The sequence below is a fragment of the Capricornis sumatraensis genome, chromosome 8 (assembly GCF_032405125.1).
Source record: "Capricornis sumatraensis isolate serow.1 chromosome 8, serow.2, whole genome shotgun sequence".
In the NCBI taxonomy this organism is placed as follows: Eukaryota; Metazoa; Chordata; class Mammalia; order Artiodactyla; family Bovidae; genus Capricornis; species Capricornis sumatraensis.
The window spans coordinates 7460809-7529122 of NC_091076.1; the positions used below are offsets into that span (position 1 = coordinate 7460809).

Below are 68314 nucleotides of genomic sequence, written 5' to 3' on the forward strand. Positions count from 1 at the left end.
AACCAGGAAGGCCTGGGTAAGGACCCCACTGCCCTCCTCTCCACTGAGGCGCCCGCTCCAGGTCCCCCCTGGAGGAGCAGGACATACCTTCTCCCTGCAGTCGATGACATGCACGCCATCCAGGCTGATGGCCACAGACACTGGCTTGCGCCCGCCCCGGTGCAAAAAGCCCTGGGCTGGCTTGTCAATCTCACCGTGGAAGAAGGCACACCTGGGGAGGGAAACTGGGGTTATTCTGTCCCCTCCAGCACCAAGAACAAGGCCAGGGTTGAGGTTCACCCACCAGTGGGTGCACTGGCCAGGCTGTGTCCCAGGCACCTGAGATGCTTATGCTGTTTGGGCGACTAAAGGTTAAGTGGAAACCCATCCCAGGGAGGGAGAAACAGAGGAGGTGGGTGAGAGGGAGGCTTTGTGGAGGTGGTGGCCTCTGAGCTGATCAGGCAGGACAGGAAGGCTGGAATAGACAGAGGACAGGAGGGGAACTGGGTGGCACAGAGTGAGCTGGGCACCATGGACAGAAGGCAGAGCATGAACACAGGCGTGAGACAGAGTGAGTGACGTTCCAGGAATGGCCAGGAGCCTGAGAGCTCAGAAATGGGAGCTGAGGCTCTGGAGGCTGGGAGAGCCTGGAGGCTGAGGCTGCCCACCGTCCCCCCATGGGCTGCTCAGGCAGGGAGGCCACTTCAGGATTTGATGCTGACAAAGGGAAGGGGGCCAGGGGCCTTGGGACACCCAGGCACTGAGCTGCCACCCTCTCCCTCCTGCCCCATCGTGGCCTGTCACACTCCGGCTGCCCTGGGCCCTCACCCCTGGCTAAGCCAGTGAAAGCAGAAGTGTAGTCGCTCAGTCGTGTTAAACTCTTTGAGACCTTATGGACTGTAGCCTGCCTAACTCCTCTGTCCATGGGATTCTCCAGGCAAGAACACTAGAGTGGGTTGCCATGCCCTCCTCCGGGGGATCTTCCCAACCCAGGGATCAAAGCCGGGGAAATCCTGCAGCCTCAGGAGGGGACTGGAGACAAGCCCGCTCCGCCTTCAGTTCTGAGCTCGGCGGAGGGCTCCCCCTCTGGGCAGACTCCTGACTCCACTGAGGAAACTGAAGCGACAGGAAGAGCAGCCACTGGCCCGCCCTCACCTCAACTCCTCACTCGATCGGGTCCTCTCTGTCTGCACACACGCCTCTCGCCCACCATGGCAGCGGAAGACCTCCTCCCGCACCCACAGCGGTTCCACCCCTGGGCTCCATCTCACAGGGAGGCTCCCGAGAGAGCTGGTTCCACGGACTGTCACTGATTCTTTTTCTCTCGCTCCACCCACTGCCGCCTTCACGATGCGGGAGCCAAGGTCAATGATCAGCCACACAGGCCATGTTGAACTCGACCTTGCAGCAGCAGCACCTGAAACTTGGTCATTCTTCCTCCTCAACCCTTCCCTTCGCCGTGCTGGCTGGCGTCCCCTGCCTGGTCCACACTCACCTCTGCGGCCATTCCTTGGGGCTCCTGGCTGATGACTCATTCACTACCTGACTCTCTTCCCAGAAACCCAAGGGCTTGCCCGGAAGCGCCACTTGAGGGTCTGGCAAGCATCTCAAAATCAACACATCCAAAGACAAGCCCCTGATCTGCCTTGACCTGCACCCCTCCCCACCCTGCCCGTCCCGTCTCAGCTGGTGACTCCACCTCCCAGCTGCTCAGGCAGAAATCTGGAGTCCCCTCGGCCTGTTCCCCTTCGCCTCCTCTCCTGCACACCTGGCGAGTTCCTTCAGCTCCGCCCGCAACACCTCTGGAACCCGACCACCTCTGGAATCCCCCCGCCTGCGGCACCACCACCGGCCTGAGCCTCGGCACTCTCTGGAGTGTGGCCACCGTCCTCACGGCTCATCCTGCCCACCCGCGGCCTGTTCTCTGCTTCTACTGTTCGCTGTCTCTCTTGCCCCTAGAACAGCCTCTTCACGGGCAGGAACGGTCGTCACCAAGGGGTCTCTAGCACCTCAAGGGTGCTGGCACCCAGTAGGTACCCAAGAGCTAAGGGCTAGAAATGCCTGTGTGAACGAGAGCTGGCAGGTCCACGGGCCAAGTGACTGTAGCAGGAGTGAGGAGAGGACCTGCCCGGTGTCCGAGCTCATGACAGGGGAGCGGGAGGAAGTGTCCAGCCCGGGACCCATGGAGCCTGAGGTGCTGGCATCTAGACGCACCTCAAGTGAGGACAGAGCTCAGTGGGATTGGAGATGGGTTCACGGGCCAGGGAGGGACACAGCACCCGGGGCTGTGGCCGCACTTGGGAGCTGCTCACCCGTAGAAGGGCAGCTCGTGGCACTTGAGGAGGTAGGCGCGGTAGTGGGGGCTCAGGGAAGCCTCGTGCTCGCCATCGCTGCCGGCCACCTCCTGCACCCGGCGGTAGGCGTTCAGCAGACCCTGCTCGCCCGTCCCGGCCTTGGCGCCACGGCCCCGAAGAGCAGCAAAGAACCCGTGGCTCCGCTTGCAGAGGTGGGCAGGGAGGAAGGAGTCCAGCTTCTCCCTGTGGAGGAAGGGAGATGGGGCTGGGCTGAGGATGGCTCTGTGTCTGCAGGCTGGGAAGATACCGTGGTCCTGGGGTGCGGGGAGCATGGGGCGCGCCTGGACACGAGCCCCCAGAGAGCCCACTGCCCCCATCCCTGCAGCGCGCCTGGTTGGCGAGAGGCCAGAAGGCAAAGCCAGGAGACAAGATGAGAGCTGAAACCAGGCCCACCCCAGAAGCAGACCGTGACCAGAGGGTCTCGGGGCCAAGTCTGTGTCACCGAGTCAGGAAGCTTTGGATTCCTAAGCCAGCAATTTTACAATCAAAAGATAGTGCAAATGACCTAGAGCCGTCAATGTTTCGTTCTGCTAAACAGAGATGTTAAAAAAATCACCACCAGCACAGGCTCATGAAGGAAAGGGCATTTTCAATCACACAGACTCAAGAATCCTGGTGTGACAGCGCCGTGTCTCCCCCTCAGGCAGCCCTCTGACTGTGGCTGGGCGCCGCCCCTTCCAGTGGACCGCAGCTGGGGCTCGGGGCATGAGAGCCGGTTCAAGCCCGTTTCAATGACAGGGATCCCTGCTCATACAGATGGGTGCTGACACGTGCTTGGCACATGGCAGGGGCCGAACAAACAGTTGCAGTTGTCATTTTCATTGAAGAGGGGAGGAGGCTTCTGGAGGAGCAAGACTCCAGGCCACGGGGAAGGGTGGCCAGCCCTGCGGCCCTGACACAGGAAGGAACGTGATGCGGGGAGAGGCCTGGCCATAGAGCAGCAGGAGGAGGGGCATCCAGGGGGCTGCCCCCCGACTTCTCTGCTTCCAGCCCCAGCTCCCCCTTGTCGTTTGGAAATCCGGCCTCCTACCCTCAGTCCATGGGGTCTGTGCAGGCTCATGGAGGGTCCAAGGGAGGATCTGGACCTCAGCCAATCAGTGTCCCGGCCACTCTGTCTCCTTTGGGTGGACCTGGGCCCAGCCGTCATCATCAGATGAGTCTCAGGGCTCTGGTCATGTGAGGGATGAGGTCTCTTCTTGCCAACGTGCAACTACTGTGGCCACCTGGCCATTGTGTGGCAGGAGCTTGCCTGAGTGCAAGCTGGTCCGGAGGACAAAGGGCTGGGCAAGGAGAGCGAGGACCGGTCTGGTGGGTGGGAGGGCCCCAATCAGAGCCCCTGAACCTCAGTCACCCTCCATTGTCTCAGTTGCTCAGTGGTGTTCGACCGTTTGTGACCCTGTGGATTGTAACCCGCCAGGCTCCTCTGTCCATGGATTCTCCAGGCAAGAATACTGGAGTGGGTTGCCATTTCCTTCTCCAGGGCATCTTCCTGACTCAGGGATCGAACACGGGTCTCCTTCATCTCCTGCACTGCAGGTGGATTCTTTACCCATCGAGCTACCCGAGAAACCCTCAGTCACCCTGGACTCATCTATTTCCTGACAAAGTCCTTCAAGTCCAAACAGTCTGAGCTGGGTCTGCTGTCACCTGCAATAGGACCAGACATGCCATCACAAGAGCCGTGATTTCTATGGCTGCCAGCCTCAAGCCAGCTCAGCTGGGAGCGTTCAGGCTCCGCTGAGTTTGGGTGGCCCTGCTAGGCCCCAGCTGTTAGTCACCGGGCACAGGGCCCGGTCTCTGCACATCCTTCCCCCCGCAACACAGCTATACACCGAAGGGCTGGTGTGGGGAGGAACCCTGAGTCTAGAACAGGCTGTATTTCAAGTACATCCTCATTGCAATTATCACTAAACCTCAGGATTCATCCACGGAGGTCAGAGGCAGGCCTGGTCTACTTCCCGGGTAGACTCAATTGTCACAACCCCAGGCCCTGCAAATCAAAGAGCACAGTTTCTTGAGAGACAGCTAGGAAGCATGGAGCCAGCACGCTGGAGTGTCAGGAAATGGGGCCTCTTCCCTGGAGTTCAGGACTAAATCAGACAATCAGTGGCAACTGGGACTCAATGTGGTCAGTCCCTGGCGATGACTTCCAAGAGAACAAGCCCAACTCCCTCTGACCTCAGACGGGGGCTGGGCTCCACCCTTGTGCACAAGAAGGGGTCCTCTCACGGGTGTCACTTCACCTGTCTCCCACTGCCCAGGCCTCTCAGCCCAGAGCAGCTGAGGAAGAGGAGGTCAAGAGAGGTGGGGTGACTTACTCAAGGTCACATAGCATCAGGGCCTCGGACTCCAGGACCTGGCAAGAGCACCTGCAACCAGGATTCCAAGACCAGGGGCTCCCCTCCATGGGCCCTCACCTCAGGGCGCAGGCGGTGGGCTGGCCAGGCTGGTAGGGCCCGAGCTGCACGCGGCACACCAGGGCGCCCAGGGCCTCGCAGTCCTCCACGTCGCAAGGGTACCGGGCAGCCAGCACGTTGCCCTTGGCCTCCTCGTAGAGCAGCCGCAGGACCTCCTTGTCATGGATCTGCGAGCCGGTGCGGCAGAGAGGAATGGCTCAGTCCAGAGGGACACCCGTGTCCAGGGGCCAAGGGATCGCTGGACACCCTGGGGAGGTGGTACTGCCTGGGGCTCCCTGCCTCACCTGGAGCTCCCGCCGTTTGGGGAAAAACACGTTTCTCCGGAACTGTAGGGAAGGCTCATCTGGGGAGAGAGGAGGGGGTTGCTGGCCGCCCTGCACAGCCACCCTGCCTTCCCTGCTGAGTGACCCAGTCTCCTTAGTTCCCGAGTCTTCTCCACCACCGCTCAGGAAACCCCAGAGCCATCCAGAGATGGGGGTGTGTGGCTTATCTCGAGGTGCTCACTGTTCCCCCCAGCCCACCCTATCCTGGGCTCCCCTCCCCTGAGGGAGATGCCGGCCCTGCCCTCAGCGAGCGCAGCTCCATCTGCCAGGGGCGGCCTGGCTGGGCCGGGAGGTCACACCCCAGACCCAGGTGGGCCCCCGAGCCAGGGACGCACAGGCAGCAGCACTGACCCATGGCCACATCGTCATCCGGGGCGTCGGTGAATCGCAGCAGCAGCTCCTGCCACTGGCGGCCCAGCTTGTAGGGCTGGTGCTTGGGCTTCAGCTGCACCTCTGCGGGAGGAGAGGGAAAGCGGCCGTGAAGCCGTGAGCAGCGCAACTGCCCACACTCACAGCAGCGACGACGCACTCAGGGCCAACGTTCACCGAACCATTTCAAGTGCTTTACAGCAACTGCCCTGAAATAACCCTACTCTCACTTCATCCACGGGAAAAATGAGGCTCAGAGAGGTTAAGGTGTTTGTCCAAACAGCAAGTGAGAGGGGGTCAGGTTCCAGGCAGCCAGTCCGACTATTCCCTACAGTGCCCACCGTGGGCTGTAGCCGAGAGGCTGAGGCAGCTGGAAGGTGCTGGGGGTGGCCGTCCTGCTGCCCCTGGCACTACCTGGAAAGCAAAGCCCAAAGCTGGTGATAGGGTCAAAGGCCCAGGGAGCTGTTCTCCCTGTTCCCAGCCCTGCCTGGGCCTCTCCCTTGCCAGCCCCCACCCAAGCATGTCCCCTGGGGGCTCTGGGCTCCAGATGGCCTTACCCCAAGCCCCGGCAGCTCAGAGGACTCCCGTTATCAGTATGGAACTGTGGTCCCACACTTCCAGATGGGGCCTTCCTGCCTAGAGGCTGTCCCCTCAGCAAGACGGACTGTCCCTGGAGAACTGTTCCACTCGGACTGACAATGGCACCCAGAAGGTCAAACCCTCCCAAACATCCAGCTTGAAGGGTGGCTCCAGCAGGCGGCACCCCTCCCTGCCTCACGGCCCTGGGGCGTGGGTCACTGCCACACCCACTCTGGGGGCGGACTGGGGCCAACAGTCCTGAGGGCCCACGTCAAAGCTGAAATGGCCTTTTAGCCTTCCTGAACCCAGCCTGGGAACAGAGTGGGCGCTGACCCCGTGCTGGGGCCTCTTGGCTGGGGTGGTGCCCAGCATAACCCACTGGCCACACAGGCAGCCCATTCATGTTCTTGTGAGGGGGCAGACGGAATGCGACGAGGAGGGAGTAGGGGAGGAAGTCAGCTGGCTGACTGCAGAGGCAGGAGCTGAAGGCCGGGCAGGGGCCACATGAAACCACCCCCCCACCAGTTTTCCAGAGACACAAGCAGAGGGGCCTGCAGTCCTATCCAGTAGCCAGAGGGTGAAGGTGGGATGGCTGAGCTGGGTGGGGAGCGGCCGAGACAGACTGGTCAGCAGGAAGAGGGTGGGCGAGAGCAACAGCTGGGCAGGAAGCTCCCACTGGTGGGTGGGGGTGGGGAGACAGGCATTCCCCTTCCCACCAAGCCAGCATATCTTCCCTCCAGGGCAGAGGCACAAACTCCTAGGGGCCCAGGCACCAGGCACACCCTTCTGACCCTGCTTCTCTACAAGGGAGAGTATCTAATCCCAAAACAAGCCTGGCCCCGGCACCAGTTGGAGCATCCTCTCCCTGGCCCCTTTCCCAACCAAGTCAGCAGGCTAGTGGCCCTGTTCGGAGGCCCCCGGGGGCTCTCTGCAAGCCCGCCACACATCCCCCAGGCCTAAGGGCTGGAGAGCCCCCACTGCCCTCACTCTTGCTACACCCCCGCCTCGGGATCTCAGCCTGAAAAAGCAGGACAAAGTGATCAGAAACCGGGCAGGGCTGGAGGGTCCCTGCAGAGAAGCTGGGTTCCCACTCATCATCCCCGCCCTCAGGAAAAGTCTCACCCTTGGGGTGGCTGCGTCCTGGGCCAGGTCCCACCTTCCTCCCAGCCTCCAAAGAGCAGGGTACAGTTCAAAGAGGCTGGCTGGGGGCCCATCCAGGCCTCTGTTCTGATCTCTGTCCCACCACTCAATGCCCCCGCTGCTCCAAACCTCAATTTCCTCATCAATATGACCAGGTTGGGCCATGAGGATAAGGTGAAATTCTACTTGCAAAATGCCAGCTCAGGTTGTGGCATGGACCACGTGCTCTGTGAACGTGCACGGCTCCCTCCCTGTCCCTCATCCCGCTCCTCCTGATGCTCAGGCTCCAGCAGCCCTGAGGTAAGAGGCAGGCACGGCCTCTCCTCTGCCACCAGCACCAAGAAAGGAGACGGGGGCAGAGGAGCCAGGCATCATTCCAGGGCTCTGGGTCCTGGAAGCCATGGGTGGCTCCAGGACACATGAGTCCCACCTTTCCCTGAGGTATAGTGGCCAGAGGTTCTAGAAGCTGCCCCCTCCTCCCCTGCCAGTGCCCTTCCAGCCCCCTGACCTGGGCTTCTCAGTGTCAAGCCTTACCCAGCAGAGGGGAGACGAGCCAGAGTGCGAAGGCGTCCAGGGCGATGTCTGGAAGCTGTAGGACCTCGCGGATGGCCCGATGCAGCTCGTGGGCACTGAGTGAGGGCAGGTTCTCCACGGCCAGGGGCACCATCGAATCATCCGCCAGGTACACCAGCACGTCGGCTGCTGCAATGTGGGCCGGGCAAGGTCAGCTGGGCCAGCTGGGCCAGGCATGCCATCTAAGCATCTTCCATTCCCCTGCTGGGGTTGGACCCTGTAACCCTTGGGGTGACCAAGGCTACACTCTGGAGGCAAAGCCCCAGCATCCCCGAAGGACCCTGTGAAGAGTGCTTGTTAGCTCCATGCTGTCAACGCAGAGGCCCTGGGTTCGATCCCTGGTCAGGGAGCTAGATCCCATGTACCTCAACTAAGAGTTCACATGCCACAACTAAAGATCCTGCACATGGCAACTAAGCCACGGTGCAGCCGAAATAAATACATAATTTTTTTTTAAGTCTGTTAGGACTTACTGGAGACCCTCAAACCACCCAGAAAGCCAGCAACTCTGGCTCAGGAATCAGCCTTGTCCCACCCTAAGCCCCCAAAGTTTCAAACTGGGGCTTCATCCCCAACACACTCCCCCTGCAGCCTCAAGGACTCTGCTGTGATTCTCCCCTGAAAGAGAACATTCCACAGGTGGAACTGAGGCAGAGAGAGACTGAACCCATCCTGAAGTTACAACAGTTAGTAAATCGAGCAAGGAGGGAGAGAGCTGGTGACACGCTATTACCTTAAACAAGCCACTATCTCTCTCTGGCCCAAGCTAACGTGGGGACAGAGGATTCCCAAGGCCACCCTGCAGTATAGCAAGTTTCAGGGTTCAGTCTGCTTAGGATTCTTCAAGCCTCAGGACTCAACACGATGGCCTTTCAAAAGAACTTAAGTCTTAAACAGGCCAGCTGAGGTACAACCCTGAAAGTTGAGTGTTCCCTGGTGACAGCATTTGGATGCCTGTTTGGAGCCTGGAGCCCAATGGAGACCCTTGGAAGGGCAGCTAGATTCAAATCTCTATCACTGGAACCACAGGCACCGTGAAGAAGCCCTGAGGGCTCCAATCCTGACTGGCCTCTGGCTGGCTGACTGACTTCAGCCAGTCAGTGTGTCACATGCCTCGGGTGCCAAGTAGGGCTAATTCCTATCCCCCACTACCCCACCCAGAGCTTCTGTGAATCAAATGAGGTGAAGCCTGTGAAACACAAAGGTATAGTTTATTACTAACACAAATGAAGGTGCTTTTTGGATCCCCAGTCTGTTCGGTTCTAACAGTCACTTTCTTGAGAGATCATAAAATAATGTCCAGTTCAGTCAGTTCAGCTGTCGCTTAGTCGTATCCAACTCTTTGCGACACCATGGACTGCAGCACGCCAGGAGGCTGAAATTCAGGGGGACGTCTGGGGCAGTGAAGGCTCCAGTGTCCTGTACTTAACTTCTCTAGGGCCCAATTTCCTTCCTATAAAATGTAAATAATGATTCCTGTTTTCAAAGGACTATTTACCAAACAGAGAAAGTGAATATGTCACTTTTCATTCATGAGATTTCATGTGAATTTCACAGCTACCTAAGGTTTTACAAGTGGGGAAAATTTACAAGTGAGTACCCAACTTTGCAAGTAGCCTAGTGACAGAGCCCAGGTCCTCGGACTGACTTGTCACTTTTCCACATCCCAACTGACCTTATTTGTCAATTAATAAATAAAATTCTCTTCAATGACAGAGATGATGAGCCAGGGCCACTTCCTCGGGGCTGGAACCCTAGGAAGGTACGGTGGGGTGGGGACTAGGGTCAGGGACCCACCTCGGGCTCCCACGGAGGACACACTGCTTCGATGGGACCGATCAGCTGGGCCGGGCTGCCCGGTACTGCCTTCTGGCCCGTCCATCTGCAGAAGAAAAGAGAAAAAAGTTGTTCCTGGAGAGTCCAAGGATGGGGGTGCTGGGAAGCCCTTCAAGCTGTCACTGAGGAAGGAAGGGGTTCAGAGCTGATCTACGAAGGTGAACACCAGGGCTGAAGGCACAGGGGTTCAGACTAGCGGGGTGAGGGGTTGGGGCGGGGGGGTTCCTCAGTCAACTTTAGATGGAGGCTGGTGGAAGGAATCGGGGCCGTAGTGGTCAGGAGAAGGGTCAAGCTCGGCTCGCCAAGATGCCCAGGCAGGACACAGCACACCCCTGTCAGGGGCGGAGGCCCATGCAGGGCGTCGCCGCTCTCTCACCTCACAGGAACGCAGCGCCCGCTGCCTCAGTCCAGGTTCCTGCCCTGACCCGGGCCCCCAGGTGCCGCTGCGTCCTCGCTGCCCGCCGAGACACAGGATCCCGCCCGCGCTCCGGTTCCCGGGGATGCGACGCGGAAGCCCGAGCGGAGGAAGCGCGGCCCGCACGGCCCCGCCTCTTCGGCCCGCGCGAGCCAATCGGAGCCCGGGCCCGCTGCGCACGCGCCCTGCCTCCCGCCCGCGCGCGCACGCCCCTCGCAGGCTCGCTCTTATCCTGGCCGCCCGCCTAAGGCTCCTGGTGGCCGACTGAAGAAACTGACTCGCCACCTACCAGAGTGACGCGGGGGGGCCCGTGATCCCCACACACAGGCCCCGTCTGTTGGCCTGTAACAGAACGTGGCGAAGGTTCAAGGAAATAAGGAATTGGGGGTGCGAGCTCTGGCGCTCACACGCGAGTGACTTTGGACTAGTCCCCTCACTTGTGAAAGGGGAGATGCTTCGTGGGGACGTGTCCCGGAGCCGTACTGTGCTGGCCGCGGGGTAAAGGTGATGCAGGCAGCCTGCTGTACCGCAGTGCCTCGAGGCCGGGAGAGGGGATGAGCTCCCCACGGTGGTCAGGAACTGGGGTGCCTGTCTTGACTATTCCAGATAAGTCCTTTCCCCTCGGGTCCTCAGTCACGCTCTCTGTCAGACGAAGACATTGGACTCGATGACCTCCAAAGATCCTCAGATTACGTATCAGGAATCCAGGCTGGGCACTCTTGTTATCCCAGGGAGCAGTCACATGAGCTTTCACTATCTTAGACACACATCCTGGGACACCTTGCAGCATTCCCAGGCTGGGTAAAGGGGTTGGGGCCCAGAGGAGGCAGGTGTGAAAGCACCTATCCCCAGGGTCATGTCACCAACGTGTCCTGGCAAGGCCAGCATGTGTGTACCTGGGGTGTAGATCTCAGAAAAAACAGGTCCATGGATTGCCTTCCCGAGACGGAGAAGCCAGAGATTGTTCCAAATGACAGCAACGGGCTGGGTGATCAGGAGGTGGGGTGAGGGGTGGAGGGTAGAGGGCTCACCTGCCCTGATTTCAGCATGTTGGAAGGCGGCTCCAGCCTAACAGTCCAAGTCTCAATATTTGAAACAGCTCTCTGCCTACCCTCCAAGACCCAGGTTGCCCCACGATTGGCCCATTACATCTTGTCTTCCTTCCCAACATGACCTAAGGATTCAGGCAAGCTCAGCTGTGAGCAGTGGGAAGCGGAACCCGGCTCCAGGTTCCCGACTCTGGGATGGGACACGATGGCTCAGTGTCTTCCCTAAACTGGCTGGGGTAGAGTGCAAACACAGTTGAGTGTGTTGAGTGCTTACTGGAGTGTGGAGCTTGGGCTGGAGCAGGGCGTGGAGACCTGGATGAGACATGGCTCCTGCCCTCAGGAAGGTTATGTTATGGTTTCACTGGGGTGGAGGGAAAGAGGAGAGAGAACACCAGGAAAGATGCATGTTTTTTTTGTTTTTGCATTAAATTTTTAAAAAAATTGAAGTATAGTTGATTTACAATGTTGTGTTTATTTATTTATTTAAAAAATGTTGGCTGCACCCTGTGGCATGCTGGATATAGTTCCCTAACTAGGGATCAAATCCATACCCTCTGCATTGGAAGGCAGAATCTTTACCACTGAACTGCCAGGGAAGTCCCAAGTTGCGCCACCTGGGAAGCCCTTAAAGCCCCATAAGGTGACCGAGTTGCCTTAAGAGCTATAAAATGTCAAAAGCAGGAAGAACAGGGTCTTCAATTCCTGAGCACCTACTGTGTGCTAGGCCCTTTCATGTGTGTTTCCTCATGTCAACATCAGGGACCCTGTGAGTGATTATAAGAATAATGGTAGCTGCTATTTGTGGAGCATAGAAAACGTGCCAGATCCTTTTCTAAGTGCTATAATCTTTCTAAGACATTAAGAGGTGAGCATCAGATTTCCATTTCGTGAGAAAACAGGAACAGAAGTTTCAATAACAAAGCTGATGTCTGGCAGTATGTGTGGTGATGGTGAAGAGACAACCCAGGTCCAGTGAGGAGGGGAGCTGGAAGAGATTCCTAAAAGCATTCCAGGTAGTAAGAGCTGCAGGAGCATGGTTAGGACACCAGGGAAGGCCTGAGCAAACAGCACAGCGGGTGGGAAGGTGCGGTGGCACCCAGTGGGGGTCAGGGATGGCATGAACACCAGGAGTAGAAGTATGTGGGGGGGGGGGGCACGGAGAGGGATGTTGGCAGGCAGTGAAGCCATTTTGAAGGTTGTGAGCTAGAGAATGTCAAGACCTGAGCTCTGCTTTGCCAGGCCGAGGGTTAACCTGGTGGACCTTGCTGGAGAATTGGAGAAGAGCTAGCCAGGCTTGGGGCTGCCCTTCTGTAAGGCTCTGGGGAGTGGCTGTGGGTCTCCCTTGAGCTGGGGACGTGTGGTAGGCTTAGAGGACAGAATGGGGCCCATTCAGAAGAGACAGGCAGCCTGATGGCCTTTACAGCCAAGAGGCCTTGGATTCAGCTATCTGCTGGGCTGGTCCCTGACTTTTGCAAGCAGTAAAAGCCCACAGAGGGATTGCCCGGCATCACTCAGAAGATAACAAGTTGCAAAACTAGGATTACAACTTAGCCGTCCATGAGGGACCAGGGCTCAGGAAGGTCTTTGGGGGCAGCCCAAGGAGCCTAGGATCGTTCCAGGGGGAGGAGGTCGGAGGTTCTGCTCCCTAGAACCTGTCCACCCACGAGAAAGTGGTGGTGGGGGGTGCGTTCTGCTTTGGCAGCTGCGGGAGAGAAGCACCATCAGGACTGATCCTCAGGCAGATGGGAAACTAAGAGCTGGAGGAGATCTGGAGGGGCAGGTAGGGGGTGTTTGGGAACTGTACATTCTTTGGGGCCCTTTGGAAATAGGGAGAGAGAACTGGAGACCCAGGCCCTTCTAATGCTCTTCCCCAACTTATCCGCTCATTCATATCTCATTCATTGCCTACTCTGTACCACACATAGTTCTAAGGCTTTAAGATAACATGAGAGAACAAAACAGCCAGAGATACCTGCCCAGACAGACAAGTTAATTGCTTAGTGTGTCAGAAGGCGATGAGTGAAAGAGAAGGTTGGGCTAGGGAAGGGGTACCGGGAACGCTGGGCAGGTGGGGCAGACGACAACATTCACCGAGCCAGTCAGGGCGGGCTCACTGCGTAGGCGATGTCTGAGCCCAGCGAGAGGAGGCCAACTGGAGGAGGGAGGCTGTTGGGAGAAGAGATGGAAGCCAGCGTGGCTGGAGCTGCTCTAGAGCCTAGGGAGGCTTTGGCTTTTTCCTTTTTTGCTGCAATGCAAGGCATATGGGGGGCATCTTAGTGGCCCCTGCAGTGGAAACACAGAGCCTTAACCACTGGACCATCAGGGAAGTCCCTGGAAGGCTTCGTTTTGTTTTTAAAGATTTATTTATTTGGCTGTACGGGTCTTAGTTGTGGCGTGGTATCTGGTTTCCTGACCAGGGATCGAACCCAGGCCCCCTGCACTGGTAGGTGGATTCCTAGCTGCTGGGCCACCGGGGAAGTCCCCAAGGCTTTGGTTTTGACTCTGAGCAGGATGGGCCCATTGCAGGGTGTGGAGCAGGGGAGAGACATGGTTTACTTCAATTTCAGTTGCGTCATCAGGCTGCTGGTGGAGGACAGGCTGGAAGGGGAAGTGGAAGGGGTGGGGCAGGGGCAGGGAGGCCAGCTGCAGGCAGGTATCCAAGTGGCAGTGGTGGTGGTTTGGGGCCAGGGCAGAAGCAGCGGGGGAGCCGGCGAGGGATTGGATTCAGGGTCTGTTTTGGAGGTACTATGAATGCATTTCTTCATGGAACGGTGGTGAGGAAGAGAGAAAGGGAGGTGTCCAGGCAATTCCAGGGGTTGGGGCTGCCTTTGGGGCCATCACAGCTTTCTCTGGGCAGTGACACCTGAGCCCGGGGTCTCCGTGCCCTTGAGAGAAGACCCCTTTCTCCTCAACCTCCACCCCAAGGCCCCAACTGCCCAACATTCCTGAGAATACAAATCTGACAGAATATTTCATGTTTGTCAATGTGAAGCACGTGTTCCATTGGAGTGCCCCCACACTCTCCTAATGCCGTCTTCCTCCGGGTTTGCAGTCAAACTTGCAGTCAGCACCTTGCCTGCATCCATGGGTCTGCCCCACCCATGCCTCCACATCCCCACCGCTGCTGTCTTCCGGGCTTACCTCATAGGAATACATGTGAGATTAACAGACAATCAGAAACATGATCCTGGGTGATGTGGTCCTGAACAGGGACACTGACAAAAGGAATGTTCACTTACTGAGGTGTGGGGGAGTCACTCCGGCTTATACATGAGTTAACTTGAATTTGATGCTAACTAGAACAGCCTGTTTGTGGCCTATCAAACATACACTGCAGATCTGCTTCAATTATTGACCAGAAGTAAAGAACGTCCGTGTTAAGGGACGTCCCTGGCAGTCTAGCAGTTAAGACTCGGGGCTTCCGCTGCAGGGGGAGCGGTTTCGATCCCTGGTCAGGGAACTAAGATCCCACATGCTGGGCAGCCGGAAAAAAAAAAAAAAAAAGAATGTCCATCTTAAAAATAAAGATGAAATGCCCGTCTTCCTGGGACACCAACACAGGTGCTCCTTCAATGATAAGACACCCTTCCCAGGCACCAAGGCCATATTGGCTTACTGTGTTCGTGCTGATTTGTTTTTCTGAAACTTTGAAGGAATATATCACTGATTCGTTTGATGTTCTTTGTCCTTGCCGTTGTTCAGTCGCTAAGTCTTGTCTGACTCTTTGCGACCTCATGAAGTGCAGCAGAGCAGTCCAGCAGAGCAGCCAGGCTTCTCTGTCACTCACTGTCTCCCGGAGTTCGCTCAAACTCATGTCCATTCAGTCAGTGATGCCAGCCAACCATCTCATCCTCTGTCACCCCCTTTTCCTCTTGCCCTCAATCTTTCCCAGCATCAGGGTCTTTTCCAATGAGTCAGTTCTTTGCATCAGGTGACCAAAGTATTGGAGTTTCAGCTTCAGCATCAGTCCTTCCAATGAATATCGAGGGTTGATTTCCTCTAGGATTGACTGGTTTGATCTCCCTGCTGTCCAAAGGACTCTCAAGAGCCTTCTCCAACAGCACAGTTCAAAAGCATCAATTCTTCGGCACTCAGACTTCTTTATGGTCCAACTCTCACATCTGTACATGACTACTGGAAAAACCAAACCAAAGACTAGATGAATCTTTTTCTGATCAGACATAAAAACTGTGCTGAAAACCATGCTTCTCCGGAACTGTTCCTCAGAGTTATCTGAGGCTGTCTTCTGGGGTATAGTCCTCAGTTTTGCTCAAATAAAACTTCTCAGTTCTTATTATAGATTGTCGCTGATTATTTTTGTCTACAACACCAATACCTGGAAAGCCCCTTTGATGACCTCCCAAGCCTCCCAAATGACATGGGACAAGAGATCCTCAAAAAGCACGTGCCTGGCCGGATCGCCCTGTTGACTGGGGCAGCTGAGACTGGAACTCAGTTAGAAGATGCCAGACCCTGTGCTTCTTTCACTCCAGATACATGTCTCCCCTTGTCAGGGAGACAGAGATAACAGAGTAGGAAAAACCAAAGTACCAGACACTTATAGAAAACATAACCTATGAGCAATCATCTGATTTATAAAAAGAGGCAACACAATTTTTTAAGTCGAAGTATAGTTTATTTATTGGAAAAGACCTTGATGCTCAGTAAGATTGAGGGCAGGAGGAGAAAGGGGTGACACAGAATGAGATGGCTGGATGGCTTCACGGACTCCATGAACATGAGTTTGAGCAAACTCCAGGAGGTAGTGAAGGGCAGGGAAGCCTGGTGTGCTGCAGTCCATGGGGTCGCAAAGAATGGGACAGGTCTTAGGGACAGAACAACAATAACATAGTTGATTTATAATGCTGTGTTAGTTGCCAGGGGTAAGGGCAAGTGGCAACACATTTTTAAACGATACAAAATAGCATTTTCAAAACAAAGCATGTGTGTTTTGGGGCTTCCCAGGTGGCCCTAGTGGTAAAGAACCTGCCTGCCAAGGCAGGAGAACTAAGAGATACCGGTTCAGTCTCTGGGTTGGGAAGATCCCCTGGAGGAGGAAACTGCAACCCACTCCAATATTCTTGTCTGGAAAACCCTATGAACAGAGAAGCCTGGTGGACTACAGTCTGTGGGGTCACAAAGAGTTGGGCACGACTAGAGTGACTTAGCATGGCACAGCTCATAACAGAGCAAGAGGGTGACTGGAGTAACCATTCGTTTAGTGAGCTGGCAGCAGGGAAAGTGGGTTTAAGGAAGCAGAGAGGAAGACCGGGATTCTGGTCCCTGGCCCGTTGGCTTGGATTGTTGTCCACAGAGAAGTGGGCATCATAGCCTGGTCACCCCAGGCAGAGAGACACACCATCCTTTGTACACCAAGTCCCCAGATCTCCCCTGGGAAAGAGGCTCCAGGAAGAGAAGGCTAGGGAGGCTGTTTCTGACACATGCTGGGGAGTCAGTGGTAAACAACCCTCGGAGAAGGCAGCTTCCGGCCCTGGTGAGTCACTCCTCTCGGCTGGGCCTGGCTCCTGGTGACCAGGCCCCACCTACCCCAGCTGGGGTGAGCAGCTTGCTGTGCAGGGCTGGGGGATGAGCAGGAGTTGGGCCAAGGGGGGTTGGCTCCTTAGATCCTTGTCCACTGAGGCAGCCCCGGAAGGACTGCCCCAGGGCCCGAGCCCAGCTGCCGGGCCTGGTCACACTGTGAGGCCCTCGCTGGCTGTCAGGGGGCTCAGGCCACGGTGGGCCATCCTCCCTGCCCCATGAGATCTCACACCCTGCACATCTCTAGAGCTGGTTGGCTCACCATCCTGGTCCCCTGAGGTCTTGGCACCCGGCCCTCACCCAGGGTTAAACATTAGTAGCAGATTATCAGTCCAGGGTCCGGGGAGGGTGGAATTACACTTTCACCAGCGTCTCCTCTGCTGGAGCCACCTGTGCCCGCCCCTGCCAGACATGCCCGCGGAGGAGTTTGTGGCCGGCTGGATCTCCGGTGAGACACTTTTCTTCCCTCTGTCATATCAATGCCAATTGCAGGTCACTCTTCCTGGGGAAGGTGGGTGACCTGAGAGGAGCTGAAGCCAAAGTCCTGATGGCCTGTGAGAGCCCAGAACCAGCTGTCCCTGAGCTTCCTGGGAGTTGCCCGAGGGGGCGAGGAGAGGACGGTGCAGTGGGTGGAGGCTACTGCCAAGCCCCAGGCTGTGCCCCCCCAACCTGGACACCTGTCAGAGGTGAGGCCATGGTGAGCGCTCTCCCAGACTCACCTGCGCCACCAGCTTCATCTCCAGGGCTCAGAGGACAGTTCACCTTTGACATCACCCACTGTCCTGCATTCCGCTCTGGACCTCTGTCCTACCTGGCAATGCGCTGTGAGCCCTGAGGCCAGCTGAGCTGTCGCCCCTGCCCAGCGTCTGAGTGACATTCCTCTTTGGGAGAAAGAAACGTCAGAACTCGCCTTCCGGTGTTGTGACCTCCCTGAAGCTGCATGACCAGCTTTTGCTAAGTAGGGCAGGACCAGGAGGTGGCGAGATGCTGAGGGGGCTGGATCCCCCTGGTGCCAGCAGGCGTCCTCTCAGAGCCCCCAACTCTGAACTGCCAGGGCAGAGCGCTGGGAGGACGGGGCCTGGACCAAGGCCCTGCACTCAACAGCAGTTGTGAGCTGAAGGGAGGCTGGAGCCCTGGAATCCCCCAGTTAGACAAGTCAGCAGGATGCTCGGGGGTCAAGTTCGGATGGGCGATGACTCTGTGTGTCTGGGGTTGGCTCCTCCCCGCTGCATGTGCGTCCTCCAGGCAGGGCCAGGCTTGCTCGCTCTCTCTGCCCCCCACACCTTCCCTGCCCAGTGCCTGGCACGGAGGAAGGTGCCAGGGGGCAACTCCCGCTCCCCCCTGGCACACCTTGGCTTCCTCAGCCCAGCTTGAGGGGCCTTACTCCCAGCACCTTATCATCCCCACAGGAGCTCTGGGCTTGGTCCTGGGACACCCCTTTGACACTGTGAAGGTGAGTCTAGGGGAGGCGCCCAAGAAAGGAAAGATGTTGCCTGAAGCAGACATCAGGGAGAGAGCAGGGCCTGGCTCGCGGAGGCTCTCTCCGCCTCTCCCGCCCTACTGGGGTCCCGCCCAAAGGGCCCGAGGGATGAGCCGGCTGGACGCCTGGCTTTCCCGCCTGCTCTGTCCTCCCTGTCCAGGTGCGGCTGCAGACCCAGACCACATACCGGGGCATCGTCGACTGTATGGTCAAGACTTACCGCCACGAGTCGGTGGGTGACCTGGGTTGGGGGGTTTGGGGGCGGGAGGCCTCCAGGCAGTCAGGGCCAGCTTCCTTCTCCCCCAGCAGGGCTCTGGCCCCCAGGAAGAGAGAAAGAAGACCCAAGTCTGGGGCCACTGGGGGTGGGCTGAGCAGTAGCTTTATGCCCCCCAAAGTGGAGCTGAGGCCATCCCCGGCCTTAGCTGGCCTCCATTTGCCTGTGGCCGGACTCAGGAGTGGTTTCCAGCCAGAGGAGGCCGTGCCAGGCCTGAAGAGGGCCAGGGGAGGCTCCCACAGCCCCCAGCCAGCTCGCACCGTGTCTCTGCAGCTCCTGGGCTTCTTCAAGGGGATGAGTTTCCCCATCGCCAGCATAGCTGTGGTCAACTCCGTCCTGTTTGGGGTCTACAGCAATGCCCTGCTGGTGCTGACGGCCACCTCCCACCAGGAGCGGCGGGCCCAGCCGCCCAGCTACACACACGTCTTCATAGCCGGCTGCACCGGGGGGTTCCTGCAGGTGAGGGGGTGCACAGGCACACACACACACACACACACACACACACACACACACACACACACTTGCATAGTGATGATCAGTTCACTCCTTTCCCTCCAACCCGCCTCTAGTGACCCACAGCCGCAGACCCCTGGCCTTCTCAAAGGGAACGTGAGGAGTGGTGGGGAAAGGCCTGCTCCTGGGACCTGGCCTGGCAGAGCAGTGGCCTTCTAGGCTGCAGGTCTGGAGGGGAGAAGGGGCAAAGGGGCGAGAGAGCTGGGGTGAGGGGGGGCAGTGCCAAGAGGACAGCCGTTGGTGCCCACCTCGGGGGGTGTCTGTTGCCGTCTCTGACCCTCACCCTTGGCCCATCCACAGATCTCGCTGGGAGAGGTCCAGAGTGTTAATTATTAAGTGACTAACCATTTGATTCTGGTCTTTGTTCTCAGTGCTCGAGTACTGGGTTTTGAGGGGTGGGGTAGAGGGGAGAGGGCAGCAGGTGGAACCCCAGCTAAAGGGGGGCCTGAGCGCAGAGCCCCAAGGGCATGAACCTGGCTTCACCCTCCGCCCCCAGCTAGTACCCCAGGTCAGCCTCTACTTGACACCTGCCCTGATGCTCTGTCCACTTCAGGGCAGAGAGCAAGGACAAAGAACAGAGTCAGGGGCTCACTGAGTGAATTAATAACTCATGAGACCCAAAAGGCCCTGGCTTTGCTTCTGTCCCTAGTGCGGGGTTCATGCCTGAATATTTCCCAAACCCTGAGACCTGTATCCCGTGAAAACAAGGAAGAGAGTGAGCCCCCAGGCCAGATGGCCCGATTTAGGCTCAACCAGGCCCAGCTTCTCCATTCCCCTCCTCTCTGGTTCCTCAGAAAGCAGAACAGATGGTGGAACTGGGGACTGTCCAGTCGCTGATGGGGACAGGGTCCAGGGACCAGGTGGAGCCCCGTTTACCAGCAAGCCCAAGGCTCTGATTTCCACCCTGGAGCAGAAAATGTATATTTTGCATGGAGATGGGAAGGAACACTCTAGTTAGCATAAAGCAGGGAATGACAACCTTTTGTGTACAAAAGTTGCGTTTGACTTGGCTAAGGCTTTTAAAATGCATGACGTCCCCACGGCCCCTGTGGGCACAGGGTGGAGAGGGCAGGGACCCGAGCCCACCCCTCCCCGCCACCCTGCCTTTGGCCCAGCCGTGTCTTCACCCCCAGGGACCCACCCCCCAGAGCAGCCCTCAGCTCAGTACTGCCCTTGGGCTCTGCTGGGAGGCGACATCACAGCACTACCTCACAGGGCGGGACCCCAGCCCACGGCCCTTCCTGCGGGGGAGGAAGTAAGGCAACTGCCACCCTCGAAAGATCACCACCAGAGCCAGCCTGCAGGCTCCGCCGCCGTCAGCCATCTCCAGGGCTGTGAGCTTGGCTGCCTTCCACAAAAGAAAAACAAAAAACATCCAAGTCCAGAAATGCTGTGCTAATCTCGGCTGGGACCTCAGTCCTCACCTGAACTTGCCCTAGTTGCACCCCTGACTCACACCTTGGGGCCTCCCTTCCCTCCGAGCCCCCAGCACCAATGTTACCCCAGATCTGTCTCGTCCGCCTCAGCCATCGTATTCGAGGACCCTCAGATCCCACCCTGTCACCCACCTTCTTGGGACACTAGAGTCTAGGGCTTTGTGAGGCGAATTTCCCCACCCAGGGGCCTCTGAGAGGCCTCTGGCAGGGGGTGAGGCCGGAGGAGTCTATGAAGTCGAGTCCCCAACGCTATCGAGGTGACCTCTTTATCCGTGGGGAGGGGTCCATCCCCTGCTGTTTCGTGGGCACAGACGGAATTCTCTTTTGTTTTTCTGGGCCCCAGCCATGGCAATGAAAGCACCAAGTCCTAAGCACTGGCCCGCTGGGGAACTCTTTCTTTAGCGCCACGGGTGTGTCAGCAAGTCCGGCCGAGGGGAGGGGCAGGGCTCCTTGCTGTCAGGGGTCTGATGGTAAGGGAGGGGGCTCTGGCCCCTTCCCCACTGCACGTGAGAGAGGCTGAGAGCAGCCACGGAGCCTGCGAGGTCCTGCAGAAAAGATGCTGCCCTGTCTGCTCGCTGCCTTCCTCCCATCAAGACAACTCAGAGGGATTGTTCCTGTCCCAAGGTCCGCCCAGGCCCTTCGTGCTTCCTTCCCTACAGGCCTACTGCTTGGCTCCTTTTGATCTCATCAAAGTCCGGCTACAAAACCAGACGGAGCCCAGGGCGAAGCCAGGGAGCCCCCCACCCCAGTACCAGGGGCCCGTGCACTGTGCCGCCTCCATCTTCCAGGCCGAGGGGCCCCGGGGGCTGTTCCGGGGAGCCTGGGCCCTGACCCTGAGGGACACCCCTACTCTGGGAATCTATTTCGTCACCTATGAATGGCTGTGTCGCCAATTCACGCTGGATGGCCAGACCCCCAGTAAGTGAAGTGGCGTCAGAGGGTGAGGGACAGAGAGGAGGAAGGAAAGGGGAGGACGGGGAGGGGGACTGTGGATGGGGGGCTGTTCCGTTCCTCGGCTGAATGCCTCCCCACTCCTGTCCCCCAGGCTCGGGCACAGTGCTGGTGGCAGGGGGCTTTGCTGGCATCACCTCCTGGGTCGCCGCCACCCCCTTGGATGTGATCAAGTCCCGGATGCAGATGGCGGGGCTGAAGCAGAGGGCCTACGGGGGGCTGCTGGACTGCATGGTGAGCAGCGCCCGGCAGGAAGGACTGGGGGTCTTCTTCCGAGGGCTCACCATCAACAGTGCCCGCGCCTTTCCCGTCAACGCTGTCACCTTCCTCAGCTACGAACACCTCCTCCTCTCCTGGGGGTGAGCTGGCCAGGCGACTCCGGCAGCTCCCTGGTGGGACCACTGCCCACCTGCCCAGACTGGAGGCCAGGCTGACAGCACCGGCTCGTGGGTCTGATGCAGAGGGTGAACCCCCTTTTATCCAGTCCCCTCCAGTGCTCAGACCAGACGGGGCTGGAGAGACAGTGTGGGGTCCCTGGTCAGGAAGCCTGGGGTCCCTGGCGTGCTGCTCCCCCCAAAGTCCAACCAAGGCTGGCCTGGGCCTCTCGGCAGCATGTGCCGATTCTTTGAAGACAGCAGTGCTGGTGACATTCTGCCCACCCCCCAACCCCGACCTGTGACTTCCCCCCTTTAAGAGCTGCCTGGTGCTAACCACCCTCCCTGGATTCCAGTGAGGAGATCCTCATTGCCCCCCCACCTCACTTCCCTTCAAACCTCTCCGTGCAGGCCTTGAGGGTAGCCTTTATGCCTCCTCTAGTCCAGAATCCTTCAGTGACTCCGTCACCTTCAGGAAAAGGCCCTCTCCTCCCCTCTGCCCCCCAGCTTTCCTCTCCTTCTGTTCTCAGCAGCCCAGTCCTTCTTGAGGTCCCTGAATAAGCTGTACTCTCTCATCGCTTCCCACCTAGAAGGTTCCTTTCCTCTCAGCCAGCAGTGGGCAGTGCTTGCAGGCTGAATCCCCCATTCCAGGGCTGAGCCAGCTCCAACCTGGGCCTGTCTCCTGGAGTCCTTCCTTGGCTTGCCTCTCCCTGCCCGGAACTAATTTTGGGGTTTCTGCTCATCGCCATGCCTTGATCACAGACTTGGCCTGTACTTAATCATGGTTGCGGGTTTGCTTCTCGGCTTCCCAATTAGACTGGGTGCTCCTTGAGGTCAAGGGTCATATTTCTGGTCATTTCCCAGCACAGAGCCCCATGCTTGAAGGAGCCTGACAAATGTTTGTGAAATGAAGCGTACTCCCAGCCTCCATCCTCACTCCAACCGCCACATCCCCGCCCACCCTGTCACCCTCTTACCTGCTTCCACAGAGAGATCCCCTCGCCTGGCCCCTCCTGGGGTCTCCAGCGGAGCAGTGTCTGCCTCGCCCACTCCCATCGAGGGCATTTGTTTTCTTCACCGTCTCTATTGCTAAAGGGGAATTAAAAACTAGCTGAAAGGGTTCACTTAATTGGCAAATAAAGTGAGCAGACATCCTAATCTAGTCTGAGATCAACCAGGGCCGCCCTACGCCCGCGCATGGTGCCCTGAACGCCTGGGATTCCTGCCATTTACTGGGGCCCCTGTATAAAGACAATCTCAATGTTATCACCACGGTTTATACAGGAGGTGGCCTTGGCTCAGAGACAGCATGTCACCCGTCCCAGGCCACACGGCTGCTGCTTTACACAGCTCACCTGCACGCATCTGTGCCTTCGCCTCCAGAGCTCAGTTGCTCTGCTACCCTGCTCTGCCTGGGGCTTGTGACAGTCTCTCACGAGACACCTAAGCTCAGATTCATGTGGACTCGACCTCCCCGCGTGCTCTTCGGATCCCTTGTTTATGGGATCATGTGTTACAGGCGACAGACGGTATCCTAAGCATTCTTCCCTTCTCACAGCATGGCCACTGTGCACGTGGCCGCTGAGTGAGGCTCTGTTCCCCTCTGTGGGGACTGCTGCTTGGCTTCTTGCTAGCTACATGTGAGCAGAAGAAATGTGTGCAAATTGCCCATCGCTTGCTTCAGAGGAGTTTCCTCACTGCTGGCTGGAAATAAGGGCCACTCCTGAGGATATAGGAGGCTCCTGGAACCCAGGGACTCAGCAAACACTGCTGACCGGGCCGCCCTGGGCTGCTGCATTCTGACATCTCTTTAGCCTTCACCTGAACTAACACAGTGGGTAAGGTCAGGGGTAATCCCAGCGTGGTCCATGGAGCAGCAGCAAGAGGACTTCCTAGAGGGCGTTAGAAAGGCAGAATCCCAGGCCCCACCCTGAACTGACAGAATCAGAATCTCTGAGGCTGGGGCCTAGGAATCAGAGTTGCACAAAACTCTCACTGTGATCTTTTGTTGTTCAGCTGCTCAGTCATGTCCGACTCTCAGTCGTGTCCCGTGAACTGCAGCATGCCAGGCTTCCCAGTCCTTCATTATCTCCCGGAGTTTGCTCAAACTCATGTGCATTGAATTGGTGATGCCATTTAATCGTCTCATCCTCTGTCGCCCCTTTCAATCTTTCCCAGCATCAAGGTCCTTTCCAACGAGTTAGCTCTTTGCATCAGGTAGTCAAAGTACTGGAGCTTCAGCTTCAGCATCCGTCCTTCCAATGGATATCCAGGGTTTCTTCCCCTTGGGATTGACTGGTTTGATCTCTCAAGTCTTCTCCAACACCACAGTTCAAAAGGATCAGTTCTTTGACACTCAGCCTTTTTCTATTGTCCAGCTCTCACATCCATACATGATTAGTGGAAAAGCCATAGCTTTGGCTATACGGACCTTTCCAGGCTGAAGTTTAAGAAACGGTGCTCTGGATGCTTCTAAGGGAAGAAACGCCCCACCTTTTCAAGCTGAGGAAGTTGTCATTCTGGTAACCTGAACTCCAGTTCCAGCGGCCTCCACTCTCACACAGATTCAGGCAACCCATGTTCCTGGTGTGGAAAAACAGGGTCTGTCTGAGGCAGCCGGTGCCCTTGCTGTGCCCCAGTTTCCTCTGAGATCCCTTCTAACTGGTCTATCCTTGAGCACAAGTGGCCAGTCCCAGATCTCCAGGATGACTGCAGTGTCAGGGATTTCAGGCCAGACACTGCAGTGTTGGGGAGCAGTCATTGGACCTTCTCAGGGGAGTCGGTGGCTGGTTCAGAGGGAGCAAACAGCATGCCTGTGAGAAAGGAGGTGGTTCTTAGAAATGGGGCAAGGAGGTCAGAGTGGTCCTCTGCAGTTTGTCATTTCTCACCACCTCACCAGTCAGCAAGAGAAGAAAATTTTAAAATGCTTTTTTTGGGACTTCCTTGGTGATGCAATGGTTTAGTTTCGGCACTTCCAATGCAGGAGGCACAGGTTTGATCCCTCATTGGGGGACTAAGACCCCGCATGCTGTGTGGTGCAGCCAAAAAATAAAAAATAAAACAGAATCACACAGCTTCAAAAAAAATTAAAATAATAATGATAAAATTTCCAAAATTAGTTTTTGACTTTTTCTCAAGATTTTTGGATGTAGACCATTTTTAAGAAGTCTGTTGAATTTGTTACAATATTGCTTCCGTTTATGTTTTGTTTTTCTGGCTGCACTGTATCTTCCTCGCTGCAAGCAGCCTTTCTCTAGTGGGGGAGCGCGGGGGCTACTCTCCAGATGCGGTGCCCAGGCTTCTCATGGCAGTGGCTTCTCTTGTTGCGGAGCACGGGCTCAAGGCGCTTCAGTAGTTGTGGCACAGGGCTCGTTGGTTGTGGCTCACAGGCCCCAGGACATGCAGGCTTCAGTCGTTGTGACTCATGGGCTAAGCCACTGTTGCTTGCAGGCTCTAGAGCACAGGCTCAATAGTTGTTGCACACTCGCTTAGTTGCTCAGTGGCACATGAAATCTTCCCAGACCAGGGATCAAACTCATGTCCTCTGCACTGTCAAGCAGATGCTTATCCACTGTGCCACCAGGGAAGTCCTGCAACTTTGTTTTAATTAGATCCTTGCTGCTGCTGCTGCTAAGTCACTTCAGTCGTGTCCAACTCTTTGCAACCCCAGAGACGGCAGCCCACCAAGCTCCCCCATCCCTGGGATTCTCCAGGCAAGAATACTGGAGTGAGTTGCCATTTCCTTCTCCAATGCTTGAAAGTGAAAAGTGAAAGTGAAGTCGCTCAGTCGTGTCCGACTCTCAGCAACCCCATGGACTGCAGCCTTCCAGGCTTCTCCGTCAATGGGATTTTCCAGGCAAGAGTACTGGAGTGGGGTGCCACGGCCTTCTCCGAATTAGATCCTTTGGGGGCTGTAATTCCACCCTCAAGCTTGCCTTTGCACTGCAGGGCACAGAGTTTCTGTTTCCTCCCTTCCTCTGTGCTCCTTGTTAGAACCAGAGAGAGTGGCAGGCCCCCCTCTGGCTGGCCATGCGGTCCCAAGCCCGAGTAGCTTCCACTGGCCTATGGCAAGGGCTGCCAGCTGGCCTGGAGAACAGTGCTGGGGTGAGGCGAGGGTTAAGCGCGGTGTGATTAGAGAGAAAACAACTCACTCCTCTTGGAAAGGAGGGTGGAAAGACAAACAAAGATCAGGCAGGAAACGACCAAAGATATTTTAAAAAGCCAGATGTTTTTATTTCAGCAGGGGCTCAGAATGTGCCTGTTAAACTCCTTAAGGAATTAACACATGTTGTTTGGCATCATTGGGCTTACTTTGTGGTTCGGCTGGTCAAGAATCCACCTGCAAGGCGGGACAACTGGGTTCGATCCCTGGGTTGGGAAGATTCCCTGGAGAAGGGAAAGGCTACCCACTCCAGTATTCTGGCCTGGAGAATTCCATGGACTGCATAGGCCATGGGGTCGCAAAGAGTTGGACACGACTGAACGACTTTCACTTTTACGCATCATTATTTGAGACTGATTCAGAGAGGAATCCCTGAGAACTAGGAAATAGTAAAGGAACCTGCTTTGAGGTTGAACGTGGGGGTTGTGTCTGAGGGTCACAAGTAAACGGTTTACAACTTGGGTAAACATCTTAAACAGTGTCTCATTGGATTTGGGCCATCAAATATCATACTTATTTTTTTAAGGTCTTTATTGAATTTATTACAATTGTGCTTATATTTTTTTTTTCTGGTGTTTTGGCCCTGAGGCTTGTGGGATCTTAGTTCCCTGACCAGGGATTGAACCTGTTCCTCCTGCACTGGAAGGTGAGGTCTTAACCACTGGACCATCAGGGAAGTCCCCTGTCATATTTATTCTTACAGCATCAATCACAGTAGGAGAAATGGAGGAGACTAATTTCTGGGTATAGAGACTCGAGGGCTACGCATGCAGGTAAAGGGGGACAAAGCTGCACCCTGGGCTGATTCTGGTTAAACCACGTTTGCCAGACGCACTGAGCCAAGAGGAGTCGCACTGCATTGGCGTCTCTGGCCTGAGTGCTGTCCGGAGCTCCCGGCCCACATGGCCAACTGTCTCTGGTCGCAGATCCTCGAGCATCCTACATGTGCCTGGTTTCCGGAGGCCAGAAGAGCAGCTCTCCTTCTCCCCTGCTCCCACTTCAAAAGGGTCCCCAACCTCTGTGAATCCTGCTGCTAAACTTGGGACTGATTCTCCCTTTTCCAATCTTACTAACACACCCCAAGTCCTGTCTGGAATCTGGACAAATAACTTTTCAAATGCAAATCTGATCAGGTCCCTCTACTCCTCTTGCCCCTCGATGGCCTCCCATTGCTCTGAGGAATCGAGGCAGTTTCCTTCCACGGCCTGTAAAGCACTCGGACATCTCTTGGCTCCCTCCCATTGGAGGACATTTGCGTTGCGCACGCTATTCTCACTGTCTGTGTGCCTCTGGCTCTCAGTTCAGCATCACTTCCATAGTGAAACTGTCCTCAGCTCCTCTTTCTAGGTCAGTGTCCTTTGGTTTAGGCCAGTGATTCAGAATTACCTGGTGGGCTTGTTAAAATACAGATTGTTGGGTCCCCCTCAGAGTTTCCGATTCAGGAAATTTGGAAAGGGTCTGAGAATTTGCTTTGCACAGTATATTCCCGGATACTGCTGGTTTCAGCCAGTTTGAGAACCACCGGCTTGTACTTTTCGTGTTCTCTCCCCCTTTCAGTCTGTAATCACATACTTTCATTTGTGTGACCCTGGTGGTTCAGATGGTAAAAAATCTATTGCAATGCAGGAGACCCAGGTTCAGTTGCTGGTTGGAGAGGATCCCCTGGAGATGAGAATGGCTACCCGCTCTAGTATTCTTGCCTGGAGAATCCCATGGACTGAGGAACCTGGTGGTCTATAGTCCATGGGGTTGGACATGACTGAGTAACTAACATTTTCTCTTTGGTTATAATTGTCTCTTCTCTAAACTACAAGCTCCATGAGGCAGAGACCTTGACTCTTTTGCTCATTAAAATGCTAGTGGGCTTACAGAAGCTCAATATATAATTGTTGAATGAATGAATGAGTGAAAACTGGTCTTTCCCACTTCCTCCCAGCAGGCTGGCACTCTAGATTTTACACAGAGCCCTCCTACTATAAGGCATTAGGTTTCAACCATGATAACAAACGTGATTGTAAAACCATTGCTAACTTTGCAAGAAGTGAGGGAACTTTCCAAAGACCCCTTCAAAACAAGGAAGTGAGTATGTGTTGGAACTGTGCTGCCCTTGAGGCAAACGGTGACACAGAACTTGAAAGAAACACACAGAACAGAAGACTTTGGCCCAAATTAAGTCAAGATCCTGGAAAGGGCTACACCTTTAGTGAGAGGAGAACAGAAAGACTCCACCCACCAGTAAAGGGAACCTACAGAGAAAACTGCCTTTCCCTGTGGTGGGGAAAAATTCACAATAAGATGAGCTCCTGTAACTGGTCAGTATTAGGTAATAACCCAAATAGGAAAAGAATTTGAAAAATAATAGATACATGTGTAAGTATAACTGAATCATTTTGCTGTACACCTGAAACTAACACAACATTGTTAATCAACTATAATCCAATTCAAATAAAAAGTTTAAAAAAAGATGGGCTCCTATGAACCACAGCATCTGCTACCAGAGTTTCCTCCAGCTGTGGGACACCTTCCTTCCAGAAACTAATTTATCATGAGTGTAGTGCCCCCTTGTGTCTCATAGGAGTAACTACAGGTTTTTCCAAAGGAGAGTCCCCAAAAGGGGATTTTCAGGTTTTCCAGAGATTAAGTGCAACCAATTAAAAAAAATTCCAGGACCAAAAAACCACCAGACCCACTAAGAAAAAAGCCACCACAAATTAAAGCATCAAGAGAAACAAAAGCAACAGATTTAGCCCGCCAGGATTTCAGGTATTACACTCAGCAAATACAGAATTTAAAATAACCATGCATGAAAGATCTAAATATATAAAAGAATTAAAAGAGAGGAAACAAGAGAGTACAAACATGACTATATGGCTTCCCTGGTGGCTCACTGGTAAAGAATCCGCCTGCCATTGTAGGAGGTATGGGTTTGATCCCTGGTCCAGGAAGATCCCACATATCTTGGGGCAACCAAGTCCATGTACCACAACTACTAAGCCCACACTCTGAACAAGAGAAGCCGCTGCAATGAGAAGCCTGCGCACCGCAGCTGAAGAGTAGCCCCCACTCCCTGCAGCTAGAAAAAAGCCTGCACAGCAACAAAGGCCCAGCACAGGCAAAAATAAATAAATAAAATCATTTAAAAAAAGTTTTAAAAAATGATTTATTGTTGTTGTTCAGTCGTGTCTGATTCTTTGTGGCCCCGTGGACTGCAGCACGCCAGGCTTCCCTGTCCATCATCAACTCCCAAAGCTCGCTCAAACTCACATCCATCAAGTTGGTGGTGCCGTCCAACTGTCTCATCCTCTGTTGTCCCCTTCTCTTACTGCCTTCGGTCGGGGTCTTTTCCAATGAGTTGGCTCTTAGCATCAGATAGCCAAAGTGCTGGACTTCAGCTTCAGCAACAGTCTTTCTAATGAATATTCAGGACTGATTTCCTTTAGGATTGACAAGTTTGATCTTGCAGTCCAAGGGACTCTCAAGAGCCTTCTCCAACAACAGTTCAAAAGCATCAATTCTTCAGCACTCAGCCTTCTTCATGGTCCAACTCTCACATCCATACGTGACTACTGGAAAAACCATAGCTTTGACTAGACAGACCTTCGCTGGCAAAGTAATGACTCTGCTTTTTAATACGCTCTCTAGGTTTGTCATAGCTTATCTTCCAAGGAGCAAGCGTCTTTTAATTTCATGGCTGCAGTCACCATCTGCAGTGATTTTGGAGCCCAAGAAAATAAAGTCTGTCACTGTTTCCATTGTTTTCCCATCTATTTGCCATGAAGTGATGGGACTGGATGCCATGATCTTAGTTTTTTGAATGTTGAGTTTCAAGCCAGCTCTTTCACTCTCCTCTTTCAGCTTCATCAAGAGGCTCTTTAGTTCCTCTTCACTTTCTGCCATAAAGGTGGTGTCATCTGCATATCTGAGGTTGTTGATATTTCTCCCAGCAATCTTGATTCTGGCTTGTGCTTCATCCAGCCTGGCATTTTGCATGATGTATTCTGCATATAAGTTAAATAAGCAAGGGGACAATATACAGCCTTGATGTACTCCTTTCCTAATTTGGAACCAGTCTGTTGTTTCATGTCTAGTTCTAACTGTTGCTTCTTGATCTGCATACAGGTTTCTCAGGAGGCAGGTAAGGTGGCCTGGTATTCCCATCTCTTTAAGAATTTTCCACAAGTTTGTTGTGATCCACACAGTCAAAGGCTTTAGTGTAGTCAATGAAGCAGAAGTAGATGTTTTTCTGGAATTCACTTGCTTTTTCTATGATCCAGTGGATGTTGGTAATTTCATCTCTGGTTCCTCTGTCTTTTCTAAATCCAGTTTATACATCTGGAAGTTCTTGGTTCACATACTGTTGAAACCTAGCTTGGAGAATTTTGAGCATTACTTTGCTAGCATGTGAAATGAGTGCAACTGTGCAAGAGTTTGAACATTCTTTGGCATTGCCTTTCTTTGGGATTGGAATGAAAACTGACCTCTTCCAATCCTGTGGAGTTTCCAGTCCTGTGGAGTCCCTGCCAAGTTTTCCAAATTTGCTGGCATATTGAGTGTAGCACTTTCACAGCATCATCTTTCAGGATTTGAACTAGCCCAGCTGGAATTCCATCACCTCCACTAGCTTTGTCCACAGTGATGCTTCCTAAGGCCCCCTTAACTTCGCACTCCAGGATGTCTGACTCTAGGTGAGTGATCTCACCATCATGGTTATCTGGGTCATGATCTTTTTAATATAGTTCTTCTGTGTATTCTTGCCACCTCTTCTTAATATCTTCTGCTTCTGTTAGGTCCATACCATTTCTGTCCTTTATTGTGCCCATCTTTGCATGAAATATTCCCCTGGTATCTATAATTTTCTTGAAGAGATCTCTAGTCTTTCCCATTCTATCATTTTCCTTTATTTCTTTGCACTGAAAAAAATGATTATATATATTAAAAAACAATCCAAAAGAATTGTCACAGCTGAAGAGAACTAGAAGGTAGATGGGGAGTGATTTCTCACAGGACAATGCAGATATAAGAAGACAGGGAACCGATCTTCCTGCTTTGGGGATCTCTGCATCCCACGTTCATCACCTCCATACTGATGCTGATGATGAATGTAACAACAGCAATAATTTCTATTGTGTGCATGCATGCTCAGTCGCTTCCAACTATTTTCCGGCCCCGTGGATGGTAGCCAGCCGGCTCCTGCATCCATGGGATTTCCCAGGCAAGAATACTGGAGTGGGTTGCCATTTCCTTTTTCAGGCGATCTTCCCGACCAGGGATCAAACCCTTGTCTCCTGCATTGGCAGGAGGATTCTTTACTACTGAGCCACCAGGGAAGCCCTCTCTAGAACGCCATTATTTTATTTTCATCTTGCACTTATTGCTGTCCAAAATGACCATGCGTATTTCTTTACTTGTCTCTTCTTTATCCCCTCTACCAGGAAAGAAGGGCTTAGTGAGGAAGATCCTTTCTATTTTTCTCTCTGTCTTGTTCAGCACTAGCTTCAGGTCCTGGAACAGGACCCACTTCACAAGCAAAGCATTCAGTAAATGTCAGTGAATGCTGCTTAAATGAGCACATGGAGCCACCCAGGAAGAGGTACGATACCTGGTAACAATACAAGAAAGGAAGACGTAATGGACCCGTTTTAAAAAAAGGAAAAAAGAAAAGGCTCTGAGATGAAGTCAATGAGAAAACCCTATGCTGTATCCTGCTCCTCCAACAGGAATAGGGATCCCTGGTAACAGAGCTCATCTGTCCCCTCTGTTACTCTGGTCACGTCTTTACAGATCCTTTAAGTTTTGGCTTCAAGATTCAAAGAGTTATGTCAAAACTGGAATGACTTCAGAGAAAGGACAACTTAAATATATGAGTACAGGCAGGGGGACTTCCCTGGTGGTCCAGAAGCTAAGATTCTCACTCTCAGGGCAGGGGCCCCAGGTTCCACCCTTGGTCAGGGAACTAGGTCCCACATGCTGCAACTAAGAGTTTGCACGCCTCAACTCAAGACCCCAATGCCACAACCAAGACCCAGAGCAGGGAAATAAATAAATGTAAGGAAAAAGGAATGAGTGCATGTAGGAAAGCAGAATCTGTGGGGAAAGGCGGATGATTTGGGATCTTATGCTGGGAATGGAAAGCTGGCAAGAAGCTTCGGAACAGTTTACGAGTGGACCGTGAACATACCTTTGTTTCACTGTTGAGCAGCCAGGTGTGGAGGTGGTCAGTGAGGACGATGAGCCAGACTGAAAGAACAGTTGGCCTTTATTCACTGAGGTGTCCCTGTGAGGAGCAGAAAAAGGCACCAGCTCCCCAGGGGCCCATTTTCACCAGTCTGGAGGGGAGGGTCAGATGGCAGGCTGCTGAAGGGGCTCCTTCCACTTTATGGGCTCTGGGGGTCGGAGTTGGGGAGGGACGGAGAGAAGGGCTGGGAGTGAAAGATGCTTCATCAAGGTGGAAGAAGTGTCTCAGCCCACAACCCCAGTAAGGATCCCAGTAAGACCCAGTAAGGGTCTTGGCTGAGGCCCCAGGGGGAGCGGCCTGGGCTGGAGATGCACAGCTGGCCTGTGTCCTTGCCAGTGATGCCCCCAGAAAACTGCACTGTGCTGGGTTGATTCCTGCAGTCGACCTGAAAGGCCACATGTATGATTTCTGCCAAGAGCTGGACTCCTCACCAGCCTGAGTCTGTCTGCGTCCAAAGTCCTGATCCTTTCCAGGTAAACCATCCCCTTCCTGCCCTGCTCCCTCGATCTGGCTCGGGCTGCCCCATCTCTCATGGGGACCAGTGAGAGTTTCTCTTCCTCTAGGTCTCACATCTCTGACCCATCCTCCACATGTTTTCTAGAACCTTACAAATAACCTGAAACTCTTTGGGGGTGCCCTACCACTAAGCTCGGTGGGCTCCAGGCCCCTCCTGCTCCCCCTGGGCCTCCCTGTGCACTCTGGGAAAAGCTGCCTCCATGCCCGCTGCCTTTTGGCCAGGACTGTCCTTGTCTTTCCTGTCTGTCTGTCCCTGACTCTCCTGTCTGTCTGTCCTTCATCTGCAACTCAAAGCTCCCCTCCTCCGGAGGCTTCCTAGGCTCACAGCCCTGTGCATACGCCTTTAGGATGACCGTTAATCACACGCCACTGCCACTGTCTGCAAGGTCCTGCCTGGCAGGGACACGACCTTTGCAACCTTTCCCTCAAGAAACCTTGCTAAAGAGATGTGAAATAATCAGATAAATGGGAAAAAAAAAAAAAAGAATGAATGACTTCCGTGTTCTGGCTCCTTCTGTTTCCCTGGAATGTTCCTAGCCTGCCCCTTTTTCTTTCTCAGACAGCACCCCAATAGAGATGAGTTCACCAAAGAGAGGGATGATCAGAGAAGCAGAATGTCCTGGGAATCTGTCTGTCTGTTAGCCCATGAGGAATCTTCATGCCCAGGGTTCCTTCTTGCTGGAATTCTGGGAGAGGAGGTTCACTCCTGGTCATTCTCAGACAGCTCTAGACAGCTGCATGGCAGCAATCTCTGGCAATCAGTTTAAAAAATCTGAGTCTTGGGACTTCCTTGGTGATCCAGTGGTTAAGACTTCGTCTTCCAATGCAGGGTATGAGGGTTCAGATCCTGGTCGGGGAGCTAAGATCTTGCATACTTTGAAGTCAAAAACCAAACCATAAAAACAGAAACAATATTGTAACAAATTTAATGAAGACTTTAAAAGTGGCCTGCATAAAACACAAACAAAAAAACCTGAGTTGAAAGTTTCTATACCCTCCTCTCATGAAAATAATGGGCTTCCCAGGTGGCTCAGTGGTAAAGAATCTGCCTGCCAATGCGGGAGATGCAAGACGCCAGTTCAATCCCTGGGTCGGTAAGATCCCCTTGGGGAGAAAATGGCAACCTACTCCAGTATTCTTGCCTCGAAAATTCCATGGACAAAGGAGCCTGGTGAGTTACAGTCCATGGGGTCGCAAAGAGTTGGACATGACTGAGCACGCATATGCACATGAAAACAAAACCTTGGCCTCTTTTCTGATTAAAAGCTTTATTTCCAGAAGCAGAACTGTTTTGAACACGAAGTTCAAGGGGTCAGTCTGTCTGTAAATTCCTATTCCACCTTCCTAAGTCCCAGCCTCCACAGAGGTTCAGAAACTACGCAGCTGAGCTTCACTGCCCTACCGCCCTGTCTTTAGACTCTCTTCTCTAGGGCTTGGACAACTTTCACTCAGAGCCTAGACTTGGTCTCCCAACTTGTCTCCCTTCAACACCTTTCACAAAAGCTCCATTTCCACAGGAAAGAGACCAGCCCCCAACCTGCCTTTTGAGAGATGGCGTTTCCATGGGAAACAGGAGAGGAGGGGACTCCGGCAGGAAGAGCCCTTCACAGGCAGCAGAGTCGCTCCACCCCCTCTTCACAGGCATAGAAATTTTCAAATAGCTCCGGGGTGGTGCCACTGCACTCCAACCACCTCCTCAAGGTGCCCAGAGCCCGGAGGGCATCAGCCTTGGTGGGCAGGGGCTCGAAGCTGTCCTCTCCTCCCCCCGCTTCATCTGCAGGGCCCACCTCCTCTTTGCATGCTCCAGACACAGGCTCCTCACTCTCCAGATCCACAAAGCGGGAAAATTCCTCGAGGCTCAGCCCGCCAGGGACCTGCAGCACCTCCAGCACCTCCGAGGCTTGGTCCTGGGCCAGTGGCGTTTTGTCGGGAGCCAGCCCTTCCCGAATGAAGCTGCTCACAATGAGCTGGAGAGGCACCTTGGCCCAGGCCGCTGATGCCATGTGCAGAGCGTCCAGAACTGTGATGCCTGCCCCGACCTCAGCAAGCGACGTGCCAGCCCTCTCGCTCTGGGTGGCAGCCAGCTTGCTCAACAGACGCCGCCGGTAATGGGCCTTAAACGCCCGGACCACGGAGCTGGGCAGGGGCGGTGTGGGGTTCGCAGCAGAGAGAGGCAAGAGCCTCACGTGGCAGAGCCCAGGCAGGCCTGCCACCTCCTCCACCACTCGGGCAGCCATCAGCAAGGCCACCTGCCGGCCCTGCCGCCCCATGTCCCGATCGAACTGTGACAACCACTCCGACCAGGGGATGGCCAGGTCAGGGTGGTAGGAGGCAGGCAGGGCCTCGCTGCTGACCCCAAAGAAGCATCGTGGGGCAGCCTGGGGCCCACTGACCAACAGCCGCCGTTTCTCTGTGCCCCTGCTGTTGGCACACAGCAGCACCTGCACCCGATCACACGTACCCACTCTGCCGGGCACTGCCCGATACAGCAAGGGCACTTCAACACAGCCAAAAATGTCCTCTGGGGAGAAATCTTTAAGAGAAAGAGGCAGCTGGGTCTGGGGAGTGGGAGCTGGGGGAGGCGGCTCAGCGGGGAACGGAGGTGCCAATATGTGGCGGGCCCCGAAGCCCACGTTGTTTCGGCGTTTCCAGCGGACCAGCCAGCCGATGCTGGGCACAAAGTCCTGGCCCAGGATGTCGGCCAGCTCCTTGGCTTTGTGGAGCAGCATGGGCCCCGTCACGTCCCAGGCCTTGGCCCGGGCAATGTGGTACCAGCAGAGCAGAGCCTCGTCGATGCCGCTGTACTTGGACTCCCGCTTGCGCTTGCGCTCCCGGTTGGCCGTGCCACTGCACCAGTCCGCCAGCAGCTTCTCTTTATTCTTGCAGATGCGGGAGATCTGAGGCTGGGAGACCTGGAAGCGCCGGGCCACCTCCGACTGGGACATCTTGGACTCATCCAGGAGTTCCAGCACCTGGATCTTCTCGGCCAGGGACAGGGCGTGAAGCTTCTTCTTGCCACACAGCTCCATGGCCTCTCAGCGGCACCTGGGCGGGGAGGAAAGGGTGAGCAGGGGACCGACGGTGGAGGCCACGCGGGTTAGGAGAGGAGCGCAGCAAGGAAAAGAGAGTATATGGGGCAGGGAGACAGGTTGGTGTGGAGGGGCGGGGGGGCAGTCCAGGGAAGGCTGGACCAGCTGGGAGAGGATGAGGGTACCCTGGGTAGGAGGTGAGAAGGCTGGGCTGAAAGGAAGGGAAAAGGCCAGGCTGGGTGGGCAGTGGGCCGGGCACTGATGGGAAGAACGACAGAATGGAGCCTGGAGGGGGTGGCCCCCTGGTCAGAGGGAGAAAGGGGTCCACGCGGGAGAAGGATGAATAGAGCCGAGGGGACAGCTGCAGACACAACAAAGGAGCGTGGACGGGGGAGGCCAGGGGGCTGGGGCCGAGGCCGGCAGGTGTACGGGATAATCAGAGCGGGCGGGAGGAATCCCCAGGAGGGGGAGGGGGCGGTGAGCCTAGGCTGAATTTAGATGAAAATGTTGGGGGCAGGGTGGTGGAGTGAATGAACAGAGTTGGGGGGACAGGTGTACAGACGACAAAGAGGGACGGACTAGGGGCTGAAGAAGCAAGTCTAATTTGGGGCTGGGTCCTGAGCAGGAAAGGCTGGGCCGGGGTCCGGGCTGGAGAGGGGGTGGGTGGGAGCACAAGGCCGAAAGGCAGGTGCACAGGCGACAAAGGGCAGGAGGGGTTAGGAGGCCGCGGGCAGCGAGAGGGGCGGGTTGTCCTCAGCAGAGAGGCTTGTGGCCTGGGAGAGCGGGGGAACGAGCGTCCGGGACCCAGGCAGGCCAGGAGTCGGGCTCCGCAACTCGGCCGGCCTCTCCCTCTGGTGACCTGGAGTCCATCGGCAGGGCGGACCCAGTCATCTGCCTGCCCGGCCTCCCCGCCTCCCTGCTTCCAGCCCTTCCGCTCCGCACCCACCTCAGGCGCTCGTCCCGCGGCTGCCGCCCCGGTCCCAGCCCTGGCTGGGGCCGGACTCTCGAGCCCCTCTCCCGGCGGCTACCGGAGAGCAGGAGAGGGACGCGCCGAGCGGACAGAGCCCGCGCGGGGGTCTCTCCAGGCTGGGAAGACCGCGGCCCGCCGCTCAGCTCCCACCCGCCGCAGCCCCGCCCCGAACCAATTAGATTGGCCTTCGGTGGAGTCGGTCCCGCCCCCGGCTAAGTCTCATTGGACATTGAGAAAGTGGCGGGTCATCGGGTCCCCGGGGGGACGGAGCTTTCTGCAAGAAGGGGTGGCGAGGCGGAGAATGGTCGCGGCGGGAGTCCTGGATGCGCCGCCAGCCTCAGAGGACCCGGCCCTCGGAGCCTGACAGGACTCGGCAGCGTGGACGCAGGACGTCTTCCTGGCCGTGACCCCAGGCAGCTTCCTCATCTACCAAACAGATCTCGTTCCTCTCACCCAGTGGTCTTTAAAAAATAGAAGCAAGTTATAAGCCACACAAAAGATGTTACCATGGACAGCACTGACCTCAGGTCGGTCAGCCAAGGTACAACAGACTGTTGTAGCCACGCGTTCTGGGAAACAAACTCACTCAGAAGGACAATGCAGATAGTGGAGTGCAGTTTATTACACCAGCTGGCCCAAGGCAGAGTCTCCTCTTAGCCAAGGACCCCGACCTGTTTTTGTGAAAACCTTATGTATCTGTGAAGGAGGAAACAGAACAGGCTTCATCTTGAAAGCAGGACTCCATCTTGGGCTGGACTGTGGACTTTGAGCGCTATGCCCAGTATCTATGGAAACGACATACCAACTGGAAAACCAGACCCCCCGATGGAAGAGCCCCAGGGCTCGTACCTAGACTCTCTGTCGCCTGAAAGAATACCCTAATTATCTGTATAATCCAATGGAATCATAAATTTTATTATGCTTATTGGGGTATGACCACAGGCCTATTGATAATTGTCCACTGTTAACTACCTAGGCTTAAGGCATATGAATCATGGGTTAACTTTGATTGTATCTTTCTTTTCCTTTGTTCAGACTAGTTTCAGGGCATTTGGGGAAGTGGGTTTGGGCACATACACTTACAGTATTTAAGGTTTTCACAAAAACTGGTCAGGGTCCTTGGCTAAGAGGAGACTCTGCCTTGGGCCCGCCCTCCAGTATCTGCATTGTCCTTCTGAGTGAGTTTGTTTCCCGGAATGCGTGGCTACAATACCCTAAGTGTATCTGCCCAAACCCACCTCACCAAATTCCCTGAAACTAGTCTGAACAAAGGAAAAGAAAGATACAAAGTTAACCCGTGATTCATATGCCTTAAGCCTACATGGTTAACAGTGGAGAATTATCAACAGGCCTGTGGTCATACCCCAATAAGCATAATAAAATTTATGACTCTACTGGGTTACACAGATAATAAGGGTATTCTTTCAGGTGATGGAGAGTCTGGGTATGAGCCCTGGGGCTCTTCCATCAGGGGGTCTGGTTTTCCAATTGGTATGTCGTTTCCAGATACTGGACATAGAGCTCAAAGTCCACAGTCCAGCCCAAGATGGAGTCCTGCTTTCAAAATGGAGCCTGTTCTGTCTCCTCCTTCAAGACTACTTGCTTGGGGATAGTTGAGTTAGGGCACGTGGAGATTAATTTTTTAGTTTTGGTACCTTTTGGGCAAGACTCAAGTTCCTAAAGTCAAGATTTAGTAGTATTCCTTTCCTTGGTAGACTTTAGTTCTTTGAAATCCAATAGACTTTTTAACCCGGCGTCTAGAGTGCCGAATCCTCAGCTCTAGCCTGCTTTCCTCTCCCTTCATAGTCAATTGAAAGGCTGGGGCCACAGGTGAGTCCCCCTTCTCCACAGGCTTTCCTTCCCATCCCATCCCTGATCCCTCTTCCATCCTTCTATGTCCCATCCTAAATCCTCCTTCAGCAACCTTTCCAAATCTCAGTAATGCAGGGTTCTCATCAGCATTCTCATCTTCTCCACTTACTCCACCTGCAAGGATCGTTTCACTGCTTTACTCCCTCTGCTCTCGGCCTACTTCCAGGTACAGACAGGAGGATGGGGGCTGTGCTGTGTCCCTACCACAATTCCAAACTGGAGCACCCGGCTTACTTAACTGAGCACAGGGGCCCAGGCCACTCTGCCTTCCAGGAGGAAACAAGCGGCTTTCAGGCTGGCCCAGAAAACCCTAAGCCTATTTCAGGGGGTTCATAACTGATTCATACCTTTCACATGTTGGCTGCAGGGAAAGGAAACTCACTTTTGCGCTCATAAATCTGTCTGGAGGAAGGCTGTGGCACTGCATTGTGGGCTCACTCACACTGCATTCAATTAAATGAATGAACGCCAGGCAAGCAAGGTTGGGGTCTCTCATCTCATATTCATGGCTTACGCAAAAAGTCATGATGTCATGAGTCTTCCTGTCATTCTATTTATATACTAATCAAGCTTCTGGACCTATTTTTAAGTATCTTAAATTGCAAGGTCAACTGTCATAAAGCTGTCATTACTTGCATGTACAAATCCAGCAGAATTTCCCCCAAAGACACAAAAATACAGAAACAAACAGGATTCTAAAGTTAAACTACAATTTTAAAAAATTATTTTTGCCTGCTCTGGGTCTTCGTTGTTCCACAGGTTTCCTCTAGTTGCAATGCTCCGGTTTTTCACTGCAGTGGCTTCTCTTGCTGGGGAGCAGGGGCTCTAGGGTGTGTGCCTCAGTAGCTGTGGCTCCAGGCTCTAGTGCACAGGCTTACATAGTTATGGCCTGCGGGTTAGGGTTAGTTGCTCCGAGGCATACAGAATCTTCCCAGACCAGGGATCGAACCTATTTCTCCTGTAATGGCAGGTGGATTCTTTACCACTAAGCCACCAGGAGTGCCCTCAAATTTTGAATTAATCAAAACAACTTCATTTTTCTTTATAAGAAATTGTCGTAACTTAATTTACATAAAAGATTAAAACAAAGTATCCAATTTTGTATCAACTTAATCTACTAAGGTTAAGCAAAAATTTTAAGTTGGGTGAAAAGCTATGCTTCAAAACATTTAAAAACCACTTTTGGATAAAGTGGCTGTAAACAGGAAAGGAGATCTGGAGATAAAAGAATCCAGCAGAAGGCTCTGTGTAAAAATGTTTATTTGTACTAATGCTTAGAATATAGGAACTAAGGAAAGAAAGAAAAAAAGACACCTCAACTCCAAAGTGACAGTGAATTAGGGCCTGCCCACAGCCAAGGGGAAGGACATTCCAGGCTGTCCTGGGATGAACAGTCCCCCCTATTACTTGAAGTGTCACCAGGCAGAAAATTAAAGAATCAGGGTGTGAAGACCTTACCAGCTGCTAGCAAGTATGCGAGGGAAGAAAGAGATGTCTAGGTGGCTTCCCCACGACCCAGGAGCCAGGATACACAGAGCAGGCGGCAGAGGCTCCCAATTCAGTTAAGGGCAGGAGCTGAATGCCCAGGTCCAGGAAGAACAAAAAGGGGATTTCGGAGGTAGGCTTTTTCATCGAGTTAAAAAACAGGCACATTATCCAATATCTCCCAGTGGCCCCCAAGCTTCTGGCCTGGCCCTGTGATGCTTCCCCCCTCCCCACAAAACCAAAGGGAATAAGGAGGGGGGCGGGGCAGAAGACAGAAAATAACAAGGGTGGGGAATGCTTCAGTCACTAGAGACCAGGGCCTGTGAGAATGAGACAGGCAAGCACAAGGGACAATCAGGGTGAGGCTGCTACTCCCCCTGGGGTAAGTTGGTGGGAACGCGGTAGAGCCAGGAGCAGGACCAAGAGCATCCTGGCTCAGGTAAAGGATCCTGGGCTGCAGGAACAGAGGGCCGCAGTAAACCACTCTGGGGGAAGGAGGCGGTGAGGCTAAGCAGCATGAGGGCATGGCCAGCTGCTTGCCAGCTTGCTGAGTTCTCACTCCCAGCTGCTCTGGCATATGCCCCAGTCTGACTCACCTTCACAGGAAGGGAAAACCCTGGGACCAGAGTGGAGGCTGAGCTGAGAGAAGTGAGCTGCTCTCCCACTCTTTCCCAGAGGACACTGCTTGAACCCTGTGATCACCAGGGCCTCGGCCCAAGGCAGACAGAGTGAATGCTCTTCCGGGAGAGCAGGGAGAAGCTGGGCCACAGCTATGCCCTGGGGCAGTGTGCTGCTCCATTCTCGCTGAGGGCCTGGGGCCAGAGGTGGTCAGAGCTACCACCTTAGCTTGCTGCTGCCAAAGGCAGGTTGGCATGACCACCCTGCGAGTCTCTGGACTTGAGAAAGAGAGGGGGAAGGGAAAGTGGGTATGAAAAACAGAGAGGAGGAGAGAAACAGCCCTAGATGTATGAGGGGTCGGGGGTGGCCACATCAAGAGGAGTTCTGATTCTGGTAGATGGAAGCTTTTTCCTTCAACAGGTCCAGACACAAGTGGCAGCTCCAACTTCCTGCAGAGAAGCATAGAGGGTTAGGAGGGCTCCACACAATCCTCCCCTGCTGTCCTTCGACCTCCACCCTGCACCTCCAGTGGCAGACCTGGCTACAGGTAGGACTGGAGATGTGCTGCAGCAGCAAAGTTTCAGTTATCTTGAGCAGGGACAAGCTCTAGGTTTTCAAACAGCAGGAAAAATAATTCTCAATGGAGATGAAAGAAAGAATCACCTGGAGGCCTATTTTAGAATACAGATTCCCAGGCCCTCTGGGCCCTATAATTATAATCACTAAAGAGGACCTGGGGAGACAGAGAACTTTTTTAAAGCAACTGAGCTTTAAACTTGTGATTACAGAACAGCAATACTTTTGTTCTCATGACTCCAAAGGCTAGAATAAAGATCATGAATAGAGGGTCTAGAGAAACCAATACTGATTCCACAGAAGACAGTTTTCTGCAAAGCCCACAGACAGAAGAGAAGGGCTCGCCACCATCACGAGGTGTCTGAGCAGAGGCTGAGGACCCAGTGAGGGGAAAAGGGGGCCAGCTATGATGATGCAACTTATTGTGACCCAAGTCTGGTTTCATAAAAAAAAAAAAACAAAAAAAAAACCAGGAAATAATATTCCTTATAAGCAAAATAACTGGCTAGGTTCGGCCTGGCTTGGCCTGGGGTCATAGTGTGGAACTCCTGGCCTAGAGGCTAGACCGCCTGATGGCTCAGACTTTGTTAGTGGCATCCTCCTCTAGGGGGTGACAGCAGTCTGACCTACACTGCAAGTCAGCTCACATCAGGCAGTGAGCTACTTTCTCTCGCCTATAATGCTGGCCCACATCCTCTGCCACACTAACAGCTCCTGGGCTTCACATACTCCTGAGTAAGCTTCTGAATTTCGATAAAGGAGGGACTTCAGCACAGAAATCTGGTAAGAGGACTTGCAGAGAGGTAGCCACTTTTTGGCATCCCCAGTGGTTTCATCGAAGACCTTCCATAAATTTGAAGCATCTTACTAAGCACTGTTGGAGGGCCAGAGCAAACTGTTCAGGTCCCAGGTTCAGCTCCCTCTCCCAATTGGTGGAAATGAACACTCAAATCTGTCAGGCATGGAGTGGTGAAACCAAAGTCCCTCACTGGACAAACTATGACTGAGTTTTGTAGGCTGGTTGAAGGATAACAGATCTCTCCTTCTGGTAATTATTTTCTGCTCAGCATTTGTTTTCTTTCAGGCTGTCTGTTTTCTGTGGCTGTGCATGTTATCTGGTGATAATGTACAAACGCTAAACCCTAGAAGTTGCAATGCTAGTAAAGCACTCTGAACTGAGTGAAGGCTAAGAGCCTACTCCCTAACCTGGAAGACTATCACTGATACAGAAATACACTCACTGTATAAGTGATTTTCAAGTCACTAATAAATACTTGTTCTGAGTAAGAGTACAGGGAAACCTACCTTCAGGAGGCTCAGACATGGATGGGGTTAGACAATACATGTGGTAGCCACGATCGCAGTCATCACAGAAGAGCAGCTGGTCCTAGAGGAGGTGAGATGGAAGAGGAAGGGGGAGGTGAACGACTCCCCTTGGCTGGGCCGCTGGGAATGGGTTAGGAGGGCTCTTCCAAGAGGGCCAGGGGCAGATGGCAGGAACAGATATGGGACCCTCTGGCCAGAAAACCACTGCTGTCCCTCTCCATCCAGGAAGTCACTGTCATCCCACTGGGACCCCAACAGCCTCAGAAAACACCTCTCTATCTGAATCAGTTATTCACTTACTCTAACAGTTAACCATACTACTGCATGGAACATTCTCTGCAGGGAACAGTATGAAGATGCCACTCATTTCTTTGCTAACTGTTTGTTCACACAAGCGTGTGAAGCCCCTGAAAGCAGGCACGTTGTTTAGTGTCCTTCGTGCCTAAAACAGGGTCTGACACAAAGCAGATACTCATTGAACACCTGCCAAACAAATCTCAGTGCCCGCTGGTGGGAAGGAGAGGGAAGCCGAGCAGGAGCGGGCGGGGGGCACGCACGTCGTTCTCGGAGGTGCCGCAGATGTTGCAGCACTTGCACTCGATGCACTGCCAGCGGTAGGTCTTCACCGCTGCCATCATTACGGGGGTGAACTGGAGGCAGGACGGGTGCCCTGTGGAGGAGAGCGGGCAGGTCAGGGCGCTGAGGACTGCGGAGCAGCGAGGGGGCCCGGCGAGGGCAGCCACCGTGATGCTGGTGAGCCACGGGCCCTCAGGGTCTGGGTGCCGCCAGGGGCTGCACTGGCTCAGATACCTGAGCGGCCACAGTCAGAGCAGGACACCAGCTCCTCGGGCTGTCCTGTCTTCTTGTTGATCTTGGAGTCCCCCAGGCAGAAGTCGCAGTAGTTGTTGGGCAGGGCCAACCCATCAGGACCCTTCTTGGCTATAAGAAGAAAGGGAAGAACTCAGATGATACCCAGGCGGGCCTCTGGGTCTCCTGACATCCCCGCAAGAAGGGTTTTTCACAGCCAAGCCGACTCCTGCTTGCCTCGCCCCTGACACCAGCTTACATTTCTGCTCCTCGGACCTCTGGGAAACGGGGGTGGGTGGCTGTGAGTCTTCCTTGTCCTCGCCCTCCTCCTCAGCCAAGTGGGAGTGGGCATAGTGGTAACTCAGGCCTGGTCGGTTCTTGTAACGTTTTCCACAAACTGAGTGGGGAGAAGATTGCAGAGAAAGGTGTTAGGATCTCAGGGTACCTCACCCCTGCCCCTCTAAGCTGTGGGCTCCACCTGAGGCAGAGGTAACCGCCCCCATCAGCTCTGCTCAGGGACAGACCTTTACTGAGAGCCACCTCCCCGTGGCCAGGAACAGCAGGCCCAGGGGTCTCAAGCTCCCACGGCTCCCTCACTTACTAAAGCCCAGAGCACGGCCACCTCTGCTCCTCCACTCAAGCTGTCTGGGAGACTGAGCCGTTGCCTTCTGCCTGCCTTGGGAATAGTCTGGGGAGCTCCAGGTCAGGAAGGAAAGGGACCTTCCATAGTATTGCAATAATTCTGCAATAATGGCAGGCAGGAGGAAAGCTAAGACTCTAAACTTTTTTATCCTATCAGTAAATGCAGGCTCATGCTACTCCCTACATACAACACAGCCCACCGCTGCCCAAATAAAGAAGTAAGGGTGGATCTCTTGGGAAAAAAATCTATCAACTGAGTCTGCTGGGGTAGCTGTCCCCCAGAGAAACTCAAAGACATGCGCACAGCAGTGCTCTGTCCAACCAACAACCCCTCAACCACCAAGGAAAGCAGATCCCCACGAGGCACCCTGTACCTTTGAGCAGTGATACCAAGAATAAGGGGTGGCAGGAAAGGAATGGGAAAGGGATGGGAAGGGTGGCGGGATGGTGGGGAACGTTAGCTGACCACCACATGTCTGTTTTGGGGAAGCGGAAGCAGAGGGATCTGGGACAATGGGTCCCTCAGAATGCTTCTAAAGCCACCCCATGCAGTGGGCCCAAGCAGCCCTAGAGCAACGTGGTGGGAGACAAGCAGGGAGAGGCAGCTTCTGGGACTGTGAGGAGTGGACTGCAACAGAAGGGCCAGGGCTCCTCTCTCCATGCCATTCCAGGGACCTTAACACTAGCGTCACAGATGAGAAAGGCAGGAACAAAGGGAGAAGGGAAAAAGGGATAGGAAAACCAAAAGTCTGAGAAGTTGAGAGAGCTACCTCTCTGGGGCGCTTTCGAGGTATGCTTTTGTTTGAAACTATCTGAAAGACAGAAAGAAAAGTCATGAGAAGAGGGCCTTGGTACACTTGAGACAGGTACAGCAGCAGCAGGAAAGCAGAGCAAACGAGAGAGAAACCCCAGCGGCGACGGTGGTCCCAGGGTGGATGGACAGAAGTGGGGCGAGTCAGAGAAAAGGGGAAGAGGGAACAGACATTGGAAAAGTCAGCGCTGGACTCCTGGGGCCTGACTTGATTGGGGCCAGCAGGCCCAGATGTCATCTACTGAGAGGCCAACTTTGCCTGCTGTGTGTCCCTCATGGGCACCCCCACCCCAGAGGACAGCAGAAATCTCCCCCAGAGCATGCAAGGCTCACCCATCGTGCAGCAGAGGCTGGGGCCTCTCAGGGATCTCAGAGGGAACCAGTCAGCAGGCAGGACAAGAGTCCAAGCTTGTTTTACCACTTTGAGCAAGAATACAACCTTCCCTCCTCTCATATCCCGAGGAGCTGGGTTGAAGGCAAGGACTACCCACCCACTCGTGAGGCACTCACTGTCACAGGCATAGGGTTTGTCCCGATCCTCCAAGATGGAAGCGTCCAGCTTCTTACGGGCACTGCCCACACCTTTACTCTGCAAAGAAGAGCAAAAAGATGCCCTTACTAAGGTGTCTGGGCCTGAAGAGTTATTCTCCTGGTAGTGGCTGCTAATCTCATTCAGGAAGGATGATGGCAACAAGAAGCAGTAAGGCAGTGGGACTCTGCAGGCTCCCCAATCCCCTGGGCTGCCCCTCACCTTGGACTTCCCCTTGCCCCGACGCTTGGGAGTGTCTTCTTCATAGTCCTCATCATCAAGGTCATCCAGGAAGTCATCTGGTTCTAGGATCCGCTGAGTAGACAGGAGGATTAGGATGGGCAGAAATGAGAACATCCAACAGCTCCCCCACGTTGGGACTGGCCAAGGTTGCCAGAACCGCCTCCGTGACCCAGCGGCTCCACTCCAGCCTCACTCCTCACTGCTGTTCTTTCAAGGCTTTGGGCTCTCCTTCCTCTGAGCCTTTCTTCATGTTGTTCCCCTAGTCTGGAATGCCTTTTCCACCATCTCCAAGTAGCTAAATCAAACGCCACGTTTTCATAAAACTTTCCCTGATACCCCAAGTGGCATGCCCTCTCCTGCCTCTGATCTGCCACCTAGGAGCATGTCAGCAGCGGTTCCTTTCCAACACCTAACATCCTAGAGTTAAACTGGAGCTATGCTGCTTACTTGAGGCAGGTTTTTCTTTTCCTAATGTGCTGTAGCGCGCCACCCCTCCTTGTGAAATCGGCAATGGTACCTATTTCCTAAAATTGTAGACACTGCAGAAAGTGATGGAAAAGCGCTTAGCAGTGCCTGACATATTTTTACGTACAGTTTTCGCTTCCTTGTTGGCAGAGACATCACCTAGGTAACCCCAGGCACTAAAAAAACTCGGGTGGCAACAGAAGATGAGAGTCTATAGTTACTAGAAACGGAGCTGGCAAGACAGCTGGGATGGTGACAGTGCAGCCCGTCAGTACGCAGTGCTCATTAAGGAATGGAGCAGGCAGAACAGCAGGGGCCCCTCCTGGCCCATAGCTCTTGCTTCTATCCTGATTACTGGGTGGCCTCAGATGAAGAGGAGACTGGTTTCCACCACAGTTTCCTTAACCATAGTGTTAATCGTGTACCTTCCGTGCTCGACTGTTCGTCACAGGAAACTCGCCCAGGCTGTCATCATCAACTCGGGGATCGGGGGCGCCTCGCTTCTCCAGGGGGTCAGTGCGTAACAGAGCCTCTAAACTACTGCCGTCCTGAGAGATCAGCCCCTCCTTCTTCAGGGTCTGGTCTGTGTCTGCGGGCAAGGTCAGGAGGAGGTGAGGCTCAGAAGGGCTGAACGCAGATCTGCCTGACCTACAGTGTCAGACCAATCACAAGCCAGTCACTGTCTTCTGGTCTCTGGCTGCCCAGGAACCAAGATGCTTTCATTTACTTGGCACCATACCTTATCTGTTTACTTGTCTCTTAACTATTAGACTGAATTCTTTACAGAAAGACTCACATGTCATTCATTTTAGTATCTTCAGAATCTAGCACTGGGCCTGGTATGTAACAAGTGATGAGCAGGCCTCTGACTATGCAGCAGGGTATATCCCGCTCAGGGAGGACTGTGCTTCACCTGGTTTAATAGATGGGAAAGAAAGCCTTGGATCCTCAGGAGGGTGGGCTCGCCGCTTTTTCCGCCAGCGCCGGGCAGGGTAAGAGTACAGCTGCCCAGAGGCCAATCCTAAGGAAGGAAGGAAAAGAGAGAAATCAAACCCTAACACAGCTCTAGAAAATAGTATCAAACACTTTCTACATGAGTAGTGTTCTAGAGCAAGGGAGGAATATGGATGGTGAGCACCTGGGGCTGGAGGAGACATGGCTTATGGACAAGAAAACAGATTAAGCTCAGGAGCCTTGGCTAACACATAGCTCTCCAGAGCCCAGCAAGACCCTGAGCAGTGTAGCCCTGTGGACAACAAAAGGTGTTTCAACCTCTCCAGGCTTCTAATCACGGGAAGACCATATGCATCCCTGGGTGGAAAGCAACAGGGAAAACCTATTCAGCTGGCTCATCACCTAAGATGAGGAAGCTGGTTCCTCCTTGGGCTCCTGAGTGGATTCTCACCTGGACCCCGATGTCGCTTTTCCATCCAGATATAACAGTTGCTCTGGGCTACTCCCGTCTGTGAGTCCAAGAAAGGCAGGCGTACGCTGCGCTCAGCACAGAGGCGGGCGTTGTAATTGTGGCACTGCTCCATGGCATCTTTGTAATACTGCTCCCCAAGGCTTCAGGAAAGACAAAACTCAGGTGTGACTGCGCACGTGTGTGTTTATGTGCTGGGCTATCCCTTTCCCTTGCCATCTGCTTCTCTAGAAGGCTCAAGGGACTGGGAGAATGTCACTCTGCTTTTATTTGCTTCCATTTCTACCTCATTGGACACCAAACCCCTTCACTAGGCCATTATGAGGAAAAGTACCTTACAAATAAATTACCGTCAGAGCACATGATTGCACCCTGTGTCTAATCAGTCCTTAGTCTAACCCACAAAGAGGGGAAGAAAATAATGTTTGTTCTGTGCCTCTCATGAATCCAACCCTTTGGTAACCAAAGAGCTACTTATCTTAACCCTCAGGATTCTGAGAAGCTGAAGTTACTCCTGTTTACAAATGAGAAGAGTTCAAAAGATCTGGGGGGACTTACTAAAGTTTATCAAACTCCATCTATACAAAGAAATTCAACTTAGCTATAAAAAAAAAGGAAGCTCTTCATGTACAAACATTAAACAATCTCCAAGATAACTACAAAGAAAGGCGGGGGGGGGGGGGAGGGGTACAGGGCTGAGCAGTGCTATGGGATGTCCCTAAGTGGTGGAAAAGAAACTGTAGGAGTCCAAGGAGAAAAACCAGGTGACCAGGGGACTTTCTCCTTTGTGCCATTTTATATCTTTTGAGTTTTAAACTAGGTATTTGCAAAGTAGCTAATTCTATATACTAACTTTACAATCAATATAAAACATCTGGAAATATGTGAACACCCTTGAAGCCTACTTTCTACTGAGTACCATTACACCGATACAAAACCTGTTTGCAGAAAGGCCTATTCTAGACCCTTCTCCATTCTCACACCAACAAATTTTTTAAGAACCTTTTTGAACTCAAAAGACCTCCTTTGAAATTTGAATTTTTTAAGAGTGATTTCACTTTGACTTTTCACTTTCATGCATTGGAGAAGGAAATGGCAACTCACTCCAGTATTCTTGCCTAGAGAATCCCAGGGATGGGGGAGCCTGGTGGGCTGCCCTCTATGGGGTCGCATAGAGGACTGAAGCGACTTAGCAGCAGCAGCAGCAGCAGCAGCAGCAGCAAGAGCTTTAAAAATCTGCAAAACTGCAGTGCCAGGAGTAATCTGGTTCTAAGAAGCATGTATATAGAACCAACCTTGTTCTCATCCTTCAGGGTTTAACAAGCACAGTAATACTAGAGCTTAAACTAACACAATTCACATTTATATATTCGAGCAAACTTTTTCTTTCTTCGCACTACGTGGCTTGAAGGATCTTAAAGTTTGCCAACCAGGGATTGAACCTATGCCCTTAGCAGTTAAAGCGCCAAGTCCTAACCACTGGACCGCCAGGGAATTTCCCTTGATTGATCTTAAAGTAAACAAACTGAGGGCAGATGATTTCTTTCCCACAATATCCTCAGCACCCATGAAGGTGTCTGGAATATCCTGACTCAGAAGTAAAAAGATCAGGCTTGGCTGCAAGTCACCACATATAGGAAAATTTAGTCAACCCACGTGGATCTCAGGTATGCTATTGACTAGGGAAGCTGAACTAGATAAGCTCTGATATATTCTACAAGAGGGAGACTCCAAGCATAAGCTGAACACAGTAAATCTCTGTGGCTTATGTTCGTAACTCAAGCTGCAGCAACAAACCCTGCTCTGGAATCGAAGAGGGGCTTTCATGGGGCAGCCACTGAGGCACAGCTTAGAACGTTCCCAGCAACCAACAAAGACATACACTGCACGCAGGCAGTGACATCACAAGATAGTCTGGCTTGATTCAATGTGCTGTAATGACTGTAATTTGAGGTAGGCATGAAGCCTGTGCTGGAGAATAAAGAGAAGGAATAGGCTCATATTTGCTCGCCTTTAGGAGGCAGCCATGTCCTCACTAAACAGAGGAAAATTGGATAAACAAGGCTGAGTGCGGCAGCGCCTTTGTTTCTGCTGATGGAAATTGATACTGACACTGTAAGTCAGATGGAAAGAAGGGCTAGACAGGCTGAGAACTGCAAAGTCAGAGCAAGGAGGTTGGAAACTGTCGGGGGTGGGGTTGAGATATGATGAGAGATGTTCTGTCAACGCTCCGGTGAGTTAAATGGGATTTCAGAAGGTGGGGCAAACTGCATTGCGAGTGAGAGAGCTGATAACGAAATACAAGTTGGAAGAAGAGAGGATCCGATGAGGATAGAGCAAAAAAGAATGAGAGAGCTCTCTTAAGAATCTAAGGCTCCTACTACAAGAAATTTTAAGCTAACATTCTCCAGATCTTGTTACCTAACTCAGAGGATTTCAGCAACCACAGCTCTTTTATACTATTATTTTGCCCTGTAAGACCTCTTAAAGATTGTTTCAATTCTGACACTACATTTGGGAGGGATGGAGAATTTACAAATAGGAAAATTCTTCTCCCAGAACAAGATGCAAGTCAGAAAAGATGAGCTAGTAGTCCTGACCTCAATGTAAAACCTCAGCAGTCAGAAGACTAGGCACACCGTGGTCAAGAAAAGCGTCTCTTTACAGGATGAGAATGGTACAGGAAGACTGGAAGTCTCTTTTTAAAGAGCAGGTTCTGTACGAAAATGTATTAACTGTGGTCCACAGCTCTTTACAGCTAGAACTGAGGAGCAGAAAGTTGGTTATTTATTACTGGTACTCAGGAATCAGCAGTTGGTGACCTTCACTATCTCTACAGATCTTTAAAGAGAAATAAGAAGTCAAGCTCTATTTAAACGGGCAACCCCTCACTTCCAATACTGCATGAAAGGGTTGGTGACCTTATTTCTCAGATGAAAGTCTTCCAACATAAACAATCTCACTACATAAAACTCTTAAACCTAGGCAAGTTTTGACATTCCCCCATTACAGTAAGCTTTCCAAGGTAGAAGCTTTGATTCTTTTTTGAGAGGCATGAAACCTGTGTAAAATCTCCCTTTACAATGGGACAGGGGCAGTCAACAAAGAGAAAGACAGGGAAACAAAGAAAGAACATCTGAGTCAGTATGGATAACATATAAATGGTAGATCAGCAGCGTCATTTCTAAATTGAGGGAAATGTCAGCTTGGAGAGAGTGCTGGGGAAACTGAAGTGGGTAGATCAGAGAGAAAGATAATAAATAGTGCTGGGAGTAGGGGTGGCTGAAACAGGCAGCAGGATGGAGCTGAAAGCATGTTAGAAAAAAAAAAAAAAAAACAAAAAACCCACAAGGAGAAGGCACTTAGCTTAATGGAAGTGGGAAAGCATTCTCAAAGAAAAGGCTCCAGGCAGGGGGAGGGAGAGAAGCAATGTACTCTTAGAAAAAAGGCTCTTGGGAAGAGTGGGGCTCAGCCTACTACAAAGACAGTTGAGAAGCTATGTGACCCTTAGAAGAGTTCCCAAACCTTTACCTTCTCACCCAGTCAAAATCCAAAAGCCAAGCTGCACAACTGGTCACCTCATTTTTCCTACCCCTGCACCAAGCCAAATGTATCCATTAAAGAGCTTGCTGTATTGGCCGACGGGGGTGGGGGTGCAAGAACCCATTGGAAAACTCATTGAGATTCTTCTTCGGGGAGGAGGCTGGATTAAATCAAGTCCCAAAGCATCTTTAACTCACAGCTAACAGGCCATTCTCAGTCTGCCAAACAACCATGAACTTTAACTTTGCTTGAAATCTGCCCAGTCCAAGAGTCTTGCAGAACGAAGACGGTCGACCCAGATGCTCCTCGGGGCGGCCAGGGCGTCCTGGACTGCGTCCGTCCAGTGCCCACTTTCCGATGGCTGGGACTGGCCGGCGCCAAGCCCCTCTTCCCTGAAGTTCTTTCCCTCTGGATCTTGCTCTTCCACAAATTCTCCCCAGGAATATTTTTGGTCTCGGGTACCTGATACTCAAGGACCACCCCACCCCCGCCCCCGCCCGCCCAGGAACGTCACGGGGCTGTTCAGAACAAAACAGCCCCGAGCGCTGAACGGCGCCAGGGCGGCCGAGCCTGCTCCTCCGGGGCCCGCTGCGGGCAGCCGACGGGGAGGGGCCGGCGGCCAGGCTTCGCGGGGGTCGGCCCCGCTCTCCCGGACGGAGGCGAAGCCGGGACCGTGTGCCGTACGCAACAAGGGCGCCATACTCTGGAAACCTTCCGCCTGAAGGAGCGCCCAGCCCCACAGGGAGGCTGCCCGTCAGGGGCTCCCGTGTGCCCCCCTCAGGGCCTCCACAAGTTTCCAAAGAAGCGCAACGTCTTTCCCGAGTCTCCTGTTGCCCTCCCCTCTAGGAGTCGCAACACGGCCTCTCTGGGCACGTCCCTCTCTCCGCCTTGTCCGTTCCCACACCGCCCCCTGCTTCCAGGTCCCTTACAAGACCTCCCAGCCTAGAAGAGAAAGAAACGGCCACTCACAGCTTCACTACATTTTCCACCACGGCCGCCATCTTCCCGGCTTCTCTCCCGCAGGCCGGGAGGCCCGGAGCCCGCAGCGCGCAGGCGCTGGGACCGCAGAGGGAACCAATTTCCTTGTCCTCTGCGCAGGCGCCACCCGGGCGCGTGCGCCCGAGAGCGAGCGACGGAGAATGAGCTTCTGGCCGGTTCTCCCCGGCCTGGAAATCCGGGGACGAATGCGCAGGCGCAATGGAGGCGGGCGCGCGCCCCGAGGCTTCTGCTCATCCAGTTTTGCCTCATCCGTTTAGTGAGAAGGTAGAAGGGAGAGGATCTGACCAGGTCCATAAATGAGAAGGTGAGAGGTTGGTGAGGACTGGCAAGCCCAGAGGTGGTCTAGATGGAGGTCATGCGTCCTGTTACCTCGCTGACCTTTAACCTCGTGGTTAATAACCCTTTGCCCTCACGTACAGACTCAGGGTTGGTGGGTAGCCGAAGGTAAGAGCAGTGCACACTCCTCTTGCGCTGCCCACTTTAGTGAGAGAAATATTAACTCCAAGAACCTGGCAGATCTTTGGCCTGAATATTGGGGTCTGACAAAAGTTCCCCCACCTTCCTGCCACCAATTTAACTGATCTCCACCTCTTCTCCCCTGCTTCCTACCCCTAAGCTCTTGTCCTCCTCTGAAGAACTTCTCTCCTGCAGCTTCCTCTCTTGTACCATTCACTTCTCCTTCACTATTGAATCATGCAAATTCATCTGCAAACATGGCTTAATATCCTCTTTAAAAAATATCAGAGCCCTTCCTTAAGCCCTTTCTGCCTTTATCACCCTCTTTCTTTTCACCCTTTCAGAGCACATATTCTTGTTTATACTTACTATCCCTGCTGATTTATTTCCAAGTGTCTCTCTGCCCAGTTTAATGGGGATTTTGTTCTCATCAGTTCATTGAAACATCTAACAAAGACACCACGATCTCCATTTCAACAGATTTCGAGATCTCCCTGTCTTTATCAGCCTATCAGCCCCCATGACAACACTGGCCAGTCACTTCTTTTTCAGACTCATCTCTGAGACACACACTCTCCTGGCTGTCTGCCTATCACACTGCCAGCTCCTTCAGCTTCTTTTGCTGGCTCTCTGCCCTCACATCTACCTAGACCCATCAGAGTCCCCAGGGCTTGGTCTTTGATCCTGGTAATATGCCGTATTTCATCAATTCTAAGATGCACATATTCTCTGCCCTCCCCCCATTTTAGTATTTCAGAATCAGGACACATCTTACCATCATTGTGCCTTAAAATCAGGTTTGGCAGGTGAGAGTTGAGTGGTATTTGTCATTGTCCTGCACCAAATTTGCAGAATAGATGTCAGCAGCTTGGAAGGAAAACCTAGGGACAATACTGTTGCACTCTTGTTCCCCAAATGATTGTGGGAATCAAAGGTGATACCAAAAGAATTCAAAAGTATGTGTTTCAGCATGAATGTGAAAAGTAGAAGTGTTAGTTGGTCAGTTGTGTTCGACTCTGCGACCCCATGGACTGTAGCCCATCTGGCTCCTCTGCCCATGGAATTCTCCAGACAAGGACACTGGAGTGGGTAGCCATTCCCTCCTAAAGGGATCTTCCCAACTCAGGGATCAAACCCCAGTCTCGTGCATTGCAGGCAGATTCTTTACTGTCTGAACCACCAGGGAAGCTCCCACTCCCAAATTCATAGGTTTAAGTCCTACCCACTAAGTCTGATAATATTTGGAGGTGGGATCTTTCAGAAGTAATTAAGTTTAGATGCAATCTGAGGGTGGAGTTCTCGTGGTGGGATTAGTGCCCTCGTTAGAAGAAGCAGCTGGAGATCTATTCCTGAGGAAAGGCCATGTGAGCACCCAGCAAGAAAGCAGATGTCCACAAGCCAGGAAGTGGACTTCCACCAGGAACCAAATTTGCTGGCACCTTGATCTTGGATTTCCCAGCCTCCAGAATTGTAAGAAATAAATATCTGTTGTCTGTGGTACTTTGTTACAACATCCTGAGCTAAGACAGTGTGTGAGCACTGAAGCTGAACACACACATACCCTCTGACCCAGCAATTCTATTCATGCATGCATATATGGAAAACCATGTGTAAGAATGATCACAATACCATTAATTGTATTAGCCCCAAACTAGAACATTTCAAATGCCCATAGCACTAGAGTGGATTAAGCAACATGGAAAAGAACAAACTATTGCTACACAACAACATGAGTGAATCTCAAAAACGTAATATTTGAAAAAAAAGAAGCCAATTTCCAAAGAGGACATATTGTGTGATTCCATTTATATCAAATTAAATAATCATACATGCTAAACTATGGGGACAGAAGTCAGGAAAGTGGTTCACTTTGGAAGATAATAATGAGGGGGCATAAGGTGGCTACAAAGGTGCTAGTAATATTCCTTGTCTGGGTTACACAAGTTTGCTCACTTTGTAAAAATTCATTGACCCACCCAAGATTTGTGCACTTCTTTGTAGGTATGTCTCATTAAAGTTTTTAAATAAAAGCTATTGATAAGGTAATGATAAGTAGCCTAGTTCTCTGTTATTGGAAAGGCAGTTTATGAGCCCAGTACCAATGGCTTTTGATTCTTTTAGGATTTTTTCTTTCTTTTATTAATTTATTTGGTTGTGCTAGGTCTTAGTTGCCACATGTAGGATCTCTGATCTTTGTTGCAGCATGTGGGATCTTTAGTTGTGACATGTGAACACTTTGTTGGGGCATGTGGGGTCTAGTTCCTTGAGCAGGGATTAAACCTGGGCCCCTCTGCGTTGGGAGTGTAGTCTTAGCCACTGGACTATCAGGGAAGTCTTTCTGTTAGGATTCTTTTAAGAAATGCTGCATCATTGAACAGTAGATCCTCTATATCCTCTGAACCAGTGACTGATACATATAGTGTTTTTCTTACAGACAGGAACCAAGAAGTGGAAGTGGGGGTGCAGCCTCTTGCAATCTCAGCTGATGGTTATTTTGCAAAATGTTTGTTTTCTGTTCTCGCTACTCTGAGCTCTGGCTGATCCAGTCTTTAGGACACAAGGGAGGAAGGCTTCCACCAGGGGGCGCAATAATGATTTCTCTGAATTATTAATAGGATCTGAGATTGCCAATGGGCTGTTTTGAGTTCTGCCTGTCACTGGGCAATAAAGTAAAAAGGAAGTATCATTGATGGCTGGGGTGATTGATTCTAATGGTTTAGGGTAAGCAGGATTGCTGTTACCCGTTGAGGACAAAGAGAAATGTAAACAAAACCCAGGAGATCTTTCTAATATTGCATTCAGGTAGTTAATGGGAGACAGGCCTCCTGGTTGGGTATTTAATTCCAACCTTTCTACTGAATAGAAAATAAAAAAAGGGAGAAATAGGAAATAAAAAAGATTTTTTCCTCTTTTTAAGAGGAAAAAATCTTAAAAGAAAAAAGAAAAAATCTTAAAAGCATTGACAAGCTAATAATATACTGATCCAACATTTAGAAAGTTGAAACCCAGAGCTGTAAGCCCAGAATTAAGACAGTTTTTGTCTTGGGGACATTTACTGATCTTGAAGATATAACTGAAACTGAGCTCTTATTTGGTGGTCTTTGGTGGGGAGGGTCAAAATCAAAACTCAGAGCCTGCGCAAGGTCAGATACCCCGAGTCAGATACCCCACTACTAATACATATATACTTTAAGATGTGCTCCCAACATCAATGGACTAGTGGTCCTGGGAACTCAAGCCTTGAATTTGGATTAAAGTGGATCCATCCTTATAAAGCTCAACATACAGAAAATGAAGATCATGACGTCTGGTCCCATCACTTCATGGGAAATAGATGGGGAAACAGTGGAAACAGTATCAGACTTTATTTTTGGGGGGCTCCAAAATCATTGCAGATGGTGATTGCAGCCATGAAATTAAAAGACGCTTACTCCTTGGAAGGAAAGTTATGACCAACCTAGATAGCATATTGAAAAGGAGAGACATTACTTTGCCAACTAAGGTCCATCTAGTCAAGGCTATGGTTTTTCCTGTGGTCATGTATGGATGTGAGAGACTGTGAAGAAAGCTGAGTGCCGAAGAACTGATGCTTTTGAACTATGGTGTTGGAGAAGACTCTTGAGAGTCCCTTGGACTGCAAAGAGATCCAACCAGTCCATTCTGAAGGAGATCAGCCCTGGGATTTCTTTGGAAGGAATGATGCTAAAGCTGAAACTCCAATATTTTGGCCACCTCATGCGAAGAGTTGACCCATTGGAAAAGACTCTGATGCTGGGAGGGATTGGGGGCAGGAGGAGAAGGGGACGACAGAGGATGAGATGGCTGGATGGCATCACCAACTCGATGGACATGAGTTTGAGTGAACTCCGGGAGTTGGTGATGGACAGGGAGGCCTGGCGTGCTGCAGTTCACGGGGTCACAAGGAGTTGGACACGACTGAGCAACTGATCCTTATAATGCCTCTGTTCACCAAGTAGAGTGAGCATGTTTGGGATGAAGCAATATCCTTTTTGAAAGAACGTGCTGTCATCCAAGGCCTTAAATTATGTCTTAAAAGTACTTTTTCATATATAATATCCAGCACTTAGTCAAAGACAACCAGGCACAGAAAAAAAATGAGAAACCTTGCATAAGAACTGACTGCACCCAATAGAAAGCACAAATTGACCTAGAGATTACAGATGCTGGAATTATCTGATACCAAACATAAAAGAACACTGCTTACTGAGTTTAAAGAAGATAAAGACAAGCGTAAAAATATCTGCAGGTAACAAGTTTCTGTTAAGTGTCACAACAGAATTTTTAAAGAATCACATTGAACTCCTTCAACTGAAAAATACAATAACCGAAATTAAGAACACGATAGATTGGTTAAAAAGAAAATTAGACACAGCTGAAGACAGAACGAGTGTGCTACCAGAGTGGTCCCCAACCATTTTGTTACCAGGGACCCTTTTCGTGGAAGACAAGTTTTCCATGGACTGGAGGAGGGTGGGATGGTTTCAGGATGATTCAAGGGCATTACATTTATTGTGCACTTCATTATTCTTACATCAGCTCCACCTCAGATCATTAGGCATTAGATCCCAGAGGTTGGGGACCACTGAACTGTATGATACTCAGGAAGATATTATCTTGTCCTTAATACAGCATGGAAGACATATGGACAGGAAATACAGAATTAGAGTAGAAACAGAGGATAACTATAGAGATCTAAGATATATTTAATTGGAGTCCCAGAGGGTGAAGAGAAAGAAAAGGTGTAAAGGCAATATTTAAAGAGAAAATGATCAATAATTTTCCAAAAGAGATGAAACACACCAATTCACACATTGAAGATGCCAAGTAAAGCCCAAGAAAGCTAAAGAAAGACTTAACAGAAAAGATACTGACAAGTTGTGATGTCTGTAACTTACTTTCAAAAGATCAGGAAGAAAGTTTTTATATTCAAGAGAGAAAGAAAATTAGGGAAAATGGTAATAATTGGCAGATCCAGATGCAGATATGTGGGTGTACATTCTTACTGTTGTCCAGTGGCTACACCATGTCCAGCTCTTTGCGACCCCATGGACTGCAGCTTGCCAGGCTTCCCTGTCCTTTCCTATCTCCCAGAATTTGCTCAAACTCATATCCATTGATTGGGTGATGCCATCCAACCATCTCATCCTCTGTTGCCCCCTTCTACTAGCCTTTCAGTATTTCTGTAGGTTTGAAATGTTTCAAAATAAAAAGTTTGGGGGAAATATCAGTTCTCTACAAGGAGATCCACCAAGTGCTCAGATTCTTGAAAACAGTAGGTCTGGGATGTGTCAACCTGGTGAAGAACCCTGAACAGGCAAAATGCAGGGTGGAGACAAAGGGAACAGGAGCTGGGTAGCAAAGAAGGGAGGTTATTCATACCAGCTACAGCTTTGTTGTAGAAAAGTCTATAGCTTCCACATATATTTCTTTTCTTGTTGTGTCAAGTATATTTTTAAATATATTTTAATTCTCCCATTCTCTGTTTTTCTCCACTGTTGTACACAGTGGTGATTAACTTTACAGTGTAGTTTATAGTTTGCAAACTATTGAGATGAGCTGGTAAAGAACTGCAGGGGTAATGGACATCATCTCAACATCCTGGACTCGAAAGTAGATGTGACCCTTTACAAGATTTTGAGTTGTCTCCCTTTGGGAAATGAGTGAATGTCTTTTTAAAATTGTTATTATAATAATTAATGAGTTAATATTTATTTGGCTGTCCCAGGTCTTAGTTACAGCATGTGGGATCTTTAGTTGGAGCATGCAGACTCTTAGTTGTGGTACGTGGGATCTGATTCTCCACCAGGGATCGAACCCGAGCTCCCTGCATTGGAAGCACGGAGTCTTAGTCACTGGACCGCTAGAGAAGTCCCGAGTGAATGTATTTTTGACAGGGATAGACATATTATACCAGAGATGATATATATAGACTATATAAAATAATACATGTAATATTTTTAAGAGTAAATACTCCAGTGAGGACATGCATGGATGTCAGCTATTTAAAACAGTGGACTGTGGGGATATTTGCTTTTTTTTGGCCATACCATGTGGCTTGGAGGATCTTAGTTCCTCAACCAGGGATTGAACCCAGGCCCACAGCAGTGAAATCACTAGTCCTAACCACTGGGAAACCAGGAAATTCCTGTGGGATATTTTTTTTGGCCATCACTTCCTATATAGGGGTATTCCTTTGTGGGAGTGGTATCTGTAGGGAGTTTGTACAGCTCTATACAAGCTGAAGGGGGAAGGTCCTTCACTCCACCTCTACCCACCTTAGTCCCAAGTTTAGATAGTCCGATGCTTCAGTTTCCCCATCCAGTTCCCTTTCTCCGCCCAGGCATGGTAGTCCTTTGAATGTGCCTGCTAGGTAGGGAGCACTTCCGGGGACCCAGGACAAGAAGGTCTGCCTTCCATGGCCACTTTATCCTCATTGCAGGTCCAAGGTGACGTGCTGTTTTCTGGCTGGGTGAAGCTATAAGGAAGGTGTCGTGTTTCCTGTCTTCCCCTCCAGGGCAGGTGGGGCCAAATCACCCAAGAACTGACAAGAAGCCTGCAGGCAAAATGGTGCTGCCTTCAGCTCCCCGCCCTTTGCCTTCATACGTTACCAGGGTCTGAAGCTGAACACCAGTGGGAGTAGAGGGTTGCAATCAAGTACGGGCTTTGGGGCCTCACAGACCTGGATTCAAAATCCCACTACAGATACTGCAACTCCTATTCTCTAAATGATGGCCAAAATTTCAGATTAAAAACAAAAAGTTTGGTGGTGGGAATGTAAAATGGTACAGCTCCACTGGAAAATGGCTCTTCCTCAAGAAATTAAATATAGAGTGGTGATAGGGTTCAGCAATGTCACGTCCATACACATAAAGAAGTGAAAGCAGAGACTCAGATATATGTATACCCACACTCATAGAAGCATTATTCACAATTGCCAAAGGGTAGAAGCAACCCAGGTGTCCATTGATTGGATGAATGGATAAACAAAACGTGGAATACACAGACAATGGAATATTGGGTGCTAAGTCGCTAAGTTGTGTCTGACTGTTTATGACCCATGGACTCTAGCCCACCAGGCTCCTCTGTCCATGAGATTTCCCAGGCAAGAATACTGGAGTGGGTTGCCATTTCCCTCTCCAGGAGATCTTCCCGACCTAGGGGTTGAATCTGTGTCTCTTAATTCTCTTGCGTTAGCATGTGGGTTCTTTACCACTAGTGCCATGTGGAAAGCCCAATGGAATATTATTCAGCCTTTTAAAAGAATGAAATTTCAGTGCCTGGTACAGCATGGATAAACCTTGAAGTTGTCATGCTAAGTGAAATAAGGCAATCACAAAAAAGACAAATAACATGTGACTCCTTTTGTGTCAGGTCCCTAGAGAAGTCAAGGTCACGAAGACAAAGTAGAAAGGTGGTTGCCATGTGGCTGGGGTTAGGGGATGGAAGTTGGTGTTTAATGGGTGTGGAGTTTCACTTTGGGAAGATGAAAAAAATTCTGGAAATGGATAGAGGTGATGGTTGCAGAATAATGTGAAAGTATTTAATGCCACTCAACCATATGCTTAAAAATGGTTGAAATGGTAAATTGCATGTTATATATGTTTTACCACAGTTTTTTAAAAAATCACTGAAAAATAAAAAGGTAGTATGGCCAAGAAAAATGTCCCCTGCTCCAGTTCTGCCTCTGCCTCTAGTATGAAATCTTGGCCTAGAAGCAGGAAAGGCTGGAGGTGAGGTGGGAGTCAGATTTGTAGGGTCAAAAGTAGGGAAGACAACCAGCAGAGTGGAAGAGGGGGGTCACTGAGGCCAGCACGCGCCTCCAGACACCAAGCCCCACCCTCTCAGTCCCCACTTGGGGCCAATTCTCTTCCTGCAACAGCTTTTTCCTCTCTAATCTGTGATCCATCTCCCACTCAGCCCCTGTAGTGACCCTTCTAAAACCTGGGTCTGACCACGTATCTCTCCTTAAAACTCTTTCAGCGGCTCCCACGGCCTCAGCTCAGTCTTGCAAGTAGAACTGTTCTAAACTGACTCTGAAACTATTTTTCCAGCTTCACAGTCCTGTCTTTCCTGAACCCTGGGTTCCTTTAAGTCACACATCATAACCATGTTTGAATACCTACTATCTGCAAATAAATGTTATCCCTGATTTTCTCAGCAACCCTGCAAGGCAGGTGTCACTGATTCCCATTTTAGAGATGGGAAAACTGACTCTCAACAAGGCTAGGTTGGACTCAGAGACCTAGGCCCTTTTGGCCAAGCTTTGGATCCTCTCTCATTCACTCAGGTGCCTCAGTGCCTTTGTTCAAGAAGGTGCATAATCCCGTCCGCCCTCAGGTTTGGCTCAGAATCCTGACACCACCTCACCCTGCCCCCAGGCATTCATGATCTTGGTGTCTTCTTCACAGTGTTCAACACGATTGAAAATGCACTTGATTACAGATTTGCTCTCCTTTCCCCCACTCGACTGCGAGCTCCAGGAGAGCACGGGGTCATGTCCCAGCCCCTGGAGCACACGGGATGCACTGAAGACCAACAAGCAGCACTGATGAGATGGGTCCACTGAGGGACACAGTCGGATCCCTCCCAGCACCAGGTCTAGCCTGCCCTTCTGCATGCTCCCTCAGGCCTCTGACGCCAGAGAAGCTGTTGGTCCCTTGCACTAGGCCTGTGGTTGATCCTTGGCTCTTGGGCCTCTCTTGCTAGACCTCAGTCTCTCAGGCCCAGTGCCTGGCCTACTCCAGCTAGCTCTCATCAGACACCCCAATCAATGTCAGAATATCCCCAATTGGCACTTGGTTCCTTCCGGCTTCTCACTAGGGATTCAGAATGCCGTACAGTTTCTTCCAGAAGGCAGGCCTTTCCCCAACCCCATCCCACCATATAAAGCCCTCTGGGCCTGGAGTGAGTGAGCCCACAGCTCCCAGAGCCTGGCCTGTCTTGAGGAGGGGCCCAGAACAGAATACCCAGCACAGGTACCAACAGCAGCAAGTTTTATTGCAACTAGAATCCCCTGGTCATGTGGGAGGGCTGGGGCGGAGGGACAGCGGTCACTGACAGCACGTTCCCAACCCACAGCACGGAGCCAAAGGTCCAGCTGGCTGTGCCCCGCCTCTTCCCTGGCCCCCCTCCCATCAGGGTGTCATCGAGGCTGAGTTAGAGATGGGTGAAATGTGGAGTCCATTTCAGCAGAGCCTTCGTCCGAGGGATCTGAGGAGCATTTGGCAGTGGGGATCCAGGTGGCCCGAGTCGCACGGGGTGCTTCCGGCTGACATCAGCACGTGTCCTTGAGGGGCTTAGGGGGAAGCAAAGAGCCCACTCTGTCCATGCGGAGAGGGTGGGAGAGAGGGAGACCAAGGCTCAAAGTGAGAAATCACTGGCCAGCAACCACACAGGTGGGACCCGGGGACCCCAAGTCCTAGACCAGGGTTGGTGTCCACCCCCTGCCTCCGTGGCATTCACCCCACTAGCTGCTCTCTGGTCCTATGTGGGGATCTGCAGGTGGCCCAGGTCTTGGTCCATGATCTGGAGGACGTCGTCCAGGATAGAAGGCCCCAGGTCCACGTGCAGGGACAGCAGGGAGCTGGCGTGGGACAGGAACGGCTCCTCCACCCCGGACTCGGGGGTCAGCCCGCTGTGGGCGGCGCCAGCCTCTGGGATCCTCCACACGTCCACAGTCCCCGCCTCCTGCGGGGAGGGCTGCGGGGTCTCCAGGTGCAGGCGAGGGGGTTTGGGGGGGGCCTGGGCAGCGGGCAGGGTGAGGGCCTGGGGCCCGCCGATGACCGGCAGGGAGATGGCATTCTTGAGCAGAGGGGATGGCCCGTCCGGGAGCTCCCGCCCGCACAGCGTGGCCGTGCGCGTGAACTGGAAGGGCATTTCGAAGCCGCTGTCCTCTTGGGTCTCGTCCACCGCCGTCCCCGGCAGGAGGTGGAACTTGCCCTGCAGGAAGGAGATGTCACCGAACGTGTCGTTGCCGCCTCCGCTGCCGATGTGGATAGTGTGGCGAAAGTCTCCCAGCGGCGGGCTGATCATGTCCGAGGACAGCAGGTCTCGTAGCTTCTCCTTCTTGCCCTTGCGGCTGCCGCGCTTCAGATAGATGGGCACCTTGGTGGACATCGCGACCTCACCCCCGGGGACCGGGACCGGCCACTCGCAGGACCGCGCCCTCCGCTGTCTCCTTTCACCCCTGTCCACCACAAACAGCCAGAGCGAGGTGTCCAGACAGCAAACACTTGCCAAAGGGCTAAGAAACGATCAGCGAAGTCAGAGGGTCGAGATAGCCAAAATCTCTTCCTCCCGAGAAGGCTGGAAACGCTTCTGAAAACCGGAAGCAGGCAGGCAGCAATGCTCTCCGGACTTGTCCTCGATTCTTTCCGGTCCGGGCTGAGGAGATGAAACACGAAGGATATGAATAAGAGATGGAAGGACAAAAGCAGAGGCGCCTGTCTGGTTTCCAGGTGTCCTTCAGGAGCCCCAGGAGCCTACCCGGGGCCTACTCTTGTGGGGAGCCCTCCTGCAGAGCTCCTGTGTTCCTCCACAGACTTACTGCAGCCCCAAGGCCTGGATCCCAGCGCCAAGCCCCTCCCTCCGTGAGTGGGGACCCTGAGTGGCAGGCCTGAAGTCACATACACAGCCCTGGTTCTGGTCTCCTGCTGAGTCTGCAGCTCTGCTCATCTTCATCATCTGCACTCAACTGTGCCCGAGGCGGGACCAGTGCCAAGTCATCGGGGTTGGGGGCGTGGGGGGCAGATGGGGGCACTTGTCTCAGATTTGTCTCAGCTCCTGACTTGACCGAGGATGGAGGTCTTGTGATCTCTGTCTCACCCACCTAGGCTGGGCCCAGGACTGGATGCACAGCAGGTGTTCAGCCCACCAAGCCGAAAGAACACCGGTTTGGCCCAATCACATCCCACCTGGAAGGGAGATGCCTGCTCAGAGCTTCCCTTTTCTCCTCCTCCCAGTTAGGAGTTCCTTATGGGAACTGAGTCTACTGTAGTTTCTGCCCCTCCTTTCTGTCCCAGCAGCTAAGCGGAGGAGGGAGTGGGGATATAAATACTTGGGGAGTGAAGGCTCTGCTCCGCCTGGGATTTTGTTGGATTCTTTGCAAACCCATCTCATTCAGTCATCACAAAGGCTCTCCTTTCATTCCCATTTAAAATTAGAGCTCTCGGAACTTCATAGTGGTCCAGTGGTTAGGACTTGCAGTCACTGCTGTGGGTCCAGGTTCAGTCCCTGGTTGGGGAACTAAGATCCTGCAAGCCACATGACATGGCCAAATAAATAAATAAAATTAGAGCTATCAGACATTTTGGAGAGATTCCCATAAGGCATTGCAAAATGAGAGAAGTAAAATGCAAAAATGTAGTCTAGAAGATTCCATTTGCTGAAAGCAGTTCTGCTCCCCACTCCCCATACATGCATGTATGTGTACCTACACATACAGGTCTGCATAGGATTATATCTTATATCGGAGCAGGAAATAATATAGAAGGCTGGCACTAGGTTGGCATAAAGGCTACCTAGATGCAGGGAGAAGCAGGGATGGAGTGTGGGGTCTGTGACATGGGAGGAAAAGTTGCCCTCAATAAAAATTATATTTAATATCTGGTCTCATTACTAAAAAATGATATACATAAGCTAACTATGAAAGGATGGTTGCCAAATGTTGACGGTAGTTCTCTCAAGATGGTAGAATTTCAGGTGACTTCCCCTTTCTTGTTCATACTTCTATAAGCTCAAATGCTTAATAAGAAGCATGTATTATTTATGAGCACATATTATTCATGTAGTCAGAATAAACACAGATATTTTGAAGGTGGAAAAAATAAATACACTCTGGAGGGATGTCATACAGGTTTAACAGAAAAAGGAAGTGGAACAAGCACTCCCTCTAGTTCCCGCAGCAGGGGACTGGCCTGATGTGTAGAATCAGCAGGAAAGGCAAAGAAACTTGTCCAAGGTCACCCAATGGGTGACCACGTGAGTCCACCCTCCTGGGGCCAGGAGGGGCTGAGCAGGTGGGAAATCGCTGGGGAAGGGTCAAGAAGCCTCTGCCAGTTCCTCTGCTCCATTCTTCTTCTTTTTTTTTTAAATTTATCTGACTGTATCGGGTCTTAGTTGTTGCACTAGGGTCTTTAGTTACAGTAAGCAAACTCTTACTTGTGGCACATGGGATCTTTTAGTTCCCTGACCAGGGATTGAACCCAGGATCCCTGTATTGGGAGCACGGAGTCTTAGCCACTGGACCACCAGGGAAGTCCCCTCTGCAGCATTCAGCCTCAGGAGCAGGGTGAAAGAAGAAGGAGGGGGCTGGCAGGAGGGAGCAGGAAGGAGGAAGGAGGGAGCAGGAGAGGCAGAATCCCAACTACAGCCCTCCCCCCAGCCAGGCCCTTACTCAGGAAACCCCACCCCAGGACCGGACAGCTCGGGTCAGTGGTGCTGAGCCAGAGACCGGACATCTTGCCCCTCCCAGAGCACCTGCAGCTTAACAGGAAACAAAGGAATGACTCTCCAGTGGCAGAATTCCAGCTAAGCTTGGAAGGAGCTGGGGGGGAAGGGGAGGGAGGCAGGACGTGCTCTGAGGTCCTGGACTCCCATCACTCATTTACCTAAAAGACATTTATCTGTGCCCACCATGCCAGGTCTGGAGGCATGCTGACATATATCCTATCTGTCCCCTTGGCAGGCGAGAAATCCTGGGATAGTTTTCCTTCCTTTTCACTCATGGAAAAGGAGGCCAACTGGTGGGATCTGCCCAGAACTTGGGCCAGACCTCCCCCCTCCCCCCACCCTCCATCATACAGGGCCGCCAAGACAGCCTGAGTGTTTCCACAACAGATCCGGCGTCCCTGACAGCTCTCGCGCTCTGAGCCAGATGTATCCACCCAATTCCAGATGTGAGGAGAACTGAGGCTGGGGGAGGGAGGGTTGGGCCAGTGTCAACCACCAGGGGAGAGCTGGGAACTGCAACCATCAAGCCCCAAATATTCAGATTTGGCAACTCCAAGACCCCACGCTCCAGCTAGGCTTGCATGGTTTCCAATTTAACCTCCGAGGCACAACACAGTGTCATCACTGGCCTTTACAGAGGCAGAAGCTGAATCTCAGAGACATCAAGCAACTCTGCCCAGGTAACCCAGCTAGTAAGAGGAAGAGTGGGCACGGCTACCCAGCTGAGTCCAGTGGCTCTGATACAATGGGCCATGCCAAAATATGTGCACTGCCTGGGGAGCAAGAGGGAAACGGATCTACCTGGGCTGGCGTTGCCAGGTCCCCAAGCCTCCTCCATTTAAGTCCTACCTCTTGGCTGCTTCCATCTCTCAATGTGCAAGTGTCCAGATATATGAGAATGAGCTGTCCATCAGGACAAGGCTCTAGGGGCTGGGCTGGGCTGTGCTGCACCCTGCAGCTCTGGAAGGAGCAGATAGGAGCCATCCCAGCTCTGTGGGCCTGCTCTGGAAAGAGCCCGGGGCCTCCTTCAGAGAAAATGACTTCTTGGAGGCAGAGCCCCCTCCTCACAAGGAATACTAGGCCACTCCCCACCAGGGGTGATCCAAAGGTAGGCCCCTAACCTTGAACCCATTGCTACCTGGAAAACATCTTTTCTCTCTGGTCCTCACCTTCCTCATCCATGAAATGGGATGACAACAAGGCCATTACCAGGGAGTTACTGGAAGTCAGAGAGAGTGTGGATGTAGGAGGGGGTTAGCGGGTCACTGTCAGCCTCGACATTTATTCAACAAATAGCTATAGGGACTTCCTCAAGCATTCTGGTTCTCCGGCGACAGTGCTCCAGACAAGACCTAAAAAGAGCAGCCCCTGGGCGGAGGGGTCCTCCAGTACAGGCGCCCTCGCTGGCCGCGGGGTCTCCCAACTTCCCTGAGCAGAGCAGCGCTCGGTTCCGTGGCCACCAGGTGGCGCGCGCTCTCCCTCTACCGCTCCTTATCCCGGAGGGGTCCTGCACGCACCGGGGTCTCGAGCGAATCTACAGCTCTAGGCGGGCGCCTCCCAAGGAGACGCACGCACGTTCGCGTACCAGTTGCGGACTGTCTGCAGGATCTTCTTCCCTTGGAGGATTCTGGGCTCACAACCAGACAATCGGGGGAAGAGGGAGCGATCGGGGACCCTGCCCGGTTACCCAAGCTCAGGGAGGAGCCTCCCCTGTGCTTTCCGGCCTAGGCGATGTCCGAGTGTCCGCTCGGCGCAGGGCCAGAGTTCGGGCGTGCGGCCCCCGCCCCGTGGCTCCGGCGGGTCCTGCTACTCAGCCCCAGCTCCGGTTCCGGGGCCGACCCCCTCCCCGCCCTCTATTCGAGCGCAGCCCAGCCCAGTCCGGATCCGTTTCAGGACACTCGCGGCCACAGCTAAAGATAGGAGGACACCTCACCGTCTACTAAAAATACGACCCCGGGTCCAGGCGAGAGCGCTGAAAGGCAGGAGAGCACTCCCGGGTCCCGGGGGTGGGGCGGGGGGCCCGGCTCAGCATGGAGGACTGGACCGGGAATTTGGGTTCGGGATGCGCGGCGCCCAGCAGGCCGAGGGGAACGCGGGCGTGGCCGCCGGGACCAAGGCGCGGGTGAGAAATGCCGTGCATCTCACGGCAGAAAGGACCTACGTAGAGATGAGTTGGGGCCCGAGGCGCGATCGAGGATGAGGCGCCTTAAGGATGGGCCTCTAGAGGGACACCCCCCGCCTCGCCCCGCCCCGCCCCAGGAGCCGCGGTCTGGCTGCAGAGTCGGGCCTGAACTCACCTTGACGCGCGTTTAGGCGGCTGACCCGAGAAAGGCGAAAGCGCAGGAGCTGGACCGCGCGGCGGTGGGATAGACCTGAGCTGCGAACTTACAGGGAAGACCGTGGCCCCTGAGGCCCCGCCCCCTGCCCGTAGAGCCAATGCCGGGGCCGCCCCATCTAGGCCACACCCACAGCCTCGCCCCACTCGCGGGCCCGCTTCGGCTCCCTCTTCCCAGGCGCAGCGTAGGGGTCCCGCAGCCGCGGGGACCCGGGGGTCCAGTCCGAGCTCGGGAGGCTGCGGGCCGGGCCGCGTCGGGTAATGGAGCTGGACTCCGCGGACTCCGGCTATGTCCGTCAGAGCCAAAACTCTCGGTTCTACGAGGGCCGAGGGGGGAGGTAGCCGGAAGACCGAACTCTTTAGAATTCAGAAGAGAAGCGTCCCCGGAGGGTTCCCTCCCTGGAGGGCACTGGCATAAAAGTATTTAGTGACTGCTGAGGAAATGAATGAGGCCTCGGAGGCGCTTACGTCAATACATTACAGACTTCCGAGAGCTTTCAAAAGTTTGCCGTCTCCTAGAAAAGAAGGCTTTGGGGGTGTGCGCGGGATGAGTGGCCTGGCCACGCCCGTATTTACCGTATTTATCTTCAGGCTAGGTGGCTTCCGGGGCGGGGGTGGGACTGGTACTCAGACTCTTTACAAGGTTGGGTGGGGCTTGAGCGGCTGCAGGGTGAGGTCCTGGGGCTCGCCAATGATAGTGACCAGGAGGGTTATTGATTGGTGGGTTCATTCATTCATTCAGTGGAAGAAACATTTACTGAAAGGCAGACCCTACAAAGGGTGGATGGTAATGAGGTAAGGGGACCTGAGAGGTGTGACAGTACAATGTGACCAAGATGATAAAATCTTCCATTCTGTAAACGTGGGAGGGACTCGAGGAGAGGGGGGTCAGGAAGGCATCCTGAAGGAGGGAAGGATGCTGAGGGTGGAGGTGAAGGTCAGCTAAGCCAGGAGGGAGGGAAGGATGGGGAGAAGCAGAATCCAGTAGGCAGAGTAATGGCTCCCCCTAAAGAGGGGCAACCTGTGAATGTGTTTTGTTACATGGCAAAGAACAATTAAGTTTGCCAATGGAATTAGAGTTGCTAATCAACTGACTTTAAAACAGAGAGCTTGGGACCTCCCTGGTGGTCCAGTGGTTAAGAAGCCACCCTGCAATGCAAGGGGCATGGGTTCTACCCCTGGGTAGGGAACTGAGATCCCA

The 68314-nt window shown here is 52.7% G+C and overlaps 5 protein-coding genes across 10 annotated transcripts in view; 1 reads left to right on the forward strand and 4 right to left on the reverse strand.

Annotated features, from left to right (window-relative positions):
• Positions 1-9616, reverse strand: part of FRMD8 (FERM domain containing 8) — a 20851-nt gene extending 11235 nt beyond the window's left edge. The window contains exons 1-7 of one of the 3 annotated variants that reach the window (XM_068977849.1): positions 9532-9616; positions 7696-7863; positions 5425-5526; positions 5035-5093; positions 4751-4917; positions 2292-2516; positions 88-211 (exon numbers count right to left, since the gene is read on the reverse strand). In XM_068977849.1, the coding sequence (XP_068833950.1) occupies positions 88-211; positions 2292-2516; positions 4751-4917; positions 5035-5093; positions 5425-5526; positions 7696-7863; positions 9532-9616 (930 nt within the window). The remainder of the gene's footprint in view (positions 1-87; positions 212-2291; positions 2517-4750; positions 4918-5034; positions 5094-5424; positions 5527-7695; positions 7864-9531) is intronic. The other 2 variants (XM_068977851.1, XM_068977850.1) reach the window with 2 other exon arrangements.
• Positions 9617-16959: 7343 nt separating this feature from the next.
• On the forward strand, positions 16960-21589 carry SLC25A45 (solute carrier family 25 member 45). Of its 3 annotated transcripts, XM_068978847.1 has the most exons (6): positions 16960-17020; positions 17982-18025; positions 18213-18284; positions 18600-18785; positions 20935-21193; positions 21321-21589. In XM_068978847.1, the coding sequence occupies exons 1-6, from the start codon at positions 16984-16986 to the stop codon at positions 21587-21589; spliced, it is 867 nt and encodes a 288-aa protein (XP_068834948.1). In that variant the 5' UTR covers positions 16960-16983. The 3 variants fall into 3 exon arrangements, with proteins under 3 accessions (XP_068834948.1, XP_068834950.1, XP_068834949.1); XM_068978849.1 differs by lacking the exon at positions 18600-18785; XM_068978848.1 differs by lacking the exon at positions 18213-18284 and having other exon boundaries at positions 16984-17020.
• A 12528-nt stretch (positions 21590-34117) lies between these two features.
• TIGD3 (tigger transposable element derived 3) lies at positions 34118-35542 on the reverse strand. The gene has a single exon (XM_068975849.1). The coding sequence runs from the start codon at positions 35540-35542 to the stop codon at positions 34118-34120; it is 1425 nt and encodes a 474-aa protein (XP_068831950.1).
• Positions 35543-39707: 4165 nt separating this feature from the next.
• Positions 39708-51905, reverse strand: DPF2 (double PHD fingers 2). 2 transcript variants are annotated; one of them, XM_068976273.1, is made up of 12 exons: positions 51822-51905; positions 47292-47452; positions 46800-46907; positions 46312-46475; positions 45401-45493; positions 45160-45238; positions 44609-44650; positions 43456-43593; positions 43200-43328; positions 42947-43059; positions 42369-42450; positions 39708-40936 (listed from the first exon to the last, which is right to left on the reverse strand). In XM_068976273.1, the coding sequence occupies exons 1-12, from the start codon at positions 51851-51853 to the stop codon at positions 40860-40862; spliced, it is 1218 nt and encodes a 405-aa protein (XP_068832374.1). In that variant the 5' UTR covers positions 51854-51905; the 3' UTR covers positions 39708-40859. The 2 variants fall into 2 exon arrangements, with proteins under 2 accessions (XP_068832374.1, XP_068832375.1); XM_068976274.1 differs by lacking the exon at positions 44609-44650.
• Positions 51906-61346: 9441 nt separating this feature from the next.
• Positions 61347-67204, reverse strand: CDC42EP2 (CDC42 effector protein 2). Its single transcript, XM_068977978.1, has 2 exons — positions 67076-67204; positions 61347-62711 (listed from the first exon to the last, which is right to left on the reverse strand). The coding sequence occupies exon 2, from the start codon at positions 62442-62444 to the stop codon at positions 61812-61814; it is 633 nt and encodes a 210-aa protein (XP_068834079.1). The 5' UTR covers positions 62445-62711; positions 67076-67204; the 3' UTR covers positions 61347-61811.
• Positions 67205-68314: the final 1110 nt, after the last annotated feature.

Bases quoted from the DNA above. Each gene is read 5' to 3' on its own strand.
- SLC25A45 (XM_068978847.1), top strand. From the start codon at position 16,984: ATGCCCGCGGAGGAGTTTGTGGCCGGCTGGATCTCCG. The intron at 18,285-18,599 runs GTGGGTGACCTG...GTGTCTCTGCAG, and splicing joins AGACTTACCGCCACGAGTCG to CTCCTGGGCTTCTTCAAGGG. The intron at 21,194-21,320 runs GTAAGTGAAGTG...CCTGTCCCCCAG, and splicing joins GCTGGATGGCCAGACCCCCA to GCTCGGGCACAGTGCTGGTG.
- TIGD3 (XM_068975849.1), bottom strand. From the start codon at position 35,542: ATGGAGCTGTGTGGCAAGAAGAAGCTTCACGCCCTGTCCCTGGCCGAG.
- DPF2 (XM_068976273.1), bottom strand. From the start codon at position 51,853: ATGGCGGCCGTGGTGGAAAATGTAGTGAAGCT. The intron at 47,453-51,821 runs GTGAGTGGCCGT...TCTTTCCTGAAG, and splicing joins GTGGAAAATGTAGTGAAGCT to CCTTGGGGAGCAGTATTACA. The intron at 43,594-44,608 runs GTAGCTCTCTCA...CTCCCCACTCAG, and splicing joins CTCGAAAGCGCCCCAGAGAG to TTTGTGGAAAACGTTACAAG.
- CDC42EP2 (XM_068977978.1), bottom strand. From the start codon at position 62,444: ATGTCCACCAAGGTGCCCATCTATCTGAAGCGCGGCAGCCGCAAGGGC.